At 42.2% G+C, this 71,428-nt stretch overlaps 6 protein-coding genes across 7 annotated transcripts; all 6 read left to right on the forward strand.

The window, feature by feature from the left end:
• Positions 1 to 900: 900 nt before the first annotated feature.
• On the forward strand, positions 901 to 15,674 carry LOC110526524 (neurotrophic factor BDNF precursor form). Of its 2 annotated transcripts, none has more exons than XM_021607565.3 (2): positions 901 to 1,118; positions 14,128 to 15,674. In XM_021607565.3, exon 2 carries the CDS (start codon positions 14,149 to 14,151, stop codon positions 14,956 to 14,958), a length of 810 nt encoding a protein of 269 aa, XP_021463240.1. In that variant the 5' UTR covers positions 901 to 1,118; positions 14,128 to 14,148; the 3' UTR covers positions 14,959 to 15,674. The 2 variants fall into 2 exon arrangements, with proteins under 2 accessions (XP_021463240.1, XP_021463241.1); XM_021607566.3 differs by lacking the exon at positions 901 to 1,118 and adding an exon at positions 8,409 to 8,709.
• A 1,345-nt stretch (positions 15,675 to 17,019) lies between these two features.
• LOC110526527 (protein lin-7 homolog C) lies at positions 17,020 to 22,620 on the forward strand. Its single transcript, XM_021607571.3, has 5 exons — positions 17,020 to 17,209; positions 18,523 to 18,641; positions 19,158 to 19,229; positions 19,316 to 19,525; positions 20,066 to 22,620. The coding sequence occupies exons 1-5, from the start codon at positions 17,173 to 17,175 to the stop codon at positions 20,231 to 20,233; spliced, it is 606 nt and encodes a 201-aa protein (XP_021463246.1). The 5' UTR covers positions 17,020 to 17,172; the 3' UTR covers positions 20,234 to 22,620.
• A 2,105-nt stretch (positions 22,621 to 24,725) lies between these two features.
• On the forward strand, positions 24,726 to 26,640 carry LOC110526528 (large ribosomal subunit protein P2). Its single transcript, XM_021607572.3, has 5 exons — positions 24,726 to 24,861; positions 25,625 to 25,748; positions 25,899 to 25,947; positions 26,083 to 26,178; positions 26,523 to 26,640. The coding sequence occupies exons 2-5, from the start codon at positions 25,626 to 25,628 to the stop codon at positions 26,597 to 26,599; spliced, it is 345 nt and encodes a 114-aa protein (XP_021463247.1). The 5' UTR covers positions 24,726 to 24,861; position 25,625; the 3' UTR covers positions 26,600 to 26,640.
• A 10,712-nt stretch (positions 26,641 to 37,352) lies between these two features.
• frih (Ferritin, heavy subunit) lies at positions 37,353 to 41,817 on the forward strand. Its single transcript, NM_001160521.1, is given in 5 exon segments — positions 37,353 to 37,548; positions 39,243 to 39,345; positions 40,364 to 40,510; positions 40,965 to 41,090; positions 41,446 to 41,817. Coding segments are annotated over 4 exon segments (531 nt in total). The 5' UTR covers positions 37,353 to 37,548; positions 39,243 to 39,246; the 3' UTR covers positions 41,605 to 41,817.
• A 6,676-nt stretch (positions 41,818 to 48,493) lies between these two features.
• saa (serum amyloid A) lies at positions 48,494 to 49,663 on the forward strand. The gene is given in 4 exon segments (NM_001124436.1): positions 48,494 to 48,550; positions 48,669 to 48,774; positions 48,982 to 49,120; positions 49,330 to 49,663. Coding segments are annotated over 3 exon segments (366 nt in total). The 5' UTR covers positions 48,494 to 48,550; positions 48,669 to 48,686; the 3' UTR covers positions 49,469 to 49,663.
• Positions 49,664 to 51,861: 2,198 nt separating this feature from the next.
• On the forward strand, positions 51,862 to 59,857 carry LOC149983077 (mitochondrial glutamate carrier 1-like). Its single transcript, XM_090238790.1, has 7 exons — positions 51,862 to 51,972; positions 52,190 to 52,266; positions 52,472 to 52,597; positions 57,793 to 57,848; positions 57,968 to 58,058; positions 58,774 to 58,831; positions 59,601 to 59,857. The coding sequence occupies exons 2-7, from the start codon at positions 52,247 to 52,249 to the stop codon at positions 59,727 to 59,729; spliced, it is 480 nt and encodes a 159-aa protein (XP_090094916.1). The 5' UTR covers positions 51,862 to 51,972; positions 52,190 to 52,246; the 3' UTR covers positions 59,730 to 59,857.
• The last annotated feature ends 11,571 nt before the right edge of the window (positions 59,858 to 71,428 follow it).

The following is a 71,428-nucleotide window of genomic DNA, read 5'->3' on the forward strand; positions in this document are numbered from 1 at the left end:
CTGTTGGAGTGAGTGGATATTAAGACACTTCTATCTCCAGGACAGCGTAGAGGAAAATGGTAAGTAACATGGAAATACAATCGAAACAGGAATGGTATCCAAGAAATAGCAACGCTTGCGATTTAATCGGGGAATTAATTTAGGCTAGCTATATAGCTGGATGATGGGATGGACTCTGTGGGCTACTTAAGAAACTCTCAACAGAAACCCATGAGTTTGTTAAGAAGGATGATATTGGCAAAGCTTCTGTAAAAAGATTGGAAGTCATTTCTAAGCTCAAGAAATGCAGGTAAATTATGTATTGGGATATATTGTATCATCTGTGCGCGAAATGTGCGAGTGTGCTGTATTGTCTTTGACGGCTTTAAGGTTGTGTATATTGCTAACCAGGGTTTTATGGTATGTATTGAATATCTTTTTTTCAAGTGTGGTGCCAATGAAAGCAACATGTGTCCTGCCCTATACATGACTTGAAGAGTGCGGCAATAACGCAGTAGGATCAGCATTGTTAGGTGTACAGCTATTTGGAGATGCTATTTGATTGAGCCTTTGTGGTGACTAGAGGCTTTTGGTACAGGTGCTGCTTTTCTTAAGGTCCGGCCAACATGTGATCAAATATTAACAGGACGGGCTTGGGGAGAAAAACGTTCACGTGACGAGGCGTTGGGAAGAAGTAGAGTAAAGCAGTATCAAATGGTACTTAAGAAAACTATAGATTTTTTTTGCCCCCTTAGTTACCCTCGCTGTGTTATGCTTTCAGCACGTTGGACAGAGGCACCGGAGTCGTTGCATGGACTAAAACACCAAGTGGACATCAACTCTCTTTTGCTGTTCCCTTACCAAAGCTGGGGAATTTTTTTCAACTTTTGGTAAGCGTATGCTGAGGGAGCCTTGTGATCTAAAACGGAAAACAGGAGAAAAGCGCGTGTCAATGAAGGGCTTGCGCTTTGAGATTTGTCTCGCCACTTAGAGCATGTGAAAGTTAAAATCTTAGAGCCGCTGTATAGGGCGTGCGTTCTTTTCAAGCTCCAGTCTTGGTATACAGCGTTAACTTTGGGAAATGCAAGTCTTGGTCTTGGAGATCTAACCACTGATAGTGGTTGTCAGCCCTTAAAAAGGTAAGAGTTCCCTCCATTGTGATTCATTGTTATTAATCCGCCATCCTTGTCATTATCGCCTATATTGTTTTGTGGTTTCAAATTGAACTTGGATCCTATCAAATGCACCGTCATGGTATTGTGCATTGATTTGCGTGAAATTATATCCAGCTAATTATTTTCCAATTTACTATTTTGATTTGATTTGATTGACAACAGTCAGCGTTTATGGATTTATGCAAGGTGCTATTTCACCTCATGAAAGTTTCGTTTGAAGGATGTATATTTTTATACAGATTACAATATTTCTCAGTACTATGAGTGCGTGACGGAGCCTTAAATTAAACACGCAAAGCACTCGTTTAGGTTTATGCTGTAGACATTAGCAAACGCTCAGTGCGACTTACCAAGGCTATGCATGAAGGGAAGCTTAATACAACTCGTAAACAAAACCTTTAGAATCACTCAAATATATTTTTTTACATTTACTGCAACACAATCTAGACTACGGGAACCCGTCTCCCAATCGAAATGGAACTTTGGAATGCGCAATTCATGAATCATTCTACCCGACACTAAGCAGAATAATGGTGCATGTCCTAAATAAAATATTAGCCTCAACCCGGCTACCTCAGTCTCACTGATATATCTATCTATCTATCTATCTATCTATCTATCTATCTATCTATCTATCTATCTATCTATCTATCTATCTATCTATCTATCTATCTATCTATCTATCTATCTCTATATGTATTTTTGTTTGTCTCGCATATCAAACTATTGTATTCCTCTCTCAGCCCTAAGCGGCAAAAAAATAGCCTACTCTTATCTGTTTAACATCTTACCATCCTCCGTCATCGCGATCAAATCACTTGTGTTTTTACTACAGCCGCTTCTCGGTTTCATTCATACTGCGCTTTCACTCTAGCACTAGCATCACCTGCTACCCCTCTTTGTCCGCGCGCAAGTCTGTGTAGCCCACATTCGACCTGTCGGAGACAACTTCCACGTATACAATAAATAGCAAAACCACAAATTACACAATGATTTAATGAAATATGAAGAACAAAAACATTACCGAGAAATCACCTCATAGAAATCAGAGGAATTTCAAAGATGCAATCAAAGATATGGAATTACAAGAAAGATAGGCGTGGTCAAACTGCCTATTGACAGATGTTAGGCTATGGCTGGCTAAAGGTGGTGCGAGATAAGATGGCTTGATAAGAAATTGCCCAAAAGCAGTGGGTTTTTAAGACAGTAGAAAACCAGGCATGCAAGATTGCGTTGATCCTCAAATTGATTAGTCCGCGACAATGTTTTTGCTGACTTAACAGCCAACGGACTTTAGAAATTCGTCTTGCGTGCCAGCGAAGAAACTGTGGATATTGTTGGCATTCAATCTATCTCTTTGTACGGCTTCAGTTCAAAGATTCTGATTTCAGGACGATGCTATTGAATAGCACACAGCTGTAAGAAAAACCCTAAGATATCAACGCCCACAAGCGCTCGCAGCCCTGTTTTAATCAAGAAGCTTCCAGTGGGGTTACATTTCAATGCATTATTGAGCCTATCCTCATTTATAGGCTACGTCTGAATTATTACAGCTTCATTGTGTTTTTAAATGACATGTTTAAGTTAAATTCTAGCTTGCCTTAGAAAACCAAATAAGGCTCTTTAAAACATAGTCCATGCGTGACTCATTATTTAATTAAATACTTTACTTAATAATTGAACGAAATGAGTATACTTATAGGCTATTGCCTATAGGAAAGCAGGAGACCCGTTAGTTAGGATGACGCTGTGTGTTAGGATGACGCTGTAACATATATCACAGCTGTAATAATAAGAACAAGAGAAATCATGTTAATATTATGAATAAAACGTTTTATATAATAGGCCTTATAATAAGATTATACTTACTAGAGCTATGCTTAACGAATCGATCGCCTAAACGTTTTCGTTTTATTTGTTGCAGTGGGTTTATGAATGAATAGACCAGCGACAATATGACAAATTGGCTGCATACAAAGCAACATGTATATTGTTATTTGTTAGATTTCCTAATTTGATCAGGTGTTTATTTTAATCATTTTCTCAGGAATAACATATTTTCTTCAGGAAAGTCGAAGCGAGAGGAGACGTGGGTTTATGTGTAGGCGTGCGGAGGGAGGAAATAGCGGAGGCGGGGTAGGGGGGGTCTGTGGGGTGGCACGACACACTTTGTATGTATGAAGGTTTTTTTTAGAACTTTCTGCAATGTACGTCATCGGATCAGTCCATAAATGGGGTTGTGTTATCTTACTGAGAATCTCCCTCAACCGGCCCCCCTCTCCGCACTCTTAGCGCTGCAGAGTTGGGGTGGGCGTCAGTAACAAATCTGAGGATGGTAGGTTTCATTCCAAATAACATTAAATGCTATTGTGGCATCATATTTGACAGAATATGCGTGTTTCATTCTTTATAGATGACTCACAGGGGCGATGAGAGATATTTCTGTTTGCGTTACTATAAAGGTGTTTAGTTTTCCGAGTCAACCTTTCATGAACTTTAAATGGTGAGGTCTATGAACATGTATAGCTGTAGCTATAGCCTATAGCTCTCTGAAGTATTTTATTATTTTACATGGTAGAATCTGAAGTAGGCTAACAGTTGATAACATTCCACTTTTCGTGCGTAATTGAATAGGGGATAGTTTGACATTTCCGTAACAGTAAAAAACAATACCAACAAAAGGATAATGATTATCATAATATGAATAGGCTAATGATAATAATATTAGAATAATCGGATTATAATCAGCGGCTGCCTCGTCATGATTTTCATCATCTGCACCTCCATCCATCTAGTTATCATGTCATCATAATGAGTTATGGCGGGTTGAAACGTTTGAATCCAGCTATTTATCTATTCAACGATGCCGAGACACATCTTGGTTAGTTTAAATCATGGGAATACACGATTACAAAAGCTGATCCAACACAATATGTCGAGGTTGTTGTTTCCAAAAACCTATACCTTGCTGTGCCGCTTGTCTGGTAATTGTAACCAACGAGACAAGAGTCTGACTGGCTGCTGGCATGACGCCACTGCAGGACAATTCAGTGTGTGTGTGTGTGTGTGTGTGTGTGTAACAATGAGGTCCGATGAATTGTGTCTGTTCATAAAACAGAACAGAGGCATAAGGGAATTGTCATATTTACAATCAACTCAATTCCATTCTTACATGTAATTGATTAAAGGGGAGTGCATTGTACTGAATGTGCTCAGAAAAATAGATGTAATTGTAAAAGCATTTGTTGTGCATGCATATTGCGCATATGTGTCTGCACAGTAGCCTAATTAATATCTTTGTTCAGCATAACTTTGAGATGTCTTACGCGGTAGAGTTGGACTCAGGATACCTGCCATGAGTGTTTGAATATGGAATGGGTTGCTGAGCTCTACCTCTGGTTGGCTTTTCACACTCTTTTGATATTGACATCAAGTTGCATGCCTGTGTTATGGACAGGGGTAAGCGACTCATTTACCTTACCTATTGACATACTTAGGTGTAGTGCTCAAATAAGAGCTCCGCTTAGATCCCCCAGTCAAATATGTACATTTTATTTGTGTGAGTTGATGCTGCAGTCAATTTGATGAAACAAAGAGTGTGTTTTTGTTTTGTTGTTGTTGAGAGAGAGAGAGAGAGAGAGAGAGAGAGAGAGAGAGAGAGATATGATACTTCTTGCAAATTCCCTTCAACTGAGCTTGTTATGCCTTATGCATTTTCTCATCAAGGTGTTCCCACTGGGTTTGGGTAGTATATACATAGACAGACTAGAGTTCAAACTTAGCACTGGTTCTTAATAACACTATAGCTGGATATTCATTATGTTTCATGGGAAGCAGAGAACGGGTTAATTGTACACTGAAGTGTGAATTTTGGTATAGAGTAGCTAATTCTCAGCAGATATGCTTATGATGCCCAATTTGATGCTGCCACAGAGCCTTGTTATTCTATTGTCTGATTACTTCCAAGAGGTATATTCTGAAGGTGTCTTAATTGAATGGTCATGTCTCAATGTGGATCTTGGCATCGCTGACTTGTCAGAATTATGTCACAGTTGGCAAGAGAAGATGTGAAAAGATGTATGCCTGTGTGTAGTGTCATCAGTGTTGTTTTGGGCATCTGGTCAGTGAAGAGCAGGTATAGGGTGCCACAGTGTGTGTGTGTGCTTCTTGTGTGAGAGAAGACTATCATGTTGTGTGAACCACTTTTCAAAACGGTATTCAATATTTCTAAATTATGTGTTTATGGACTTCAGAACCATCTGTTTAAAAGTTGATGTCTGTTTTAGTTTTTAAAGGTTTAGTTCACCCAAAATACAAAATTAAGTTAAATGTTTGCTTACATTGAAAATGGTGTAAAAGCTGGAGAGAGTGTATATTCCATGCTTCAGATTTCTGGTTACTGCCACCAACCCCTAAGAGAACCTATGGGAGTGAACAGGGCTCCATCACCATGCTCTAAATTGCATGCTCAAACCACCTCATAGTACCCTTCAAGTAGCGTAACTTTAAGTGTTTATATGAAAAATCGAATTCATCATAATGCCCTTTTCTGAGTAGAAAATTGTTCAATGGGTAAAATAAAGCATGAGGATGCCGCTTCTGTCCAAGGGTTGTAATGTTATGAAAGACGTGAAACAAGGAAATGTTGGTTTGCATTCATGGTAAAGCGCTCATCACTCCTGAGAACTCTTTTCGCATAGAAATGACACTTTTTGACAAATATAATCGTAGTGGGAGATGTCCCACAGTCAACTTCAAGAATTATGTATATTTTCTGAAAAAGGATTGGTGATTGTCTGAAATTAACTTTTATTCTGAAAGTGGCATGCTGAAAGCCAGTTTAGTTCACTGCTCAACATAACATAATGGTCTTATGTTAGCATGAGTGAGTGTGTCTGAGTTTCAGTTTAGGGGCAGTACGTTCTGATTAGGCACCCAATGTAACCTTCATCAGACACATAGTGTACTGTAGGTGCAAGGGCTGATAATTAGCACTGACACGTATAGTATAGTATATTATAGGATAGCATTGCATAGCATAGCACAGCATGGTACTCGGTATTGGCTAGCTCTTTCTGACTTTGCTTAAGCTTGACCCAACTATGCATTTTAAATTCAGTTGCGATGCACTTTATTTCAGACACGCTAAACTTCATTTTGAAGTTCTACACAAAATGCTAAATAATCTCCTCAAACTCTTAGGTAACAAGTCTCCTGAACTTTCCACTACTTTCCACTACTTAGAACGCCACCTTGCATTGTGCTGTATTTGCAGATATGAGAGAGACCATGTTGTTGTTCTTCTAAAGTGATTTATTTATGAATTACCTTGTTGGAACAGCCCCCGTGCAAGCTTCTTTTTTGTTGGAGTCATGTCGCTCAGCGATTGCTGATGCAACTCTTTGTCATCCAGAGTTTGCCCTCGCCTACTGTGATCCTTCGGGGAGGGCTATATTCATCTTGGCATGTCCCCGGGTGTGTTGGAGGTGGAGTGAATCACAAAGCAGGTGTGAGCATTCAATCCCATACTGCTATATGCCAAGTAAGAACCATCCACCTCATTAACTTGTACAGAGAAGAATCACGATGGCCATATAGCAAACAGATCACAGTAAATATTTCATTGGAGGAGGTCCAAGCCACAAGGACAATGAGCTGTTTCCTTCATTTGACAGGTTGAGCCCAGAAACTTTTCTCTTCATAACTTGACTTCTCTAAACACCCACTGGATGGTTAAGTCAAAAGCTTTATTAATTTAAGTGAGACATTTTTTCCTTTTCCAAGTTCCACGTTGATTCAAGCCTTGTTGAACACTGCTCGAATCTTCAGAATAACGTGTACATTTTCTTGAGTATATGCCTTTGATATTGTGAAGCCTTGTATTTAATGATAATACTTTTGCTTTCATATGATTAAGTTATGTGTTATGAGAAGTTTACAATTTTATGTTAGGGGAAAAGGGAATGGGGATAATTGGTATCATGGCAAAAAGTGTCCAGTAGGCTTTCCGCCTGCATAGATCCCAACAACTAGGGCATTGAATCTTCTCATTATATAGGTTGCCTGGAAGCGGCGCTGTTCAGTAGCTCTGGTTCTCAATCAGCGATCAGGCCTTCACCTCGCGCAAATCGTGGTGCTGTCTGCGGTTCTAAATGTTTAGTATGCGGCGTGTTAATAGAGGCGCTGTTCACGGTGCTGAATGTTTAGTTCGTGGGCGCGCTGACCACAACACTGACAATGGTGCTGTTTTTTTTCTCGCGCTGATCGCGGCGCTGTCCATGTTACTGACTATTTGTGCGCTGGTATAATAGCACAACGAGGGATTACCACATATAAATTATATGTGCACGCATGATTGGATAAAAGTGTCTGGTAAATGGCTATTTTTTTTATTGAATCTGCGGCTTCTTCAATTTAAGTTACAACAATTTCAAGAGCTAGCCTATTCGAATGTCTCTTTGTCTTAACTTTGGACATTCCCTGAGATGGTTATATCTACTTGTAACCCATAGTTTTGTTGGTATAACATACATGGCATAGCCTACCTATGGGATCTGACGATAAACCATTTCAAAGGCTTAGGAAAACGAGGTCTAGCTAGGCAGGCTAACCTTTTGCATTTATAACACATCTCCTGGTCTATATAGGAACATTTCAATGTATCCACTGCTAGTCGTAAATCTTCTGTAGATGTAATCAATCCCATACAGAATATACACTTAGTTATAACACGTTAATTACATAATTATGTAGCAGTGAATGTGTGTTTCTGTCCAATTCCACAATTGAAGTAACAGTGTTCTCTAAAGAAATGCCATATTTCTGGTAAAATGCATGGAATAAGAATGTATTTTTGGGTAGGGTATTGGTTTTCTTATTTACATGATTTATTTGGGATTTTGTAAAACCAGGTTCTAAGTAGTAGTCATAATATATATATATCAGATCTAATCACACGCAATGTAGCCACATGGCACACAATCAAATGCGTATTTTTTTTAATGTACAGTACAGCTGCAAAAATATCACATCTGATGTCAGTGAAGCACGGAAGAAAGATCCATTGCCAATCCCTTCTTTATCCCACTCCCATCTGTTGACCAAAGGCGTATAAAAAACATGTATGAGAGCTAGGCCTGCTTTAGGACTCTGGTAACCGTGTCTGGTGGCAAGCAACCAGTCAGCCAGTGGCGAGTCACATGTTGCAACGTCATTATGTAGTAAGTTACTGTAGTTGCAAGGGATACAGGCGTCATTTCAAGCTCAAGAGGTCTCTCATCGCGTAGTGCCGTCGCGGCGCAGTTTATAGCATGCAACCCCTTCGGTTTTAAGCGATCTCCAAAGGAGCCGCGCAGCCATGGGAGTCCATTACCTCAACCATGCAATTTCCACCATCAATAATTTAATCTATTTGCTCCAAAGCTGAAGAGATATCTCTAAGCTGTTGGACAGTACAGGGAAAATATAGCTTAAGTAATTACACAGGGGGTTGTCCAAAACATCCCAGATGACACTGTCCTGTTGAATGGTCTCCTTTACGACTGGGCAGTAAAAGGTATGTTTTTCTTAACCTGTTTGATCATTTTCGCTCTGCTGTGTCGATGCTCGCTCGTTTTGTGAGTGGGGAGATGTTTAAAAGTATTGTAATCAAGTTGGGGATCGTGCAGGCGCACCGACTCGGTCGCAGTTTGAGAGAGGATACGTGTAACTCTATCCTCTTGTTCATTAATTTTAAAAAACGGCGTTATTATGCTGATTGAATTTCTAATAGCGACCTCGAAAGGGGTCAGTGGAGGTAATCATTTCGTTTTCTGATGTATTTAGCTGATTAATTAATGCGAAGAGTTGTACATTTAGCCGTGTTGGCTATTGCCACTGGCGAGTAGACTACATTGCCTACCCACATAGGCTGTAGGCCTATTGTAGCCTATTCATTATAACCCATAACCCATGAATAAAATGCATCTAAATGTTATGTTAAATAATATAGCATCGTAATTCAGATAATATTTTTTTTTCAACTATCTGTACTATCTGGACTTTCTTTTCTCAAATACCAGAAAGGTTTGTAAGCAAATTATTTTAAAAAGTTTGATGCACCTCATTAAGACTTTATAGGAAACAGCTATACCCTGCAAGGTTGGTCTAGCTCTCTCTTAAACCGGATAACCTCACAAGGCGAGGATGAATATACAGATTATTAAACGGATCCCTACATGGAGCAGTCGTGCAATTATCAAGGAGCGCGCGGAAAATACCACAATTATTACGTTTTATGCGCTCTAGTTCGAGAACAACCCAGCGGTGCCGCGATACTGCTGTTTACCAAGGAAACCTTGTTAATGTTTGGTGTAGAGATTTTTTTAATTTAATGCAGTCTGAGATTATTGCTGTATTTTAGTGTAGGCTAGTTTGTCTCGGGACATTGCATCAAATAGCTCTGAAAATAGGATCCAATTTGGCACAGACTTGGAAAACTAACTATATATGCATTAATGACATTCCGTTAAACACGATTTTCTGTTTTTTTAGTAACCTTTTGCTTTTTCAGTCTACAAGTTTTCATGTTTTCGAATTTGACTTTGTGTGTGTATGTGTGTGTGCGTGTGTGTGCGTGTGTGTGTGTGTGTAGGCCTGTGTGTGTGTGTGTGTGTAGGCCTGTGCGTGTGTGTGTGTGTGTGTGTGTGTGTGTGTGTGTGTGTGTGTAGGCCTGTGTGTGTGTTCGTGAGAGAGAGCGAGAGAGGATTTGGGTTTTAAGAACATTTCGTGGTCTAATACGCCATCTAGCGCAACTATGTGTGAACTGCTTGACACCCGTTTTAAATTAGGACTTGGTCTAGGTCTAATGTGCTGCTGTTGAGCCTTTATCTTATTATTGTTCGTATAGACCACTTGCAATCAACATCGTTTTAAGATACTACTGATTTATTCAGATATAAATATGTGCAGTAGACTAATAAGCTAACTTGAGCACTGTCGATGAAAGTCATTATCTATCACTAATTAGTTGTAAGTGCAACTTGCGGATAGACATACAGGAAATGTTGCACTTATCAGAGTACTACGTTTATCAGGAGGTGGCTTAAGTATGAAGTGGGTAACCTTTGAATATTATGATATTGTTATATATAGGCTATTGGACCTGTCTTTTGCAAACTGGCACATTAATGACACTCCTCTGGTTCTTTCCAGAGGAGGTGGTAGAGGACAACGCCCACAGTGTCTGTCAATGGAAAATATGCAATTAGGGCCTTCAAGATCTACTGGAACATATTCCAACAGTCTTAACATGTCTTGTTTTAAGTGGTCATTACATTTATTTTATATCAGAGTGTGCCTGGAGGAAAAGCTACACATAAAGGATGCTTATCCATTTGAAGATGCTATTTGCAAGTGTCAGATGGGGAGCAGATCTCTCAAAACAGTCTTCCGCGTGGTTTCTTGCTTGCATCTGTTAGCTATTACGGGGGGAAAAGGGTAATGGCCTTACATTTGTATATTGTGACTGAGTCCTCTAGTATGTTTCCAAAATATATAGTTCATATAAATTAAGCATTATCTTTTAGGTAGATTTATTTGGAGCACATCCAAATGTCATATTTTAATAGTCTGGATAGGAAAATATGTTGATTGGTTTAGCCATAGCACAAGCTGATGTACAGGGATCTTGGATCATGTGGAGAAAGGGTATTTTCCCCCTCGTAGTGACTTACTTGACAATGTGTTTTCAAAGTGAAAACATGTGTTAACCTTTCACTGGAAAAGAGAGGAGTGTTAAGACAAGAATGTTGAGAAAATGTGTCTTTGAAAAAGAAAGTTAGTATGTACTGCCACAGAAATTTTACCCACATACATGACTGTGTAAGTTAAGTGTAAGTGAAACATGAAGTCATATGTGGTGAGTTTTGTACATGGTTGAAACACCATTGTGTTTGTGAATTCACTCCAGCATCTGTCAAAGGGAGATTTTTCATTATAATCCCCACCTGACACGAAGAGCAAACACTGCAAGGCACCATGCTTTCTCTAAACACAACCGTATAGCTGCGCCTGCCTCTCTCACAACAATTGAACAGGTGCTCATCTGAATGTGTCATCGTAAAGCCATGCCACTACGTGGAAATCCGTCAACTTTTATCTATGAACGTTCTGAATGCACCAAATGCAACTGTAAAGGACTGATTTTATTGATGCAAATCTTGATTTGACGGAATATATGTTATGGCTGGATAGAGTGTGGAAGTTTGCTTGTTCTCTTCCACACCACACTGTACATATTCAGTACATGATAATTAAATATCAGTGTACTGATTACCTGGAGATTTTTAAAAAATTGGACCGTAAAATCCAATTCAGAGCTGAAGATACTCTCAAATCTAATATAGTAAATGAGAACATACCAGCCATGGTGAGAATCACTTTTACTTTGGTTTGAATTAGATAGGTCTCAGAGAGTACTGTTATTCTGAGCCAGTCCCACAGCAATAAAGTGATTCATCGCCTAGATTGCATTTTAACAGGATGTTGATTGAGAGCATAAGCCATATTGATTTTCCTGATGGAAACAGGAAATAGCTGAGTTAGAAATAAAATTATTTGTTGTTCCCGGTGGGAGGAGGCCCAGAGGACTGGCAGGCAATTGCACACTGATGAGTGGCACTGCCCCCAAAACACATCCCCTCCATCCTGTCCCCTATGGAGACCTGGGAGAGACGTCATCTGTGGTTGTTATGCCGCGAAATGACGCCTGCACTGACTCCCCACCCCCTGTTACTGCAACTTAGCCCCAGTGATCCATCAGGGAAGAAAGACTACTATCTCTGCTGCAGCATCTTCTACATGAAGATGGATCCCCAATCAGTTCAAGTATCAGTAAGCAGTGTGATGGGATTTCAGTCCATGTATTTGTTTTCCTTGATTATTGGGGCAGCCTAATGACGGGATTTGACAGGTCACAGGAACACTTTATAGGATGATAAAGGATTACCTCTTATGAATAATTATTTTCAAATTACAATATTGAGAAAATGTTGGAACGATTTCCTGCTCATCTATGTTTGCTTGGCTATGTTTTGTCTCCAAGGTTGTCTTGTCGGTAGGAGGAAAGATGTCCCCATCCCCCTGCAAACACGTACAAACCAAGCCCTCCTTTCCTCTCCTCCTCCATCCCCTCCCTTCCCTCTAACACACACTCACACTCTGGAGAAACACGTCACTGAGCTTGGGGACTCAGCGGCTCATTAAGGAGAAGGATGTGATATTCTCAATCGAGACTGTGAGACTCCCAGCACGCCTATTTATAGATGCAATATCTCTATGGCAGTCACCGTAGCGTTGGCTAATCGCAGCCGTGGCCCCAGACGCCAATTAAGAATGAAACAAATGCTTTTTAGGTGGGGTCTGCCCCTCCCTTCTGCTAAGGTCCTTCCGTCCGCCACACTGCCTGGTGGGGGAGCGGATCTGCTTGGAGCGTATTCCTGCATCAGGTCGGGATACAAGGAGGGCGGCATGCAGAGTGCAGTCAAAGCCCTGCCATGGCTATTTTTAAATGCACCCCTCTGGAGAGCAAGAGCTAGGTTTCTTATATTGTGGTTGTTTTCATATGTTTGACTCTGGGTCTGGGATGTCCGTGGATATGTTGAATTGCTGTGACTCATAGGGCATAAAGGTAAGAGATGCTATTGTGAGCTAGGGGGGAGGATGAGGATGAGGGTGTGTGTGTATATTGAGACATTTTGGCTCTGTTGGGCACTTGTGGCATTCTTTCCCTTGCAATGTCTGTTCACCAAATGTATGTGAGCAGCTGTACAGAGAAAGCATCTGATAGAAGGGGTACGTGAGTGTGTCAGGATGCAAGCACATTACCTCTCTTCACTTCTCTAACCAGTACTTTACTGACTCACTCTCAGTCTCTGCTAGCGCTACTGCTCACTCTCAGCATTCCTTTATTTAAACATCTCTATGTCCCTTAATACATCCTGCTCCCAATTTGACCCTATCAAGTTTAGCATATTAATGGTAATATTACATCAAATATTGGTTGCCTTTTGCAAAATCACACAAAATAAACAGTCACTTATCTGAACCTAGTCAGAAACACTCATGTATTCAACCTATCAATCGATCAATAAGTCTCTATTAACCCTGTGGGAAATGTAGTGTGAAGTCAGGATAACACATGAAACGTGTTAGGCTACAATACATGGTATTAGATTGGAAACATGATATATTTTGCCTGTTCTATAGCTACACTGAAAAAAAGTATTCAGGTCCTTGTTGTTGTTTGTTGTTGTTGAAGAAGAGAAAATAATGATATATTGGGTTGCACTTCATAGTAGGATGGCCCATTAGGAGATAATTAGCAATCTAATGCTATGACATTTAAAGCATATGATGCCTAGCCACATCCACTCCCAGTCTGAAAAAACTCGGCCTCAGTTGAAAACGCTGGTGTCAGCAGCCCTTAATGTTGCTTCTGGGGCCTTTGTGGGAAATATTGTATGGGAAATATTGTAATGTTGTATGAGGAAACAGAAAAAATGGAATTCACAAGAATGTATGGTAATTACTTATACTGTTATTTGCAAGTTGGCCAAGTAGTAGTCGGCACTCATGGTGGTGTCAGACTGTTGGCTTTCTTTGCAGCTGGAGGAGAAATGTGATACTCTGGTAGTAATGGGGGGAGATGGTAGGCGTGCATCATCTAATGGTGCTTAGTAATAACTGAAAGGAACACAATTAGATTGTGATCCAACCTTGAGATATTATGGAATACTGTGATAATGAGTGTATTATGAACAGTATATTGTATAAGCAGACAACTCTGATAACTCAATGGAAGAAAACTGTTGATATATTAAATAATACATAATATAGCTACATAAGATTATATACATATGAATTGCACTTAATTTCATCCTCTCTCCCCTCTCATCCTTCTCCCTGCTCTCTCTTTCTCTCTCTCTCTCTCTAGTTCCACCAGGTTAGAAGAGTGATGACCATCCTGTTCCTTACTATGGTTATTTCGTACTTCAGTTGCATGAGAGCTGCTCCCATGAGAGACGCCCCAGGTATAAGGGGCCACCGAACGGAAGGCTACTTGGGTGCTGCAGTGACTGCCGGCCAGGGCCACGGGACTCCACAGAGCGGGGGTGGGCCGGGCCAGCATGGGGGACTGCCCTCGCTCACAGACACGTTTGAGCAGGTGATTGAGGAGCTCTTGGAGGTGGAAGGAGAAGCATCTCAGCTGGGGCCTGGAGCTGACAAGGGCCAGGGAGGAGGGGGTCCTTCCTCTGTGGTCACCACGGAGACCAAGGATGTCGACCTGTATGCATCGCGGGTGATGATCAGCAACCAAGTGCCTTTAGAGCCACCGCTGCTTTTTCTCCTGGAGGAATACAAAAACTACCTGGACGCCGCTAACATGTCCATGAGGGTACGGCGGCATTCTGACCCGTCGCGGCGTGGCGAGCTGAGTGTGTGTGATAGTATTAGTCAGTGGGTGACAGCTGTGGACAAAAAGACAGCAATAGACATGTCTGGGCAGACCGTTACCGTCCTGGAAAAGGTCCCTGTCCCCAATGGCCAACTGAAGCAATACTTTTATGAGACCAAATGTAACCCTATGGGGTACACAAAGGAGGGCTGCCGTGGAATAGACAAGAGGCATTATAACTCCCAATGCAGGACAACCCAGTCCTACGTGCGAGCGCTCACCATGGATAGCAAAAAGAAGATTGGCTGGCGGTTTATAAGGATAGACACATCATGTGTATGCACATTGACCATTAAAAGAGGAAGATAGTGTATATAATGTATAGATTTTATTGAGAGTTTAAAAAAGAGAGTAAAGAGAAAATATCTATTTGTATATATACATAACAGGGTAAATTATTCCGTCAAATGAAAATTTTATGGACTGCATGTAAAAAAAGATGACGTTTATACAGTAAAAGTGATACTACAGTCTATTTATTGAACATATTCATGACCTTGTAAACAATTAAAAAAAGATCTGATCAGTCATTTGCGCCCAGTTTAAATTACTATATCACATTCCTCAAGACATTGTGGTTTGTTTACGTTGCCAAGAATGTGAGAAAGAAGGAAAAGAGCAATGAGGATGAGGGAGAGGGTGAGGACGAGTTCCATTAAAAAAAACTTGCATGCTGCTTCAATTGTGAATTGAGAATTTGTCCACCTAAGAAAAAAGGATATGATACCGACCAAAACATTCCGTTTACATACTCAACAGTAAAAGGGTTTTCCTCCTCAGTACTTTATCTGTTTACTGTTCTAAACTTCTCAAGGCGATGTTGGAATTACATACTATGTCAAGGTGCTGTTGTCAAAGCTTTGCTGTTTATTTTTTTATCCCCACCAGAGGACAAAATATAAGAATATATATATATATATATATAAAATTTATTCATTGACATATGTTTCTGGATTAATATAATTCATTTTGTATGTTGTGAAGTTGTTTGCAATATTAAATTGAAATATTTAAAGAAATAAAAATGACTATAGGCAACTGAAAAACAAAACCAATGTCAATAAAGTTTGAACCCTACATTTCTAGTTACACTGCATAAAGATTAGATGAAAACATGGACGGATGGACGGCCAGACAGATACATAAATACCTACCTTCCTACATGCATACCTACCATCCTACCTACCGACGTACCTGCCTGCCTGTCTGCCTGCATGCATGCAGACCAGATGAGGCTGGTGGGAAGAGCTAGAGGAGGACAGGCTCATTATAATGGCTGGAATGGAATAAATGGAATGGTATCAAAACATATGGAAACCGCATGTTTGACTTTGTTCCATTTATACCATTACAGCCATTACAATGAGCCTGTCCTCCTAAAGCAGACAGACAGACAGACAGACAGACAGACAGACAGACAGACTTTATTTTCATCAGCATTGGCTTGGTTATAAAAGCCTCAATATATACTCAATCAACAACACAAAGAATCAGAACATATAGAAGGCCCATAAGTCTACGTCGTATAGCCTAGGCTACAAGCTGATCCTTGATGGCCTCTGACAGCTTGATGAGGAGTACATTCAAAGTTTTAACCCTGAAGACAGGATCCTTGACTGGTGAATTCCTTGGATGGGCCATCTCAACCCTATCCAATCGACACAGGTAGGTGTCCCATGCCTAGAAATGGATGGTCAACATTCTCTCACAAAGGATACCAAAATATGCCTAATTGTGATAATAAAATATAACAATAAAAGTGCATTCAAGGTATATTCCGTAAGATTTTCACACACAAATAGCACTTAAATTCTTGTATATATCTATAGTACTCAGGAAATTGTATTTTATGAGAGAGAAATCACTTTTCCAAACATAATTTGAGGTATCCTATACGTTTATGCCTACATAATGTGTTTACAAGTTTCCTATCACAACAAACATAAACATTGGGTCAGCAGTCTCTGTCCTCAGTTTAGCCGTTATGATAAGGTAACACAGTTTAATGCATAGTAATGAGTAATAGGCCTATGTAGTATTTCAGCTCTCAGAAAGCAAATTCCCTATTGCTGTGAGAAGTGGAAATTAATCAATAGAAATGCATACATAATGCAAGAACTGACAGAGATCAAAATGATGGTTTTAAACATATTGAAGCAACATTGTAGGTTTACAAAGACATTTACAAACAATTCAATTTGGGTTATGAATAATGATCAGATAAAACATTTTAATAACTATACATTAATATCTATAATTTAAATAACCATTGAAAAGCTGTAAATGTTGCAGGTTATACATTTAGGATACCACATTTTCTAAAATATCAAACAAAACTTTAGTGATATATGACTTCTCAGTTGTTCCCCCATCTTGGATTTGGCACATCGACCGTATATTGCGCCGATTGCGTGTCCTTGACGCAACAACATTCCCCGTCAATACAGCTCAAATCTGTTTATCGCCGAGTGGATATTTTGCTCGTTGATAATTTCTCCCGAACAGTGCCGGATTTAGGCTATTATGGCGTCTTTGGGGGAACCTGTTCGACTGGAAAGAGGTAAAACGTCAAACTACACAGATTGCTTGATCAATAATAATAGTTAAAATGATGAAAATACACACACGAGTTTAACAGATGGCTAGCTAGTTAACGGTAGCTAATCTGGAATTTAATTTAGTTAGCTAACTAGCGTTAGGGCAAGTCAATTAATTTTGAAATAACTAGCCCATGTACAATCATCTCTCAAAAGTCGAAAGAAAAATAGATTATGCCAATATAATCCGCTTTAGTTTTCAGAAAGACAGATGGGCTGAGTTGCTAATGTTGTAGCCAGCTAAGGTTAGCTAATTTAGCTAACAAGATAGCCATCCTCAAATCTGGTAACGTTACTAGGTTGTTTGCAGTGGTGTGTGGTACTTAAGTACAAATACTTTAAAGTACTACTTTAAAGTATTTTAAGTAGTTTTTGGGGCTATCTGTACTTTACTAATTATACTTTTTGCAAATTGTTTTACTTCACTACATTCCTAAAGAAAATGATGTACTTTTTACCCCATACATTTTCCCTGACACCCAAAAGTACTGGTTGCATTTTGACAGGAAAAGGTCAAATTCACACGCTTATCAAGAGAACATTGCCTGGTCATCCCTACTGCCTCTAATCTGGCGCACTCACTAATAAACACATGCTTTGTTTGTTTGTAAGTTAATGTGTTGTAGTGTGCCCCTGGCTATCCATAAATACAAAAATTGTGTCATCTGGTTTACATAATGTAAGGCATTTGACATTATTAATAATTTTACTTTTGATACGTATATTTTAGAAATTCCATTTACTTTTTATACTTAAGTATAGTTAAAACCAAATACTTTTAGACTTTTACTCAAGTACTATTTTACTGGGTGACTTTTACTTGTCGTTTTCTATTAAGGTATCTTTACTTTTACTCATGTATGACAAATGGGTACTTTTTCCACCACTGGTAGTTTGTAGCTTCCTAGTAATGTTAGCAGTTGCACCCAAACAAAAGTTCAGCGTCTAGTATGTAGCTCAGTAGCTTGCTAGGTTCATTTGAAAATGTTGCGCCCGAAAGCCCAGACTGTTACTATGTTGAATTCTACCATGTGTTTACAAGCAGTGTGATGAAGATTTGGTAATGATCAGCTATGCCTGTATTGTAATACCCTGTGCATGGACAGATTTACTTAATCAATCTACAAAATCAAAACCAACAGACTCCATTACTCTTGTGCTGTAATGTTAGATCCTCTGCCTCAAACAATTATTTCCCAAACCAAAGTCTTTAAATCAATGTAAATTATTGGTAAGATCTCTGATGGTGGGTGGTCTCCATGTTTTCTCCCCACAGACATTTCTCGAGCCATTGAATTGCTTGACAAGCTCCAGAGGACGGGGGAAGTGCCTCCCCAGAAACTGCAGGCACTGCAAAGGGTCTTGCAGAGCGAGTTCTGTAATGCTGTGCGAGAGGTGAGCTGAGACTGTGCCATTAAATGCCCATCACACCCTTCAAAATTCAACTCAATTTATGTGGCCAAATCTGGACCTCAAGGCCAGAAGTACTGCTGATTTTCATTCACCCCCTCCAATCAGGGTGATTGATTCAGACCTGGGGCACCAGGTGAGTGGAAAAAAAATAACCAGCAGTACTCTGGACCTCCAGGCTCTGATTTGTGAACTTGTGTGAGATGGGGCTGACACAGACAGGCCTATAAAACATGAAATGTTTGATTTCTGCCTATGGACTAGTTATTTGACTTCTGATGTAAGATTTGTCATTCCTTCAGTGTATCATAAAGCGTTTTTTTCAATGTAGTGTTGTTATTACAAAATGAGCTATCCAGTTTGAGGATTAATTACTAGCTTGGAACCCTGGACAGCAAGAACTACCATTTTTAACATGCCAGACTTTTTGAAGGAAGTCATTTAGCTTAGCAGTTTGCATTTGACTAACCTTCTTTCTGCCTTTTCTAAACAACTCCTTAGGTGTATGAACATGTGTATGAGACAGTGGACATTAATAGTAGCCCTGAAGTCAGGGCCAATGCCACAGCCAAGGTATGTCACAACAACAACAACCAATATTAAACAACAACTCTGTATGCAACTCTGGGTTAACAACTTTCTCCTCTCTTGCCTTGTAGGCCACTGTTGCAGCGTTTGCGGCCAGTGAGGGGCACTCACACCCTCGCGTGGTGGAGCTGCCTAAGACTGAGGAAGGACTTGGCTTCAATATAATGGGAGGGAAGGAACAGAACTCTCCTATTTACATCTCACGCATCATTCCTGGGGGAATTGCAGACCGCCACGGGGGCCTCAAGAGAGGCGACCAGCTGCTTTCTGTCAATGGGGTGGTACGTGTTGTTTATGCAGTCTCTGGCTGTCCATATACCCGTACTTGCGTTCTAAATAGTAGGCATTTTGGGAAGGCAGATTATTTTTTTGTGTGTTTTTTTGTTTGTTGTATGTGAAATTTTTAAGATTGAGAATGGTTTAAAAATTCCAGGATGTCCTAGTCATTTTGGATTTTTATCTAGTAGAATTTGCTGCACCCTTGAGGAAGAGAATTGTATTTCGAGGCCCATGTGTATCTGACAACAGCTGATAAACTGTTGAGGAGACAAGCTGTACCGAAATGAATGAATGTAGGGAATCAAAGCATTTGCGCATTAGATGATGTAGGATGAGCCTAGTATACTGTTATATTTTACTGCATTTGTTTTTACTAAACCCAACGTTCTAAGTAGTATGATTAGTACACAGTATGCAGTTTAAGTAAATAGCAGGCAAACCAGATTTCGGACACGGCCACTATCAATATACATTTATCATATTCAGTCACCTAATTTTGTTTGTTATTTAAATTAATCCTCCTTTTATCTCTTTCTTTCCAGAGTGTGGAGGGGGAGCACCATGAGAAAGCTGTGGAGCTTCTCAAAGCTGCCCAGGGCACTGTGAAGCTGGTGGTCAGGTACACTCCTAAAGTCCTTGAGGAAATGGAGTCCCGCTTTGAGAAGATGAGGTCTGCAAAGCGCCGGCAACAGAACAGCTATCCCCAATAGTGTTTTTTCATCACTGGCACGCAATTCCCTCATCTTTCACCCTCTTCCAGCCATCTGTCCCAGTCACAATTTTAACCTTCATCTAAAACGTAGCTCACTACGTTTAGTATGTATCCACATATATTATATTTCTACCTTTTCTACAACCTACCCCTTCAACTTCTGACACTATCCTCCACACCACGACTCAAGGCAAACACTAGATTTATCATATTTCTACAAGTAGTTGGTCATTCACGCTTTACATATGCATTACATTTTGGACTGACATATTGGATGCCATTTGAGGACCTGTGAGACCCACCACAGAGGTTCATTGATTGAAGAGATGGTATTTTTTTTATTTTAGTACAGCCTTTATAAAGTGCCTCAGGGCAATACAAATGTATTTGAACTTGTACTGTCATTCAAATTACAAAACTAAGCTCAGATGATTCAACACTTCAATGTCAGGTTTACCAAGCATTTGCAGGAATGCAAACGTCACACCTGCTATTTTTGAGAGCGAAAAGAAACTGGTACTAATAGAATATGTTTAGGATATAAGGGTTATAGAATAAATATTATTGAAGGAATTGGGTATTGTGTGTAAATTGATATAGACATTTTGTGTTTACCAGTATATGAAGGCTAAATGGAGACCGTTATGTTTTACCATTGTCTCTGTTTAGTTTTTTTTCCTCCTGAAAATAACCGGTATGATCATTTTGGTAGATCTGTGTTTAGTATTCTAATCTAAATTCTAAATTGTTAAGGAATTAAATAATACATTCTCTGAATTTATTTTTAACCTCGTGCTGATGTTTTCACTGTCTTACAAACTTTAAAAAAAGATTTTGCTGACTCATAAATTATTCAACAACTTCTAGCTTTTGCATCCCATGAATGATTTAGAGCCTTCAAATGCGTAGGTTTTCAGTGGGCTGGGAGAAGGCTTTCTAAGATGCTGTGCTCTCTTTTAAAATTCAGATAACCTTTTCCCCTTATGACAGTAAGGGGGGACAGTATACAATTTTGAGACCTGAGGCAAACCTGACATTTTAAATATTTCAAAAGAGCAATAAGTCAGAACATTTTGAAACCAGAGGGGTATTTCACAAACCGGGTCAGTGGATTTTGAGATTCCCCAAGAAAGCTGCTTGCCCGTAGTAATTTTAGTTTTTCATTTCTTTGAGTTACTTTGCTCTATTCACACTTCAACGGTGTGGCCAACTCATTCAAGGTGGGTGTACAGTAGGTTGGCCAACTTGTCGCAGCGATGACAAACATGCCATTGTTGTCCAACATCAACTGATGTTTCCAAAAAGCATAAACGAGAAAACGACAGTATTGCACTACCACCAGCATGGTTGTTTGAAATAGGGTGCTGCTACCTGCTATCTTTCAACGTGAGTAAACTCATTGAATGCCATTCATTAAAAAATGCATGAAATCTACTGGTATGTGAAACCCACCTTCATTAATACAGTTCATAATAAAGACCAATAACGTTGCTATGCTGTGGTTGAGTTAACAAAGCCATATTTTTGGTTGCTGACTTACAGGTTCGAATAATTACTTGTACCTAATTTTATAGCTCAACATGTCCCATTTGGGTGAACTATCCCTTGAAGATGTGAACATAACTTGGCATCACTGATTTCAATTCCAGATATTATGTTAATTTTCAGCTGAATAGCATAGTTTGTATTTTATCTTATGATGGTCACTTGTGAATGTACTGTGTAATTCCAGTTATATTGATCAAATTAGATTTTTTTTTTTTTTGCTGAATTGAATAAAATGTATTCTTCTAAATCATGAAACATTTTGTAATTCCTGCACTCTAAAGTTTTCTTCACTTCATAAAGAAATGATTCTATGTTCTATTCATTCTTTTAAAAAGATGTGTAAAGTAAGCAAAGGCTTAACAGATTTGGCACCCCATAGCAAGTTGGTTACATGTCAGCTTGCCCCTTAGTATGATTACTGAAATGTCCTTGTGACTGACATGAATGGTTTCAACAGAATGTTCAGGACAGTTACCTTGCCAATTCCTAGAGCTTTGTGAAACACCCCTCAGGTTTCTACCCTCTTATATTTTGGAAGGGTCAATAGAATATTTTTCTAAGTGTTTTCTTTTGATATTTTTATTTTTTACAAGGGATTTTCATGAGAGAAAAAAAATCCTGAAATGATTTGTATTCCTTTTCTGACTGTTATATTCTTGTTTTGAGTACCAAGACCAAACTTGCAACAATTATGAGAACTATTTGATATCATATTGAATGTTTGCTTGTTTTGGACTGTTAGGTCTACTTACAAAATGTGCTGCTCTCAGTTTATTCTGTCCATTTGTATTGTATATTGTGTTACAAAAACTGCACAAAATAAATTACACCATGAAAGATGTTTTAATTTGCTTATGTTATTCTAAACTTAAATAATATTACCATACATTTTATTGTGTAATTCCTTGACACATGTACAGTGCCTTGCGAAAGTATTCGGCCCCCTTGAACTTTGCGACCTTTTGCCACATTTCAGGCTTCAAACATAAAGATATAAAACAATTTTTTTGTGAAGAATCAGCAACAAGTGGGACACAATCATGAAGTGGAACGACATTTATTGGATATTTCAAACTTTTTTAACAAATCAAAAACTGAAAAATTGGGCGTGCAAAATTATTCAGCCCCTTTACTTTCAGTGCAGCAAACTCTCTCCAGAAGTTCAGTGGGGATCTCTGAATGATCCAATGTTGACCTAAATGACTAATGATGATAAATACAATCCACCTGTGTGTAATCAAGTCTCCGTATAATTACACCTGCACTGTGATAGTCTCAGAGGTCCGTTAAAAGCGCAGAGAGCATCATGAAGAACAAGGAACACACCAGGCAGGTCCGAGATACTGTTGTGAAGAAGTTTAAAGCCGGATTTGGATACAAAAAGATTTCCCAAGCTTTAAACATCCCAAGGAGCACTGTGCAAGCGATAATATTGAAATGGAAGGAGTATCAGACTACTGCAAATCTACCAAGACCTGGCCGTCCCTCTAAACTTTCAGCTCATACAAGGAGAAGACTGATCAGAGATGCAGCCAAGAGGCCCATGATCACTCTGGATGAACTGCAGAGATCTACAGCTGAGGTGGGAGACTCTGTCCATAGGACAACAATCAGTTGTATATTGCACAAATCTGGCCTTTATGGAAGAGTGGCAAGAAGAAAGCCATTTCTTAAAGATATCCATAAAAAGTGTCGTTTAAAGTTTGCCACAAGCCACCTGGGAGACACACCAAACATGTGGAAGAAGGTGGTCTGGTCAGATGAAACCAAAATGTTACTTTTTGGCAACAATGCAAAACGTTATGTTTGGCGTAAAAGCAACACAGCTCATCACCCTGAACACACCATCCCCACTGTCAAACATGGTGGTGGTAGCATCATGGATTGGGCCTGCTTTTCTTCAGCAGGGACAGGGAAGATGGTTAAAATTGATGGGAAGATGGATGGAGCCAAATACAGGACCATTCTGGAAGAAAACCTGATGGAGTCTGCAAAAGACCTGAGACTGGGACGGAGATTTGTCTTCCAACAAGACAATGATCCAAAACATAAAGCAACATCTACAATGGAATGGTTCAAAAATAAACATATCCAGGTGTTAGAATGGCCAAGTCAAAGTCCAGACCTGAATCCAATCGAGAATCTGTGGAAAGAACTGAAAACTGCTGTTCACAAATGCTCTCCATCCAACCTCACTGAGCTCGAGCTGTTTTGCAAGGAGGAATGGGAAAACATTTCAGTCTCTCGATGTGCAAAACTGATAGAGACATACCCCAAGCGACTTACAGCTGTAATCGCAGCAAAAGGTGGCGCTACAAAGTATTAACTTAAGGGGTCTGAATAATTTTGCACGCCCAATTTTTCAGTTTTTGATTTGTTAAAGTTTGAAATATCCAATAAATGTCGTTCCACTTCATGATTGTGTCCCACTTGTTGTTGATTCTTCACAAAAAAATACAGTTTTATATCTTTATGTTTGAAGCCTGAAATGTGGCAAAAGGTCGCAAAGTTCAAGGGGGCCGAATACTTTCGCAAGGCACTGTAGTTTTAACATCCTTTTTGTTTTGGAGCCCCACATTTTTTGTTTGATAACTTTTGAAGATACCATATTATGTCATATTGCCAGAGGCAAGAATGGTACTATAGTAAGGGTTATTGCACCATTTCATAGAGTATGGTACTAATGTAGTCCAAATTAGGTGTCTGTTCTAAGGTCACAGCACAGTCCCAGCTCCGTCTGTCCAGTTATTGACCACTGAGAGTCAATGGCACTTTGCTGGACTGAACAGTGGCCTCACTTACATGGGGCGTATCATTATCACCATGTTGTGATTCCAGTTTCCCTAAATTATTTTTTTTTCTGACATTTTTCATTGTGTTGACGCCGCCCGGCCTCCGGACCATCTCCTCACTTCGTCCTGCAAATCAAGTCCACCTTGTTGTGAAATTTCTCCTCCAATCAAAATTCATTCGATTTCCACGCCCATCACGCGTTTTTCCGTTTCCCCCCTGCCTTGGAACTTCCTTTCCGCCTGTGCAAATCTCGTCGTGAACACGCATCTGCCGTCTCTGTGTCAAGTGAGTGTCTTCTAAAGGAAATTTAGTATATATACACCCTGTGAAAATTTGTCCAACACGGCACCATAACGTAGACATTCCCTTCAAATATTTGTCTTACCCCTAACCTAAAACTGGACAGCAAATAATGTATTGGAGAGGAGCATGCTAACCAGTTAGCTTGCTACCTAACAGCCATGACATGTCACCATGTGTAGTCGCTCTCACGGTTGCCTCAAAGAAACAAGGCCCAAAACTGTAGCTAGTTGATGGGTTACATTATTTGCGAGGGAGTTTTTCAATGCCACATCTTCATATTCTGATTGAAGAAATAACAGTTATCAGTGACAACCTCAACTGGAGCTTTGTGGACATTGCGCTAGCAAGCTCTACTAGCTAGCTAATTTGCTGACCTCCGTTATCTAGCTAACGTTACCTAGTTAGCTAATCAATCAGATGTTTTGAGTAAGGCAGTGAGTCCTAGTGTTTGGTAAAGATGCCCAACCAACATTTTTTTCTCTCACTTAGATTATGGAGAAGGTGTCTAAATATCACTCTTGAAACAAATGTATAATATAGATGTTTGTAGGCCTAGCTACTTGATGCTCTGTGGGTATGACATGGAGAAGTTATAATTGTTTCTATGTTATAGGGTTATACTGCGAAGTTCCCTTTGGGACGCATGTGTACTATTATTTGTTTAAAGTAACATAACTGTATTGGGTATATTTTTTTTATGCCCTGTTTGTTTGTCATGATAACTGCATCATGATCTGTATTGCAGAATGCGTTACGTTGCTGCATACCTGCTCTCTGCCCTTGGTGGTAATGCCAGCCCACAGGCTGCTGACATAAAGAAGATCCTGGAAAGTGTTGGCATTGAGGCTGACAACACACGCATGGAGAAAGTATGTTTAATATCACATGTTTTTACCTTATCTCAGTGTTGAGTAAAATAAACGCACAATTTGTGTGTTCTGAAAGTTGCGCTCAATCAGAAAACATGCTTGCAATCTCTGGGCCACTAATTTCTGACCCCTTTTTCTCTTCCCCTTCAGGTTGTCACTGAACTTGGTGGCAAAAATGTGGAAGAGGTGATTGCCCAAGGTGAGTTGCAGAACTGTCAATGCATAATGAAAAGTCACTGAAGAGAACACATCTACTTAAAATTAGAACCTGAAATAGTCCGTCTGGACTAAGAACAAAGTTGTAATTAAATCGGTTAACTGTCATTTCTCACAGGCTATGGTAAACTGGCCAGTATGCCAGCAGGTGGTGCTGTGGCAGTGGCCAGCTCAGGTGGAGCTGCTGCTGCTGGGGCAGCTGCCCCCACTGCAGGTGAGCATACATCAGAGCCCACATGAGTGTTTGAGATCCTTGTCAAGTTGATCTTTGAGGTCCATCATTTTTCATGCCAAACTGGGTGCAATGGGGTGTTAAATTTATAGATATTGATGTGCGGGTCAGCTCAATATCGATGGGGCACTTGGTCAGGCAAGCTAAAGCTTATTTGCCTTTACTAAATACTTGGGAAATTTACACCAGAACAGTCTCAATGCAAACAGCATTAAAAGTTTCATTGCTAAATGCATGGATTGTTACTTTCACTAGAGCTAGCTGTGTTTTTAGACAATGTATATGGTAAATAGTATATGGTTAATTGATTACTTATCTCTTTACAGCTGAGGAGAAGAAGGAAGAGAAGGAGGAGTCTGAAGAGGGATCTGATGACGACATGGGATTCGGCCTGTTCGACTAAACTTGTTCAATATCTGAAATAAACTTTGTAAAAAAGGAAAAGGCTAAATATTTTGTATTTTCTTCTTTTGGTATTTTGCTTTTGTTTCAATCTGGACACAGCCACTGAAGCAGTTGGGTGCTGCATTGCTCTTGATGATGACTATTACATTACACAAGTCATTGGACGAGGGCGTCTTCTGTACTGGGGGATTTTGGTAAGAGCCATGGACGCTCAGTTTGATCATTAACACGCATTACTTGCGGTAGTGTTTTGGAAGCAAAAGGACCTTTCAAATGAGATAAATGTAATAAAAAGGGATGAAATGAGAGACCCAATGTTGCGCTCAGGCAATAATCAAAGAGAAGAGGGTCTGCGTCAGTCTGAAATGTTATGCTAGAAGTATAACTACATGGATGATTGCATGTTATGTGATCTAAATAGCTATTACTGTGTACAGTAGCGTTCCCACACAAACATACAGTATCTCCGTGTTACAGCGTGTGTTTACGGAAAACAGATTGAAGTTGGTCTACTTACTACCTGTGCTAATTGGCCATCTGAGTCTCCTAACGTGTGTAAATGGTGGCTACAAACAGGTTGTCAATGGAAAAATACTATTTGCTGCAACTTAACTAACTGTACAGCAAGTGTATTTTGCATTTGTGAAATTATTTTAGGATATGAAAGTAGGGATTTATGTTCAGAATTGTACCACAATTGAGAATCGGTTTAGGTGAAGTATTTGGCTGTTTAGGCTTTCAGAGCCTTGAAACAACATGTAAGGTCCTTGGACTATAAGGAGCAATGTTAGCCACCTTTAGTCAATGTTTGGACTTGGTGCTGCAGTGCAGCCATGTAGGGGTATAAGTAGTAATTTGCTTGCTACTGTACATTTCCTTGAATCTAATTCTATTTGGGGAATTATAGTCAAGGTGTGTGACGGTGGTATTGATTGTCGACTAATTTGACTGCTACGAAAATGTTTTCGGTAGTTACTAGTGTGGTAGTAGGAAAAAGGTTAAATTCATGGATAAAACAGCAGATAGCGCCATTTACCCTTCTGCTACTGGCCCTGTCCAGAAACAACCCCAGTCTCCCTAGACATGTCTGAAAGTTTTGAATGGGTACTATAAGAAATGTTGAGCTCGTGAGTATGCAACTCCTCTTCCTAAGGTCCACATAATGACAGGCTAATACATAACATTAATAGACCAGGACAGAACTATGTACACACATTTCAAATCCCATTATTTGTCACGTCCCGAATACATGTGTAGACCTTACAGTGAAATGCTTACTTACAAACCCTTAATGCAGTTAAGGGGGAAAAAAAGAGAATAACAAATTGAAGAGCAGCAGTAAATAACAATAGCCGGGCTATAGACTGGGTACCGGTGTCGAGGTAATAAGTACAGTCGTGGCCAAAAGTTGAGAATGACACACTATTAATTTTCACAAAGTCTGCTGCCTCAGTTTATATGATGGCAATTTGCATAAACTCAAGTGTTTTGAAGAGTGATCAGAAGAATTGCAAAGTCCCTCTTTGCCATGCAAATGAACTGAATCCCCCCAAAAAACACACCACAAAAGGACCAGCTGACATGTCAGTGATTCTCTCGTTAACACAGGTGTGAGTGTTGATGAGGACAAGGCTGGAGATCACCCTGTCATGCAGATTGAGTTCGAATAACAGACTGAAAGCTTCAAAAGGAGGGTGGTGCTTGGAATCATTGTTCTTCCTCTGTCAAACATGGTTACCTGCAAGGAAACACGTGCTGTCATCATTGCTTTGCACAAAAAGGGCTTCACAGGCAAGGATATTGCTGCCAGTAAGATTGAACCTAAATCAACCATTTATCGGATCATCAAGAACTTCAAGGAGAGCGGTTCAATTGTTGTGAAGAAGGCTTCAGGGCACCCAAGAAAGTCCAGCAAGCACCAGGACCGTCTCCTGAAGTTGTTTCAGCTGCGGGATCGGGGCACCACCAGTACAGAGCTTGCTCAGGAATGGCAGCAGGCAGGTCTGAGTGCTTCTGCATGCACAGTGAAGCAAAGACTTTTGGAGGATGGCATGGTGTCAAGAAGGGCAGCAAAGAAGCCACTTCTCTCTAGGAAAAACATCAGGGACAGACTGATATTCTGCAAAAGGTACAGCGATTGGACTGCTGAGGACTGGGGTAAAGTCATTTTCTCTGATGAATCCCCTTTCTGATTGTTTGGGGCATCCGGAAAAAAACTTGTCCGGAGAAGACGAGGTGAGCGCTATCATCAGTCCTGTGTCATGCCAACAGTAAAGCATCCTGAGACCATTCATGTGTGGGGTTGCTTCTCAGCCAAGGGAGTGGGCTCACTCACAATTTTGCCTAAGTACACAGCCATGAATAAAGAATGGTACCAACACATCCTCCGAGAGCAATTTCTCCCAACCATCCAGGAACAGTTTGGTGACGAACAATGCCGTTTCCAGCATAATGGAGCACCTTGCCATAAGGCAAAAGTGATAACTAAGTGGCTCAGGGAACAAAACATCAATATTTTGGGTCCATGGCCAGGAAACTCCCCAGACCTAAATCCCATTGATAACTTGTGGTCAATCCTCAAGAGGCGGGTGGACAAGCAAAAACCCACAAATTCTGACAAACTCCAAGCATTGATTACGCAAGAATGGGCTGCCATCGGTCAGGATGTGGCCCAGAAGGTAATTGACAGCATGCCAGGGCAGATTGCAGATATATTTTGTCAGATGTTACTATGGAATACTGAAGTATAATTTGACAATTATGAAATGCTTGTAATTATACTTCAGTATTCCATAGTAACATCTGACACAAATATCCAAAGACAACGAAGCAGCAAACTTTGTGGAAATTAATATTTGTGTAATTCTCAAAACTTTTGGCCATGACTGTACATGTAGGTAGTGTTATTACAGTGACTATGCATAGATACTAACAGAGAGTAGCAGCAGTGTAGAAGTGAGAGGGGGGCAATGCAAATAGTCTGGGTAGCCATTTGATTAGGTGTTCAGGAGTCTTATGGCTTGAGGGTGGAAGCTGTTAAGAAGCCTCTTGGACCTAGACTTGGCACTCCAGTACCGCTTGCCATGCGGTAGCACAGAGAACAGTCTGACTAGGGTGGCTGGAGTCTGACAATTTTTAGGGCCTTCCTCTGACATCGCCTGGTATAGAGGTCCTGGATGGCAGGAAGCTTGGCCCCGGTGATGTACTGGGCCGTATGCACTATCCACTGTAGTGCCTTGTAGTCAGAGGCCGAGCAATTGTCATACCAGGCACTGATGCAACCCGTCTGGATGCTCTCTGGTGCAGCTGCAAAACCTTTTGAGGATCTGAGGACCCATGCCAAATCTTTTCAGTCTCCTGAAGGAGAATAGGTTTTGTCGTGCCCTATTCACTACTGTCTTGGTGTGCTTGGACCATGTTAGATTGTTGGTGATGTGGACCCCAAGGAACTTGAAGCTCTCAACCTGCTCCACTGCAGCCCCGTCGATGAGAATGGGGGTGTGCTCGGTCCTCTTTTTCCTGTAGTCCACAATCATCTCCTTTGTCTTGATCACGTTGAGGGAGAGGTTGTTGTCCTTGCACCACACGGTCAGGTCTCTGACCTCCCTATAGGCTGTCTCGTTGTTGGTGATCAAGCCTACCGTTGTGTCATCAGCAAACTTAATGATGGTGTTGGAGTCGTGCCTGGCTGTGTGGTCATGAGTGAACAGGGAGTACAGGAGGGGACTGAGTACGCACCCCTGAGGGGCCTCCGTGTTGAGGATCAGTGTGGCATATGTGTTGTTGGGGGTGGCCCGTCAGGAATTCCAGGATCCAGTTGCAGAGGGAGGTGTTTAGTCCCAGGGTCCTTAGCTTAGTGATGAGCTTTGAGGGCACTATGGTGTTGAACGCTGAGCTGTAGTCAATCAAATCGAATGTATTTCTATAGCCCTTCTTACATCAGCTGATATATCAAAGTGCTGTACAGAAACCCAGCCTAAAACCCCAAACAGCAAGCAATGCAGGTGTAGAAGCACGGTGGCTAGGAACAACTCCCTAGAAAGGCAGGGAAGAAACCTAGAGAGGAACCAGGCTATGAGGGGTGGCCAGTCCTCTTCTGGCTGTGTCAGGTGGAGATTATAACAGAACATGGCCAAGATGTTCAAATGTACAAAAATGACCAGCATGGTCAAATAATAGCAATCACAGTGACCGGGTCAGGGTTCCATAGCCGCAGGCAGAACAGTTGAAACTGGAGCAGCAGCATGGCCAGGTGGACTGGGGACAGCAATGAGTTTGGTTCTAGGGGCATGGTCCTAGGGCTCAGGTCCTCCGAGAGAGAGAAAGAAAGAAAATTAGAGAGAGCATATTAAATTCACACAGGACACCGGATAAGACAGGAGAAATACTCCAGATATAACAGACTGACCCTAGCCCCCTGACACATAAGGGATATCTTCAACCACCTACTTACCATCCTGAGACAAGGCCGAATATAGCCCACAAAGATCACCGCCACAGCACAGGGGGGGCGCCAACCCAGACAGGAAGACCACGTCAGTGACTCAACCCACTCAAGTGACGCAACCCCTCCTAAGGACAGCATGGAAGAGCACCAGTAAGCCAGTGACTCAGCCTCTGTAATAGGGTTAGAGGCAGAGAATCCCAGTGGAGAAAGGGGAACTGGCCAGGCAGAGACAGCAAGGGCAGTTCATTGCTCCAGTGGCTTTCTGTTCACCTTCACACTCCTGGGCCAGACTACACTCAATCATAGGACCTACTGAAGAGATGAGTCTTCAATAAAGACTTAAAGGTTGAGACCGAGTCTGTGTCTCTCACATGGGTAGGCAAACCATTCCATAAAATTGAGCTCTATAGGAGAAAGCCCTGCCTCCAGCTGTTTGCTTAGAAATTCTAGTTACAATTAGGAGGCCTGCGTGAATGAATAGTATTCTCACATAGGTGTTCCTTTTGTCCATTTAATGTAAGTATACACGCTTTCATACATTTATGCCTTCATAACCATGTGATTCATAGACTACTGAATGCAAGTGAAGCACACAAAAATCTAAATACAAAAACGAGATGTGTTGCAAATAGGCTGCTGGCAGTGCTAAATTCCCCCGATGTAAATAATTCTACCATGTTCCTATAGTTACTGCCCTTAATGGGTATCCTGGGTATAGACGTTTTACAGTTACCACCCTCAATGGGGTAAGATGTAATCTCTTAAAGGTCCAATGCAGCCCTTATCTCAATATCAAATAATTTCTGGCTAACAATGAAATACCTTGCTGTGATTGTTTTCAATTGAATTGGTCCAAAAGAAACATATCTTAAGAGCAATTCCTTAAGCAATAATTTTGCTAGGACTGTCTGGGAGATGTCTGAGTGGGGAGGGGGAAACAGAAAGCTTGCTGTTATTGGCAGAGAGGTTTGGAACGCAAACGTATTGGTCTATTAACTAATTTGTCAACAGGCAAGCCAAAACTCCATCTCACCAAAACAGGCAGAAATTTCACGTGTATTTCAAACAACTCTTACACTTAAAGGGCATTATTATAATTTTCTACAATTTCACAGTATTATTCCTACCTCACAGTGTGGAAATATATTAAACACAGAAAACCACGTTTTTGACTGCACTGGGCCTTTAAATTTGTAGGACTTTTGTTACAGCCACCACCCGCGTTGGGTTTCATTTAGGTCAAATACAACATTGGCACCTCCACACTGACTAAAGGCGTCTGTATGCTTCCCAGGCAAAACAGTTCGTGCATATATTATGACGACATTTTGGTTCGTTTTGGACTTCGGCAAGGGTTTTTTCGGTTGTTCAGGCACACACAAAAAATTATCCAGGCAAACCGAAGTCGGTAGCCGACTCGTCTGCGACTGGTCAACAGTAGGGATTCTACAATGAAGTGCCTGTTGTCATTCAAAGGGAGACGACTCCTTCTCGTGCAAATTTTGTTCACTTGAGAAATAATGCACCAAACATTCTCCTCGGCAAAAAAATGGCAAAATTAATGTCTTATGTTATCTTAGATTAATTCGGACTATTTGAGGAAGTGTATACTGGCTACAGCGTCTCAAAATTGACAAATAGTACGATTGCCGCTTTTTAAAAAGGCTTAGCTGAGGTATAGTGTAGTGTGTTACAGTCTACCACCCATTAAGGGTTTGCTGAGGTATTGTGCTGGGCTTTGGACCTGCTCATAAAATGAACAAGGTCCCTGTGAATCAGTTGTTGTTACGCTCCTGCTCATATAAAATTAACCAGAAGCAGATGGGAGTTTCACCTTAGGACCTTGGCTCCGCTGAGGCTTTCAACTCAGCCACGGTGATCAGACTTAAAGGACGTGAAAGCAGCAACCTTGAATCATGTGGAGTTTCCTACCTCTAAAGTCAACTTAATGATTTCCACCTTCATTCCCCTACACCACATTCACACCCAGCAGCATCCACCAGTCACACACATATCAGCACATACTTCGGTATCATGGACAGAACTAGATTTAAAATAAGAATACACACTTTATACACTTATGCTTAACATTCCATACATATCCTAAAGGCACCTCACCAATGTTCTTTAAATATCTTGAGAGATTCTCACAACATCAGTCACCCACTGGGCACAGACGTCAATTACATTTCTATTCAACATTGGTTCAACATAATTTCATCGAAATGACATGGAAACAACGTTTATTCAACCAGTGTGTGCCCAGTGAGTAGTCAGAGTGCTGAACAGAGTATCATATCATATGCAGCTGTCAGCATTGATGTACTTTGTCAGCAGCTACTGGTTGTTGGGCAGGTGGTAAATTGGCTGTGCCAAATAATCATTGAAGTTGTTTGTGCTTGCACTAGCCCCTGTAAACACAATTTGCTGAGTCCAAACAATGCACTGTTTCTATCTAGGACACAGGAAGGAATGAAACATAAAATTGATTTTACACCCAATTACATTTTATAACCTATGTTACAATGCCCCCATTTACTGTTAGCCCATGACATCAATATACCCTGAGTGTACAAAAAATATGTGTGTTGACACATGGTCATGAGTGTGTGCATCAATACCACCGGTGACAGTTGGGAGTGCCACCACATGACATTGTGGCCTCATTGAAAATAATGTGTGCGTTAGTGGTGCACGTCTCCCGCAATTGCTAATAACCCGACTGTATGTGATAAAGTGAAAACCTGAGGCCCGCCACCGACCCCTTATGCTTGATCCAAGTATGTTGTCATAGGCGTTGTATGGAGGGTGTGACGCAATTGCGGAGGCCAAATCAAAATCCATACCGCATTGTCGTGCGCCTCTCAAATTTTGTAACAATGCGTAGGGTTCCGTATAGCTCCGCATTGACATGATTGGTTGACCGTAGGTGGAGGTCCAGTATAAACAAACTCACTTCCTTGACAACTTCCTTCACAATAGCTCTGCTTCGCTAAGCGCAAGAAGAATGAAAGTCCTGACGTCTGCGGCATCGCAGTAAATGCTGTACGGCCACTTCAGATGGCGAATTGACCATGCAGAACTGCTTTTTCCATGACATAGACTGACCAGGTGAATCCAGGTGAAAGCTATGATCCCTTATTGGTGTCACCTTTAAATGTAAAGTCCCTGGTTCTGGTATCGGTTCCGACCGACATTTTAGCAAAAAAAATCGATCTGTGGACACCATAGATCGAAATGGCTTACATTGAGTGATATCCTACACTGTCCATGGGAACCAGGGCTATTTATTGAGCCTGTATGACATAGGATGTGAAATCTGAAACCACTTAAAACTCTGACAGTCCTGCAACTCCTGGCTGAACCCTACCTCAGCCACTGACAAAGCACGTGTCTGCATTTTACAGGGCTTTACATGGTCCATCCAGTGTCTGCAGTGGCCATACTGCGTTTATACTTCTTGCCTTTGCTGAGCAGACCAGAGCTGTTGTCAAGGAAGTTGTTTTAAACAAAAAACACTTTCTGTTTGTCATTAATGGACAAGATTTAACGAGTTCAGGAAGCCAAGCTAAATGAGACCAGACGTTTTGATCAAGAGAGACCTTTAGAAAATAGGCACATTTTCTCTAACAATACAAATCTGTATTTTACAGTTATAAAGAAGGTGAAATCTTATAATTAGGTGTTTTATTTGATTATGCAAAGTGTAACGTCTGCTTCCAACTCACACTCTCAAACACGGAGATCCCCTGAACGCAGCTCACTCTCCAGATCCCAATCACCTGAATTCTGATCACCTGGTTCACACACCTGTATGTCATTATCACACACTATTTAGTTCAGTTCTTTGCACCCCATCACTGTGAGTTATTGTTTGTTTTGTGACATGCTTCTTGTCAGAGTTCTGTGGTTCCGTAATGTATGCCGCCCTGTGTATGATAGTTTTTGCCTACCTCACTAACGATGCCTATTCCCTGCCTGTACCTTAGCCTATTGGATTTCCTGTTATCAACCTATTGCCTGATCTCCAGGACGACATTACTAGCCTTTGCCCTATTGGACCCCCTGTGTATGACCTTCTGCCTGCCCCTGGACTCAGCTACCTTCCTCCTCCTGTGGTCCCTTACAATAAACACCTGCTGCGCCCTCCGCTTCAAACCAACTGTCTCCCATCGTGTTCATTATACAAAGCATATAAGTCCAGCCTTATTGTCATCCATATGCTGCACCAAAATATGCTTCACTTCTTTGTAACAATGTATATCAGATGTGGGTGACGCAGCAGATAGCCAGTTCTTCTAAATCTTCAAATAATTTTAATTGTATCCATGCCTTAATTCATCATCAATCCTGTATAAAAAAAACGAGATGAAAGGCATATCTTAATTAAGGTAACCAGACTCCAGACTAATATATAGCACATTATGTTTCCTAGCATTGGGAGGAAGTGTCTGATGAATGAGATTACTTGGAAGGTGCAAATGAGAGATTGTGATACCTAGTGGCAAAGGAAACGAGACAGTTTTATTCATGGGTTGGATTTTCAACCAGTGTCTATGGCATTATGTTGCAGCATTTTCTGGTGTGATTATATGATACACTGTATGACAATGACCCAGCAGTCCTCTGCTCTTGCTGGCTGACTGTCTGGTACACACAGTGGTTATTAACTGTGTGTAGGATACCAGACAGACAGAGAGAACTGTGGTGATGATAGTACTGTTTATCTGCTACAGCTGTTCAGTGTCATGTAGTGTGAGTATTTAGTCATATGGTGATGGTTCTTCCCATTATTTAAAATCAAGCCTAGCCTGAAACTTATAGCCACACAACTGTAATCAAAGAATTCATAATGGTTTTGTATATGTAACAGTACAAATTTAGACCGTCCCCTCGCCCATACCCGGGCGCGAACTAGGGACCTTCTGCACACATCAACAGTCACCCTCGAAGCATCGTTACCCATCGCTCCACAAAAGCCGCGGCCCTTGCAGAGCAAGGGGAACTACTACTTCAAGGTCTCAGAGCAGGTGACGTCACTGATTGAAACGCTATTTAGCGCCCACGCTAACTAAGCTAGCCGTTTCACATCCGTTACATATACTTATCTGAATTTGCCCTATTTTTCCACCATGATAATGCCAATCAACTAAGTAGGACTACACCATAAATAAGTAATTTCACTGATGGTATCTCATTCATGTGGCCACAGTTAGACTCTCAGAACTTATTTTAATGCGTGGCACCCATTGTGCTTGGGATTTTGAGATACTTTGTGTCGATCAGACTATGACATCTGTTCTGCTGTTGTCACTTCTGAGAAATTCAATTCCCCTTTCAAAAATACCCGTTACGCAATATCATGAATTGTCAGCATCTCTGCTAAGAAAACCTGGTCTACGTGACTGTTTAGTGTATTGTTAAGTTCCTTATTTGATTAATCCTGTTTATTGTGTAAGGGCAGCAGTTTTTGAAGTGTGACCCGACCAGGGAAAAACTCTGGGTCCATCCTTGGGAGCCTTAGCCTAGTATTTTTTTTTGGTTATGACTGGTGGTCTGGAAAAACTCTAGACCAGGGATCATCAACTAGATTTAGCCGCGGGCCGATTTCTTCTTAAGCGGGGGCCGGAACATAGACTGCAAATTGACTGCAAGAAGCCCAAACAGATATATTTATCTAATACAAAATAATTTCAAACTTTGCTTGAATATGATCTCTCAATTATGCGTGAAAATACATTTGACATTTTAGTCATTCAGCAGACACTCTTATCTAGAGCAACTTACAGGAGTAATTAGAGTTAAGTGCCTTGTTCAAGGGCACAGACAGAATTTTCACCAAGTTGGCTCAGGGATTCAAACCAGCAACCTTTCAGTTACTGACCCAGTGGTTAATGGCCCAGCACTCTTAACTGCTAGGATACCTGCCACCCAGATTCCTCAAATAAAAATCACTAAGAGCTGATTTCCTGGTGTTTTTAGAGTTTTTTATGTCCAACAATGAAAACTCAACAGAAAACCTGGGGGAACAAATAAACCACCATTTGCCCCTGGGGAACCCTGCTCTGGGCTCTACTCATGTGATACAATTTCCATCTGTTTGCTATGTCTCACTGAGTAAAAAGGGATTTCAAACAAGTGTCGTGCTTTAGCATATAGTTTTCAAAAGTTTGACCAAATATAGTATTTTATATAAATGAAAAAACGATGTGCTTTCGACAGTCCCTCCTTGCGCCAGTCCCCTCCCCTTACTGCTTTTGACGACGTCATTCCCTATTTAAGCACTGCGCAACCCTCACCGCTCACACATATCAGTTTGCAGACGAGAGTAAAGGTTACCTGCTTCAACAGTGCTTGAACGGCAACCTTCTACTCTTTTGAAGCAATTTCTTTTTGATTTAATCCCTTTTGAAAACCAAATTAGATCAAGCTATCCGTAACATCGTAGAAACGAACAATTCGAATCACTCACACCACCTCTTCGGACCAGAAAAAACAAGGTAAGACATAACATATCTAGCTAAGAATAAATACGTTATTAAACTAGCTGGTTGGCATAATAGTTGGATGTAACGTAACTAGCTAGCCACTACCGCCCAAGGCCGTACTACTGAGGGTGGCTAGCTAGCTACGTTATGTAACAAACTACGCTACCTACTGTAGCCAGCTAGCTAACGTTAACAAGCTTGCGACGATGTCAAATGCGTTGCAACGTTAGCATTGTAAAATAACAGTGTTATTACGCTAGCTACTAATAACAATCGTCAATGTTATAATTGCGGTGTTTTTCGATATCGTGGTGGTTTACTAAATATGTCCTTGTTTTGCCAAATAATGGCGTCTGGCGTTCAGTGCTGGCAATTTTTTTTTTTCAGTGATCGGCTCCATGATTTGCAGTTACGTCGACGTCACAGCACCAATTTGACTTGCTGCGGTAGCCCTTTTGTCCGCTCTCTTACGCACACCGCGCCCTTTGTTCTTATCTGCCTGTATGCGCGACGTTGCGGCAGAATTAAGTGGGGAAAGTCGTTAAACGCTATCAACTAAACACTCGTTTGGGGAGTAGTCAGAACTCTCTAAATATAAATTGGCAACACTGATGGCTTGGTCGGTGAAGTGCGAGGATCTATTATATTGACAAGATAGTCGATTAACAATGGAAGTACATGCCTTCAAAGGCGGGATATATCTAGCCAATCTATTGTAGAATAGAGCCATTCCCTTGTAACAACAAACATTGTCTTTGATCAAATAAACTTCACTTATCAAAATAGCAATTAAGTTTTTTTTAAAACCTTTTTTTATTAAGTCAGTTAAGGCAACCCGGTCGATGCTGGGCCAATTGTTCACCACCCTAGAGGACTCCTGATCACTGGCCAAGAATGAACGTCTAACAAAATTGTAGAAATGTAAACGTGTATTGAAAGCATTTCATGAGAACTGTGTGAACGGTGTGTAAAATGAAAATATTGTCCCCACTTGCATTAATTTATTGACGGTCCTGAAGTAGCCCCAGAGGCTTATCCGAAAGCCAACCACATTTGGTCGCACACCAGTTGGCAGAAGTGAATTCGCCTAATTATTTTGCCAACTCTTCCCGCCTATATCAAACCATTTGTTTGAGTTCAGTCATAGCCGCTAGCATTTCTTAATGAAACATATCTAAAACAAAGCTATATCAAGAAGTGCAGTCGCCCTTAACAGACAGTCTTATCTGTGTAGACATATGTAGGGCGGTGTCGACCCTCTTACTACCTCTGGATGCGCTGTACATAGATAAGGTTAGAGTATCTAGCTAAATAGAAGAATATCTGTTACTATGTGGTGGCAGCCGGATTTGCAATGACAACGTCCTGCCCATCGTGTTTAAATGCATGACTGTGGTATTTTGGGTCATATTTTGCTGACACTGCGTGTGGAGATATGCACGCTTCATAAAGTCCAAATACTTTTGAGACTCATGCTCTACTAGCCAACTAAAGGGCTACAGTGATTCATCTCTCATAACCAAACAAACCCCTTATCTATGGAATGACTGGATAGCACCAACCTTCTGTAATGTTAGACTGAGTTATTGAAGAGTCAGATAATCTTCCCTTTGGCATTGGGGTTCCATGCTGTTTTAAAAGTGCCATAATTCATTGAACCAAAGTGTGCCCTTTCCTTTTTGACAGTTAATACATTTCCATTTCAGAAACATGCCTCTGGTGAGACAGAACTTCCATCAGGACTGTGAGGCTGCCATCAACCGGCAGATCAACCTGGAGCTGTACGCTTCCTATGTTTATCTGTCCATGGTAAGACTGGAAGGGGACTGGAGAGGAAGAAGGGTTTGGCAAGTGTAGTCTCGGATACTAGTATGACTGATTAGTTTACAGGAACACTGAGTCATGAGGTGTAAGAAAAGGTTACACCCCATGACAGTGCAGATGGGTGTGTTTTCAACACTGGCCTCTTGGCATCCCATTTAATAATAGGGCTGGGCGGTATGGCCTAAATTGTCATTGTTTTCAACCTTGTGAGTGATGCACATTTTTATTTAGTTATCACACTCTGAATCAGTTGTTGTACAATTCACTGCGTTTCAAACAGTCAATCTAAAGAATTCAAGGCTCATGAAACTATATCCAGGCCAAATTAGCCTTCCACAACCATAAGACCCACTAATTTAATTATCTAATCAAAATAGTTAAGTGCTTTTTTGCAGCATTTGCTGTTAACAGGAGGCTACCATGTTTATGCCTCAACTTTCTCACTAATTAACAATTCATTCAGCACTGTCTGTAATCATGGTAGCATCCATATTAATGTAGATGTGTTTAATTTCTGTTATTTAGTGACTCCAAAATGATTCATTTACCATTTCTATTGAATGCAAATTTATCCCAACAAATTTGGAGTCACAAGCTTGATGTAGTCATTGCGTGTTAGGCATATGGGACCACATATGTTTACTTTAATACACTGAAGTAAATTTGTCCCATTACTTTTATTCCCCTAAAATGGTTGGACTATGTATAAAAGTGCTGTACTTTCTAAACGGTTGACCCGACATGGATCAAAATACACTCAAATTAAAGCTGACTGTAATTGAACCTCATAGTCATTGTATCATTTCAAGTGCTGGATACAGATCCAAAACAACAATAAAATGTCACTGTCCCAACACTTGTGGAGCTCATTTTATCTGCATACTGATAGCAGTGATCATTGTAGATACACATTGATTCTACTGATCGCTACTTATGTCAAGATGGTAGAACTGGAACCAGCCAGGTATCTTTGAATTCGCCTTTACCTTCTCCTCTGTCTCAGGCGTATTACTTTGATCGTGATGACCAGGCCCTGCACAACTTTGCTAAGTTTTTCAAGAACCAGTCCCACGAAGAACGTGAGCACGCTGAGAAGCTGATGAAAGTTCAGAACCAGAGGGGAGGGAGAATCTTCCTGCAGGACGTCAAGGTGTGCTGAGTGCTTGTGTGCATGTCCATATTTCGCCTGTGTGCAAATGCATGCTTTCAGTGGGAGTTTATTGTGGGGATATGATAGCTCCCATCTAGGGAGGACTGACAGAGGGAGATTGAGGGTGTGGACCACTTATCTTTCAGACATTTAAACTGCTGCGTGTGTCATTGACACTGTCAGAGATAAATGTACTGTTGCAATGGGCATGGAGAGAATGTTAAACAGCAGCCATACTGAATTCTAGAGAAAGACTGACTGCTTACAGAGTAAAGCAATGAGGGGTTAAGGAAACCGGCAACAGGTGACATTTAAACTTGACTAAATGGTTATTAAGCAGCTAGGTAGCCAATGTGTACTCCAGTTTGTCTGACATAAGCCAGTGGGGGAATAGTGGCTTGTGAAGAGGCACTACGGCTGCTCTTTCTAACACCATATGTATGGCTTGTTCCAGAAACCAGAGAAGGATGAGTGGGGTTGCGGTGTGGAGGCCCTTGAGAGTGCCCTGCAGCTGGAGAAGAGTGTAAACCAGTCCCTGCTGGACCTGCACAAGGTCTGCGCTGATAACAACGACCCACACGTGAGTATATGGAGTCATGAACTATACAAAGGCAAAACACTATGTTATTTTAACTGCAAGATGTTTTTAACAGTCTCTGAAGATTTAAAATCAGAATCTAATCCACCCATATTTATCATGTAATTCAGGATATCATAAACAGGGTGCCAAATATGAAGTCTGTCAGGTTTTTCATGCAGTGTACACTTTAATCAGTGCCAAGTCCAGAGGGTCTCATGAAGGGTTTTAAAAACCCTTTTCCTCTAAGGTCTAGATGAACACAATAGATTATTCATCCCTGTTCTGTTTGAGGCATCACTCCACTGAGTTTTGCTTACCTGTTGGTCCTTTCTCTCATTTGGTCCTTTTCGCTCAGATGTGTGACTTCATTGAGACACACTACCTGGACGAGCAGGTGAAGTCCATAAAGGAGCTGGGTGACTGGGTGACCAACCTCCGCCGGATGGGTGCCCCCCAGAACGGCATGGCCGAGTACCTGTTTGACAAACACACTTTGGGCAAAGAGAGCACATAGACCCTCCATTTTCTTGCTACATCCTATAGCTGTGTTTGTCTTGCTTGATATATCTATAGGATTGGCATCAATCAAGTTCATCCTTGAATCCTTAGTTTGTGCTATGCTATTCCCTCCCGTTCCTATAAGCCAGTAGCCCTTTCCCCTCCAATTGCCTGTCTAGCCTGTTTGTTTTGACTGCAGTTGTCAATAAATGAAACCCTCTGGATTCTGATGGGCCTCTTTGTCATAATTCTGCAGAGGTGTGTGCGTATATAAAGATTAGTCTGAATGGTCTCATTCAGACATAGTTAAACACTGAACAAAACTGGTTTGATACAAAATGGATAGAATAAAGAGAATTCAACAAGTTGGAATATATAGTGGAAGCTAGAGAAATGAGACTGACTATAAAATAGCGCACTTTTTTTTTCTCACCTTTATTTAACCAGGTAAGCAAGTTGAGAATAAGTTTTTATTTACAATTGCGACCTGGCCAAGAAAGCAAAGCAGTTCAACCCAACGGTTACAGATGGAGTAAAACAAATATACAGAAATAAGTCTATATGCGATGTGAGCAAGTGGGATGGGAGGTAAAAGCAAACAGGCCATGGTGGCGAAGTAAATACAATCTAGCAAGTAAAAAAAATTAACACTGGAATGGTAGATTTGCAGTGGAAGAATGCAAGTAGAAATAATTGGGTGCAAAGGAGATAAATACAGTAGGGGAAGAGGTAGTTGTTTGGGATAAATTATAGATGGGCTATGTACAGTAATCTGTGAGCTGCTCTGACAGTTGATGGTTAAAAAGCTAGTGAGGGAGAAGTGTTTCAGAGATTATTGTAGTTTGTTCCAGTCATTGGCAGCAGAGAACTGGAAGGAGAGGCAGTGACCAGAGATGCCTGCTGGAGCATGTGCTACAGGTGGGTGCTGCTATGGTGACCAGTGAGCTGAGCTAAGGGATTACTTTTTACCTAGCAGGGTCTTGTAGATGACCTGGAGCCAGTGGGTTTGGCAACGAGTATGACACGAGGTATAAGATGACATTAAAACTAAACTCAGTTGATCACACATGCTTTATACACCAATTTTTCATGTTTATGGATACCTTTTCAGTAAAATGTTACCCTTCTCAGGTTTCCAGACAACCTTTCGATGCATGTGAAGTACATGTCGGATAAAAAAATACTCAACTGTCCTGATGGGAACACCAGATTTGTACATTTTCCAAATATTGAATAAACTAACCACTAGACGAGGCGGCCTCTATTTGTAAAATGTTATTATTTACCTTAACTAGGCAAATCATTTAAGAACAAATTATTTTAAATTATGGCGTAGGAAGTGGGTTAACTGCCTTGTTCAGGGGGCAGAACAACATTTTTACCTTGACAGCCCGGGGATTCAGTCTCGCAACCTTTTAGTAACTAGTCCAACGCGCTAACCACTAGGCTACTCTGCCCCCCCACCCGAGAGATGCTGTCGGAAAGGCTTTTAAGTGACCGTATTGATTTAATAACCATATCGAAGTAATCTTGCAGTCACAAGATGACGTGTGGTCCCCCGACTTTGGAAAGCATACAGTTTAGGTCTTATTCTGGTGACAAAATTAACACCCAATGCGTGGCTGCTATTTGGCAATTAAAAATGCTCTCACTGTCCATGAACTCATTCTGATTTGTTGTGGCCCCCACAATCATTTAAGTTGCCCATCCCTGATGTAGGCTATACCCGCACTGTATCTACGAGCTGTTGACTAGAGTGTGTGTGCCAATACCAGTGGGCACATCTGCTATATTAACTCAATATTTTTTGTAACAAAACCATCAGTTGAAATTGTAATGAAAATCAATTTAACATTTAACCGAGAGTTTTTTTTATGTACACTACATCATACACAGAATTTTATCTGCAAAAAGTCTATCTGATGGGAGTAGGCTCAGATTCTATTAATGCGGATTTGAATATTTAGATAAATCACGTGCAAATTTGATGGAAACCTCGCTATGGATTAAGATTTGAGATGAATATTAAAAGGTTTTGTGGCAAAACGCTATATATCCATTTTTTAGCTGGAATGGAGTGTTTGTATCCTGCAGAATAGATATATTACTTTGTGTTTTTTATATTGATGTCGTAGACATCACTAGACAGGAATTCTAATGATATCTAGTTTATGTAAGCTAGTGCGGACGGCTCATAATGGCTGGAATGGAGTAAATGGAATGGTACCAAACGTGGTTTCCATTGACTCCAATCCAACCATTACTGTGAGTCCCCCCCCTCAGCAGCCTCCAATGAGTGTACAAAACATTAAGAACACCCCCCCCCTTTTGCCCTCAGAACAGTCTCAATTCGTCGGGGCACGGACTCTACAAGGTGTTACAGGGATGCCGGCCCATGTTGACACCAATGCTTCCCTCAGTTGTTTCAAGTTGGTTGGATGTCCTTTGGGTGGTGGAGCATTCTTGATACACATGGGAAAGGGTTAAGCTTGAAAAACCCAGCAGTGTTGTAGTTCTTGACACAAAACGGTGTGCCTGGCACCTTCTTTCATACCCTGTTAAAAGGCACTTAAATCTTTTGTCTTGTTTCAATTGTCTCAAGGCTTAAAAATACTTGTTTAATTAACCGGTTTCCTCGTATTCATCTACACTGATTGAGGTGGATTTAACAAGTGATATCAATGAGGGTTCATGTATTTTACCTGGTCAGTCTATGTCACGGAAAGAGCAGGTATTAATTTAAGTGATAATGCCCTCGAAACGGGTGTGATAGATTACATGTAATCTGTTACTACCCAACCCTGCCCTTAGTGTAGTGGGTCTATGACATCATCCTATCTAGGGTTCAATATCTATGATCACCAATGTGTCATTTGTACAGTTCATATATATATGTGTGGACATATATACATACACACACACACACAAACACTACAGTTCAAAAGTTTGGGGTCACTTAGAAACGTCCTTATTTTTGAAAGAAAAACACATTTTTTGTCCATTAAAATAACATCAAATTGATCAGAAATACAGTGTAGACATTGTTAATGTTGTAAATGACTATTGTAGCTGGAAACGGCTGATCTTTTTATGGAATATCTAGATAGGTGTACAGAGGCCCATTATCAGCAACCATCACTCCGGTGTTCCAATGGCATGTTGTGTTAACTAATCCAAGGCTAATTGATCATTATAAAAACCTTTTGCAATTATGTTAGCACAGCAGAAAACTGTTGTTCTGATAAAAGTAGCAATAAAACTGGCCTTCTTTGGACTAGTTGAGTATCTGGAGCATCAGCATTTGTGAGTTTGATTACAGGCTCAAAATGGCCAGAAACAATTAACTTTCTTCTGAAACTCGTCAGTCTATTCTTGTTCTGAGAAATTAAGGCTTTCCATGCAAGAAATTGCCAAGAAACTGAAGATCTCATACAACGCTGTGTACTACCTTCACAGAACAGCGCAAACGGGATATACCTGCTGGAGCACGTGCTACGGTTGGGTGTTGCTATGGTAACCAGTGAGCTAAGGCAGGGCTTTACCTAGCAAAGACTTATAGATGACCTGGAGCCAGTGGGTTTGGCGACGAATATGGAGCGAGGGCCAGCCAACGAGAGCATACAGGTCGCAGTGGTGGGTAGTATATGGGGCTTTGGTGACAAAACGGATGGCACTGTGATAGACTACATCCAATTTGCTGAGTAGAGTGTTGGAGGCTATTTTAGAAATTACATTGTGTAGTCAAGGATCTGTGGGATAGTCAGTTTTACGAGGGTATGTTTGGCAGCATGAATGAAGGAGGCTTTGTTGTGAAATAGTAAGCCAATTCTAGATTTAATTTTGGATTGGAGATGTTTGATGTGAGTCTGGAAGGAGAGTGAACCAGGCGAGGCAGTCATTTGAGAAACCAAGGCTATTGAATCTGCCGATAAGAATGCGGTGATTGACAGAGTCAAAAGCCTTGGCCAGGTCGATGAAGACGGCTGCACAGTACTGTCTTTTATCAATGGCGGTTATGATATTGTTTAGGACGTTGAGCGTGGCTGAGGTGCACCCATGACTAGCTAGGAAACCAGATTGCATAGTGGCAAAGGTACGGTGGGATTTGAAATGGTCGGTGATCTGTTTGTTAACTTGGCTTTTGAAGATTTTAGAAAGGCAGGGCAGGATGGATATAGGTTTATAACAGTTTGGGTCTAGAGGGTCTCCCCCTTTGAAGAGGGGGATGACCGGGGCAGCTTTCCAATCTTTGGGGATCTCAGACGATACGAAAGAGAGGTTGAACAAGCTAGTAATAGGGGTTGCAACATTTTCAGCTGATCATTTTAGAGGAAGAGAGTCCAGATTTTCTAGCCCATCTGATTTTAGGGATCCAGACTTTGCAGCTCTTTCAGAACATCTGTATTCTACAGATTTTCAAAATATTCTATCCACATACCGTCCAAAATGTCTATACATCCCATCACACACACATATATATATTTACACTATGGACTCATTGCTTGTCGTATCATTTTTATATTTCTTAATTCCATTCTTTTACTTTTAGATCTGTGTGTATTGTTGTAAATTGTTAGATATTACTGCACTGCTGGAGATATTAACACAAGCATTTTGCTACACCCGCAAAACATCTGCTAAATATATGTATGCAACCAATAAAAATAGATTTTTATTTGTAAACAAGAGTAATTGTGACCAGTAGCAGGATGAATAATGTTGAAGTCAAAAGTTTACATACACCTTAGCCAAATACATTTAAACTCAGTTTTTTCACAATTCCTGACATTAAATCCTAGTAAAAATTTCCTGTTTTAGGTCAGTTAGGATCACCACTTTATTTTAAGAATGTGAAATGTCAGAATAATAGTAGAATGATTTATTTACGCTTTTATTTCTTTCATCACATTCCCAGTGGGTCAGAAGTTTACATACACTCAATTAGTTTTTGGTAGCATTGCATTTAAATTGATTCACTTGGGTCAAACATTCCAGGTAGCCTTCCACAAGCTTCCCACAATAAGTTGGGTGAATTTTGGCCCATTCCTCCTGACAGAGCTGGTGTAACTGAGTCAGGTTTGCAGGCCTCCCTTGCTCGTACACGCTTTTTCAGTTCTGCCCACACTTTTTCTATGGGATTGAGGTCAGGGCTTTGTGATGGCCACTCCAATACCTTGACTTTGTTGACCTTAAGCCATTTTGCCACAACTTTGGAAGTATGCTTGGGGTCATTTTCCATTTGGAAGACCCATTTGCGACCAAGCTTTAACTTCCTGATTGATGTCTTGAGATCTTCAAAATACCCACATAATGTTCCATCCTCATGATGCCAACTATTTTGTGAAATGCCTCGTCCCTCCTGCAACAAAGCATCCCCACAACATGATGCTGCCACCCCTGTGCTTCACATTTGGGATGGTGTTCTTCGGGCTTGCAAACTTCCCCTTTTACCTCCAAACATAACGATGTTCATTAAGGCCAAACTGTTCTATTTTTGTTTCATCAGACCAGAGGACATTTCTTCAAAAAGTACGATCTTTGTCCCCATGTGCAGTTACAAACCGTAGTCTGGCTTTTTTATGGCGGTTTTGGAGCAGTGGCTTCTTCCTTGCTGAGCGGCCTTTCAGGTTATGTCGATATATGACTCGTTTTGCTGTGGATATAGATACTTTTGTACCTGTTTCCTCCAGCATCTTCACAAGGTCCTTTGCTGTTGTTCTGCGATTGATTTTCACTTTTCACAACAAAGTACGTTCATCTAGGAGACAGAACGCGTCTCCTTCCTGAGCGGTATGACGGCTGTGTGGTTCCATGGTGTTTATACTTGTGTACTATTGTTTGTACAGATGAATGTGGTACCTTCAGGCATTTGGACATTCCTCCCAAGGATGAACAAGACTTGTGGAGGTCTACAATTTGTTTTCTGAGGTCTTGGCTGATAACTTTTGATTTTCCCACGATGTCAAGCAAAGAGGCACAGAGTTTGAAGGTAGGCCTTGAAATACATCCACAGGTACACCTCCAATTGACTCAAATTATGTCAATTACCCTATCAAAAGCTTCAAAAGCCATGACATCATTTTCTGGAATTTTCCAAGTTGTTTAAAAGACACAGTCAACTTAGTGTATGGAAACTTCTGACCCACTGGAATTGTGCTACAGTTAATTATAAGTTAAATAATCTGTCTGTAAACAATTGTTGGAAAATTATGTCCTAATCAACTTGTAAAACTATAGTTTATTAACAAGAAATGTGTGGAGTGGTTGAAAAACGAGTTTTAATGACTCCAACCTAAGTGTATGTAAACTTCCTTCTTCAACTGTAAATAGATACTAATGGTAAAGGCAAGCAATAATCAATGAACAGCAGCATAGGTGTGAGGGGGAGCAGTAATTGTGTAACCCGTAAGATAAAGGTGCCAACTGTAAGATGTGGACATGCAAATTGCCTTTAATGTCTATGTCTATTAAATACCTGTATTCTACCCTATTATAGTACTCTATAATGAATCATATCATAAGGATTCATTCTCTCATATTAGGTGAGAGGCAAACTTTTGGAACCTCAACCATCATGACAATTACGACATTAAAAGCAGAAAAACAAACTGCTCCCCCATTAGTCTTATTAATACAGACACATCACATTTTGATGCCTTGTTTTTTTAAGCTGTAGGCCTAGTTACACAATTGAGGAGTATCCTCCTTATTGCCCAAGGCTTCAGAGCATGTCCTCTAATTCATCTTGTCATTACCTGGAAATTTCTCATCTTGTGTTCCCGGGCATACACTTCTGATCGTAATAGCTTGGGAGGACGAAGTTAGGGAATTCCAGCTTTTGGAAAAACAGAACTCCTCCCTGGTCTGAGTGGAATATAAGAACAAGCTGCAGACCACAAACCAACACAAAACACAAGGGAGTTCAAACTGCCTGACTGACTAACTAACTAAGGAGCTAGAAGGTAAGCGATAACTCTCTTATATGAGGCAGTCTGAGTTTAAGTTTAATAAATTATCTGTAAATATGTTAGCAATTCATATAGTGGCCTATGCTCTCTCTCACCCTCGTGTTTCCTTCAGTTTGTCGCATCTGCAAGTATGAAGCTGCTTCTAGCTGGACTTGTTCTGACCCTCGTTGTAGGAGCTCAAGCTCAGTGGTACCGCTTCCCTGGTGAAGCTGCTCAAGGTCCGTTTATACACTTTAATCATTGTTTCTTCATTGTTGACAGAAATAGATACAGCAACCAGTAGCAACAAATCTATCAAGAGCGACATGTACTGTATTTGAGGACTCCTTTAAAGTCATTGTTATTTCTTGAGGCTAGTGGTTTGAAAAGTTGTAAAGTTCATTGAAAGTGTCAAACTCAACATCTGTGTCCTCCTGACCCTGCAGGTGCTAAAGACATGTGGCGTGCATATGGCGACATGAAGGACGCCAACTGGAAAAACTCAGACAAGTACTTTCACGCTCGGGGCAACTATGATGCTGCCAGGAGAGGACCAGGGGGCAGGTGGGCAGCAACAGTCATCAGGTGGGTGATTCTCAAATATCTGTGTGATGCTTATAATGTGGTTCAGTTGGTCATCAAATTATCTCATAAAAACATTCCCCTTTCTCTAATTAGATCTTTATGCCACTTTTTGTAAAAAAAATAAAAAATGTCTGGTCAGAAAGACAATTTTACCATGATTGGTTTACTGTGGTTGGCGAGTTACTTATGTAATATTTCTCCTCTCTCAGTAATGGCCGGGAGATGATTCAGGGTTCCAATGGTCGAGGACACGAGGACTCAGCAGCTGACCAGAAGGCTAACCACTGGGGACGTAATGGAGGGGACCCCAACCGATTCAGACCCCAAGGACTCCCCAAGAACTACTGAACCTACAAAAAGGAGGTTACTAGCCAAACTGAAGGACCAAATTCCAAACAAACATATTGCACTTAATTACTGCTTTTGGTAAAAATGTCATATTCTCAAAAATGATTTCTGCTAATAGACAGGTACATGGTACTGAAACATAGTATACAATGTATTTCAAAAGTGTTGCAAAAATAAAGTGATTACACAACCAGAGACCGAATGTCTTTCTGTATTCAGTATGATATGACTGGGAAGGTTGGAAAGAAATGTTGAAATCCTGAAATGTACACTCAAATGATCTGGTGTTGACATTTTCCCAGTCTTCAACTGGCAACCGGTCAGCCCTTTACAACTAGAAAGAGGAACTTTTGGACAGTGGGGTAGCCGTACATAGTATATGTTTTTCATAGGGTAGACATAGAAGAAGCTGAGAAAAACATAGGATACGTAGAAGAAGCTGAGAAAAACATAGGAGACAAGAGGCTAAGATTAATGCAGATGACGAGGTGATGTGAACTTTGAGGGTGCAACAACAATTATTTTTCTCTGCCCATCCCTAAGCTCCCTCTCTCCAACACAACACACACTGTGTCCTCCCCTTTTCACTTACAACCAATAGATGCTGGTTTAACTGACCACCGATCCACCAAGCCAATTTGTTTAGTGTAACGATATAGCAGGGAATCCTGTTATTAGTGGTGCAGGGGAAGTAAGGAGGCCTGCAGGTACCATATAGGCTTGAACAGCTGGTCCAGGAGGATAAAAAGTGGTAGGTCAGTTCATGATAAATTACAATTATAATATTGGTATCTGCCATGTCCATGTCAGTGTATTTGTTAATCATTGAGGGTCACTGATGAAATCTTTGTGAAAATAGAGACATGCTCTGGAACAAAGCTGGTGCCAGGCTATCCTTGTTGTGACATCACAAGAGAAGCATGGGGAGAGAGGCCAAAGAGGAGAGGATGGATGCCCCTGCTGTTAATCAATGGAACATGACAGTTTGAATGAGGATTCAATTCAACATACTATGCAACTCTATTGAGACCGGAGGTGAGACCAGTAGGCTATGTATAAGTTGACACAGATAGATAACATGCATAAAATTAGCATACAGCTAGGCTTTTGAACATAACCACTCATTATTACAGAATGCAGAATTACAGGCGTACTGTAAAATATGCACAGACATACAATGTTTTGATGAGCCTGACCACACCTCCACACAAGCAACCAATGAGAGTATGGTTCAAAGTACTGTACCAGCTTCTTGGAACAGACTTTGAACAGAGTGAGTGAGTGAGTGAGTGAGTGAGTGAGTGAGTGAGTCAGACTGACAGACAGACAGAGAGAGAGAGAAAAAGAGAGACAGAGAGAGACAGAGAGATGAGCTAAGAAATTGTAACACAGAGGAATTGTAACTCAGGTATTTGAGTGATTTTGCTTTCCTAGATTTTCTCTTTTTTGGCACTCTTAATTTGAAAATATGAACTTTAGGGCTCAAAGTGAGGTCAATAGCAATAGATTTTGCAATTTCAAATATCATAGATTTTGCTATATCATTATTAACTTTACCTGAGATGTGAAATGGGTAGCAACAGGGTTCTGCTTCACCAAGTGGAAATAAGTAGCCTCAGCAGTTGCACTCAGCATCGATGTGATGAGCCCTGAAATGCAGCAAGGAAAACATAAGCATCATGTATTGAATACCCGATCTGTGTATACATTTATGTGGAAGGTTAACCGGGTGAGCAATGATGTGTAGTTAACGGGGGTGAATTATGTTAAGTCAGGTTTACCTGACAATCATAACACTCAAATCTGAATGTGCAAGGCAGGTAGGTGGTGGAATGGGTATAGTGCTACGTGGAAGTATTTATTCATGATGTATTAACAAACTAGATGTGGTAAGTCTCTCCATTACCACATGTAATCCATTCCTGGCAATGAAAAATACATGAGCTCATACTGTACATATAAATGAAAAGCAGACATTGAGTAGACAGACCACTCCTGTGCCTTCTCTTAGGTACTATTCTATGACCAAGGTCCCCCCCTCCCCACACACACACACACACACACACACACACACACACACACACACACACACACAGTAGATCCTTTTATAAAGACAACAAAGCGAAATATTCGGTCAAAGATATATTGTTACATGCCTGCAAAGAGAGAAGGAGTGCTGTGAGCTGACAGAATATACCTCAAACAGAAAAACACCCATATTTCTAATCACAGTATTGGATGTCCCATCTCCCTCTCTCTTTCTCTGCTTTCTCTTGCTCCATTCAAATACAATGCACACACACAAATCAGGAGAGATCTGGGAGGAGTAGGAGTAGAGGAAATAGAAGAGTTTGGGATAGAATTAGGGTTGAGAGAGGAGTGGAGGGGAAGGATTGATGTGATTGGTCCAGAAGGAGGGTGGCTGTACAGTCATATTCTTCTGAAAGCATGGCTCAATGAATGAACACTCTTCATTTCAGGTAGCCAGCCAACACAACATTGAGGTAAATGCTATTATGCCCAGGGATAAGCCAGGTACTTTCCACGCACAGATGTTTCTCAAAGCTTTAACTGAGTGTCAGACTACTGTTCTGATATGGATTTGTACTCTGTTCTTTTCCAGTTCTCCTCCACAGCTGACTGAAACTGACAGTTGAACATTGGCTGGTTGACTGAGGTATTATCCATCCATCTTCCACTAATCCATTGTTTTCCTTGCAGATCACGTTTACAGATACACAGACAGAGAAACTGCCAAGGTAACTGTGTCTCAGATAGATGGCTGACAAGCAGATCAGGTAAGTGCGGATAAGGATATTGATGGAAACAGATGAATCTGAGAATATTTTATCAAATTTTTTAATTAATGTTCCATTTTGAGTCTTGAAGTAATTCCTCCACCATTTTCCAGCTCTCTCATTCTTGTTTTTAACTTTTTTTATTGATTGGTCATTGTCACCTTTTTGAACCCTTCTCACTCTTCTCTCTTTCTCTCCCTCTCAGTTTACCTGCCAAATTGATCAACGGGGGAATTGCTGGACTGATTGGTGTGACATGTGTATTTCCTATTGACCTAGCCAAGACCCGTCTCCAGAACCAGCAAAATGGTTCCCGTCTCTATACCAGCATGTATGTACAATGTTGTTCAACACACTCTTTTAACCAGTCAAAAAAAGTAAAAAATCTAAAACAAACTTGCAGTTTGCTTGTAGTATCTGCTTACCTCTGGTTGATTCTCTGAGTCCTTTGCACAGTATGTCATGTACTGTCATGTTGTCTTGTCTCTGTCCTTTCCCTTCACCCTGTCTCCCTCTGCTGGTCGTTGTTAGGTTACCTTTTCTCCCCCGCTTTCTCCCAGCTGTTCCTTGTCTCCTCTAACTACCCATTCACCCCGTTTCCCACCTGTTCCCTTTTTCCCTCTGATTAGGTCCCTATATCTCTCTCTGTTTCTGCTCCTGTCCTTGTCGGATTCTTGTTTGTTTGTGTCATTCATGCCTGAACCAGACTGTCGTCATGTTTGCTGTAACCTTGTCCTGTCCTGTCGGAATCTGCCGGTCTATCTGAGCCTACCTATGTTTGGTTATTAAAGAAGCTCTGTTTAAGTTAGTTCGCTTTTGGGTCCTCATTCACTCCCCGTAACAGAAGAATCCGACCAAGAATGGACCCAGCGACTTCGGATCCTCTCCACTCAGCCGTCGAGATCCAGGGAGCGATGCTAGGCAGACACAAGCAGGAATTGTCTGCTGCTCGACATGCCGTTGAGACCCTGGCCACCCAAGTCTCCAACCTCACAGAACAGGTTCACCATCTCCGCCTCGATCCACCGGCCACTTCCAGGGCTTTCGAATCTCCGGAGCCCAGAATCAATAACCCGCCGTGTTACTCTGGGGAGCCCACTGAATGCCGCTCGTTCCTCACCCAGTGTGATATTGTGTTTTCTCTCCAGCCCAACACTTACTCCAGGAGCACTGCTCGTGTCGCCTACGTCATATCTCTCCTTATTGGACGGGCTCGTGAGTGGGGCACGGCAATCTGGGAGGCAAGGGCTGAGTGTACTAACCAGTATCAAGACTTTAAGGAGGAGATGATACGGGTTTTTGATCGATCTGTTTTTGGGGAGGAGGCTTCCAGGGCCCTGTCTTCCCTATGTCAAGGCAATCGATCCATAACAGACTACTCTATTGAGTTTCGCACTCTTGCTGTCTCCAGTGGCTGGAACGAGCCGGCCTTGCTCGCTCGTCTTCTGGAGGGTTTCCGCGCAGAGGTAAAGGATGAGATTCTCTCCCGGGAGGTTCCTTCCAGCGTGGATTCCTTGATTGAACTCGCTATTCGCATTGAGCGACGGGTTGATCTTCGTCACCGAGCTCGTGGAAAGGAGCTCGCGCTCTCCGTCGCCTCCCTCTCCGCATCACTACCATCTTCCTCTGCCGGCTCGGGTGCTGAGCCCATGCAGCTGGGAGGTATCCGCATCTCGACTGAGGAGAGGGAACGGAGAATCACCAACCGCCTCTGTCTCTATTGCGGTTCCGCTGGTCATTTTGTCACTTCATGTCCAGTAAAAGGCCAGAGCTCGTCAGTAAGCGGAGGGCTACTGGTGAGCGCTACTACTCCTGTCTCTCCTTCAAGATCCTGCACTACCTTGTCGGTCCATCTACGCTGGACCGGTTCGTCAGCTTCCTGCAGTGCCTTAATAGACTCTGGGGCGGAGGGCTGTTTTATGGACGAGACCTGGGCTCGGGAACATGACATTCCTCTCAGACAGTTAAAGGAGCCCACGGCCTTGTTCGCCCTGGATGGTAGTCCTCTCCCCAGGATTCAGCGTGAGACGCTACCTTTAACCCTCACTGTTTCTGGTAATCATAGTGAAACCATTTCTTTTTTAATTTTTCGTTCACCTTTTACACCTGTTGTTTTGGGCCATCCCTGGCTAGTTTGTCATAATCCTTCCATTAATTGGTCTAGTAATTCTATCCTCTCCTGGAACGTCTCTTGTCATGTGAAATGTTTAATGTCTGCTATCCCTCCTGTTTCCTCTGTCTCTTCTTCACAGGAGGAGCCTGGTGATTTGACAGGGGTGCCGGAGGAATATCACGATCTGCGCACGGTGTTCAGTCGGTCCAGGGCCACCTCTCTTCCTCCACACCGGTCGTATGATTGTAGTATTGATCTCCTTCCGGGAACCACCCCCCCCCCCGGGGTAGACTATACTCTCTGTCGGCTCCCGAACGTAAGGCTCTCGAAGATTATTTGTCTGTAGCTCTTGACGCCGGTACCATAGTCCCCTCCTCCTCTCCCGCCGGAGCGGGGTTTTTTTTTGTCAAGAAGAAGGACGGGTCTCTGCGCCCCTGCATAGATTATCGAGGGCTGAATGACATAACAGTGAAGAATCGTTATCCGCTTCCTCTTATGTCTTCAGCCTTCGAGATCCTGCAGGGAGCCAGGTTTTTCACTAAGTTGGACCTTCGTAACGCTTACCATCTCGTGCGCATCAGGGAGGGGGACGAGTGGAAGACGGCGTTTAACACTCCGTTAGGGCACTTTGAATACCGGGTTCTTCCTTTCGGCCTCGCTAACGCTCCAGCTGTCTTTCAGGCATTAGTCAATGATGTCCTGAGAGACATGCTGAACATCTTTGTTTTCGTTTACCTTGACGATATCCTGATTTTTTCACCGTCACTCCAGATTCATGTTCAGCACGTTCGACGTGTCCTCCAGCGCCTTTTAGAGAATTGTCTTTTTGTGAAGGCTGAGAAGTGCACTTTTCATGCCTCCTCCGTCACATTTCTCGGTTCTGTTATTTCCGCTGAAGGCATTAAGATGGATCCCGCTAAGGTCCAAGCTGTCATTGATTGGCCCGTCCCTAAGTCACGCGTCGAGCTGCAGCGCTTTCTCGGCTTCGCAAACTTCTATCGTCGTTTCATCCGTAATTTCGGTCAGGTGGCAGCTCCTCTCACAGCCCTTACTTCTGTCAAGACGTGCTTTAAGTGGTCCGTTTCCGCCCAGGGAGCTTTTGATCTCCTCAAGAATCGTTTTACATCCGCTCCTATCCTTGTTACACCTGACGTCTCTAGACAGTTCGTTGTCGAGGTTGACGCGTCAGAGGTGGGAGTGGGAGCCATCCTTTCTCAGCGCTCCCTCTCTGACGACAAGGTCCACCCATGCGCGTATTTTTCTCATCGCCTGTCGCCGTCGGAACGTAACTATGATGTGGGTAACCGCGAACTGCTCGCCATCCGGTTAGCCCTAGGCGAATGGCGACAGTGGTTGGAGGGGGCGACCGTTCCTTTTGTCGTTTGGACTGACCATAGGAACCTTGAGTACATCCGTTCTGCCAAACGACTTAATGCGCGTCAGGCGCGTTGGGCGCTGTTTTTCGCTCGTTTCGAGTTCGTGATTTCTTATCGTCCGGGCTCTAAGAACACCAAGCCTGATGCTTTGTCTCGTCTCTTCAGTTCTTCAGTAGCCTCCACTGACCCCGAGGGGATTCTCCCTGAGGGGCGTGTTGTCGGGTTGACTGTCTGGGGAATTGAGAGGCAGGTAAAGCAAGCACTCACTCAAACTCCGTCGCCGCGCGCTTGTCCTAGGAACCTTCTTTTCGTTCCCGTTCCTACTCGTCTGGCCGTTCTTCAGTGGGCTCACTCTGCCAAGTTAGCCGGCCACCCTGGCGTTCGGGGTACGCTTGCTTCCATTCGCCAGCGTTTCTGGTGGCCCACCCGGGAGCATGACACGCGTCGTTTCGTGGCTGCTTGTTCGGTCTGCGCGCAGACTAAGTCCGGTAACTCTCCTCCTGCCGGCCGTCTCAGGCCGCTTCCTATTCCCTCTCGACCGTGGTCTCACATCGCCTTAGATTTTGTCACCGGACTGCCTTCGTCAGCGGGGAAGACTGTTATTCTTACGGTTGTCGATAGGTTCTCTAAGGCGGCTCATTTCATTCCCCTTGCTAAGCTTCCTTCTGCTAAAGAGACGGCACAAATCATCATCGAGAATGTTTTCAGAATTCATGGCCTTCCGTCAGACGTCGTTTCGGACAGAGGTCCGCAATTCACGTCTCAATTTTGGAGGGAGTTTTGCCGTTTGATTGGGGCTTCCGTCAGTCTCTCTTCCGGCTTTCACCCCCAGTCTAACGGTCAAGCAGAACGGGCCAATCAGACTATTGGTCGCATCTTACGCAGTCTTTCTTTTCGCAACCCTGCGTCTTGGTCAGAACAGCTCCCCTGGGCAGAATACGCCCACAACTCGCTTCCTTCGTCTGCGACCGGGCTATCTCCTTTTCAGAGTAGCCTCGGGTACCAGCCTCCGTTGTTCTCATCTCAGTTCGCCGAGTCCAGCGTCCCCTCCGCTCAGGCTTTTGTCCAACGTTGCGAGCGCACCTGGAAGAGGGTCAGGTCTGCACTTTGCCGTTATAGGGCGCAGACTGTGAGAGCTGCTAATAAGCGTAGAACTAAGAGCCCTAGATATTGTCGCGGTCAGAGAGTTTGGCTCTCCACTCAGAACCTTCCCCTTAAGACGGCTTCTCGCAAGTTGACCCCGCGGTTCATTGGTCCATTCCGTATCTCTCAGGTCATTAATCCTGTCGCAGTGCGACTTCTTCTTCCGCGATATCTTCGTCGCGTCCACCCGGTCTTCCATGTCTCCTGTGTTAAGCCCGTTCTTCGCGCCCCCGCTCGTCTTCCCCCCCCCCCCCATCCTTGTCGAGGGCGCACCTATCTACAGGGTCCGTAAAATCTTGGACATGCGTCCTCGGGGCCGTGGTCATCAGTACCTAGTTGACTGGGAGGGGTACGGTCCTGAGGAGAGGAGTTGGGTTCCCTCTCGGGACGTGCTGGACCGTGCGCTGATTGATGATTTCCTCCGTTGCCGCCAGGTTTCCTCCTCGAGTGCGCCAGGAGGCGCTCGGTGAGTGGGGGGGTACTGTCATGTACTGTCATGTTGTCTTGTCTCTGTCCTTTCCCTTCACCCTGTCTCCCTCTGCTGGTCGTTGTTAGGTTACCTTTTCTCCCCCGCTTTCTCCCAGCTGTTCCTTGTCTCCTCTAACTACCCATTCACCCCGTTTCCCACCTGTTCCCTTTTTCCCTCTGATTAGGTCCCTATATCTCTCTCTGTTTCTGCTCCTGTCCTTGTCGGATTCTTGTTTGTTTGTGTCATTCATGCCTGAACCAGACTGTCGTCATGTTTGCTGTAACCTTGTCCTGTCCTGTCGGAATCTGCCGGTCTATCTGAGCCTACCTATGTTTGGTTATTAAAGAAGCTCTGTTTAAGTTAGTTCGCTTTTGGGTCCTCATTCACTCCCCGTAACACAGTAATCCTTTGTGTTCACAACACAGGTCAGATTGCCTTATCAAGACCATCCAATCAGAGGGGTACTTTGGCATGTACAGAGGTAGGACAAAATTGTGTGTGTGTGTGTGTGTGCATGCGTGTGTGTGTGCGTGTGTGCACACAGGTTTGAGCATGTTCTTTGTTTATGATTCTGTGTATCTCTATTTCTTTAACCATTAGGTGCTGCTGTGAACCTGACTCTGGTCACTCCAGAGAAGGCCATCAAACTAGCTGCCAATGACTTCTTTAGACAGCACCTGTCCAAGGATGGGTGAGTAGTGCTCAGAGGCGTCTTTCAAACACCTACCTGTCAAATACAATCCTACACCAGTCGTAACTGACTGGTACACCAACCTCTTTCCCACTCTGATCTCTTTGAATAGATGTACTTGAAAGATGTATTATATACTATATCAGCTTTAACTAACTTCTTGTTTGGATTTGATATACACATCACAAATAGGATTGTAATAATATCTTCACTATGTGCTGGGATCTAGTGGTAATACGTAGAAGTATAAATATTTTGTAAACACACATCATGGTTGATAAGACCAATCCCACAGGCCCCTGCAGCATTATCCGCATGACATACCTGGGCTATCTTTAGCATCCCTCAACATTTCCATGGGGACCAACAACATGGCTGATAAATTATTGAGTGACCTGCGCTAGTGAACTGGTGAATTATTAACATGTTTCTAAGACTGTGTGAGTGCGTGTGTGTGTGCATGTATGTATGTATGTATTTGTGTGTGTGTGTGTGTGTGTCTTTATGTATGTTTCTTTATGTGTATGTTATGTTTGGTATGTTTATTGTATTATGCATGTTTATGGTCATGGCCTATGTGTATAGAAACAGAGAGTTTTATGTTGTATGCCTTTTGTTTAATGTATGGAAATCACTTGAGATAACACCAGAACATCCAGGGAAATGAGCAAAGTCATTGAACCAAAATAATTATGACATTTGTTCTCTCTCTCAGTCAGAAGCTTAGCCTGCTGAGGGAGATGCTGGCGGGTTGTGGTGCTGGTACATGTCAGGTAAGATCAGTTTGGGTATCAGCCTCAGACAGCTTTCTACTACCATCTTGTGGCTCAACAGTAATTATGCACAATAGTTGTGTGTCTGCCTGGGTATTTGAACTCTTCTGAAACAGTCATACAGTCTCTCCATCTCTCTGTCTCTCCATCTCTCTGTCTCTTTGTCTCTCCATCTCTCTGTCTCTCCATCTCTCTGTCTCTCCATCTCTCTGTCTCTCCATCTCTGTCTCTCCATCTCTGTCTCTCCATCTCTCTGTCTCTCCATCTCTCTGTCTCTCCATCTCTCTGTCTCTCCATCTCTCTGTCTCTCCATCTCTGTCTCTCCATCTCTGTCTCTCCATCTCTCTGTCTCTCCATCTCTCTGTCTCTCCATCTCTCTGTCTCTCCATCTCTCTGTGTCTCCATCTCTTTCTCTCCATCTCTCTCTCTCCATCTCTGTCTCTCCATCTCTCTGTCTCTCCATCTCTTTGTCTCTCCATCTCTCTGTCTCTCCATCTCTCTGTGTCTCCATCTCTCTGTCTCTCCATCTCTTTGTCTCTCCATCTCTCCATCTCTCTGTGTCTCCATCTCTCTGTCTCTCCATCTCTTTGTGTCTCCATCTCTTTGTCTCTCCATCTCTTTGTCTCTCCATCTCTTTGTCTCTCCATCTCTGTCTCTCCATCTCTCTGTCTCTCCATCTCTCTGTCTCTCCATCTCTCTGTGTCTCCATCTCTCTGTCTCTCCATCTCTCTGTGTCTCCATCTCTTTGTCTCTCCATCTCTTGGTGCAGGTCATCATCACCACTCCCATGGAGATGCTAAAGATTCAGTTACAGGATGCAGGGCGGATAGGTGAGAGATGGGTAGAAGAAGGAGAGAGGAGGTTGTATGTTCCCCTGTTCCCAGTCACTGTTTCATGACTAACCAATATATTGTCAGCCAAACAGACACAAACAGATCACAGAGATCTGATCAGTTAGAACCCGTAACAACCACCATTGTTTTTGTATCAATGTAAAATAGTTACTCTCCCCACATACTCCCCACATTAAATTTTGTTTGACAACTACTCCTGAGGCATTCCTGCTTCTCTGTCCCTGGTTAACGATGTCACAGTGATGATATTGATGATGTTTTGTGTGTTATGACAGAGGATCAGAGGAAGCTGATGTCCCAGGCTGCAGTTGGGGACCCTGGGGTCCCAGTGGAGTTGAGGTCCCATACAGCAATGCAGCTCACCCGGGAGACGGTAAGAACATCTCTGTACAGCAATGCAGCTTACAAGTGCATGGTAAGGACAGTTGTGTGTGTGTATACATGTATGAGTGTGTATACAGTTGTGTGGTTTTTCCATGCATCGGCAAGACAGAACAGCTGCCTCCGGTAAGACAAGGGGTGGAGGTCTGTGTCTATTTGTCAATAACAGCAGGTGCGCAAATTCAAATATTAAGGAAGTCTCGAGGTTTTGCTTGCCTGAGGTACAGTATCTCTTGATAAGCTGTAGAGTACACTATTTACCAAGAGAGTGTTCATCTATATTTTTCGTAGCTGTCTATTTTCCACCACAAACCAATGCTGGCACTAAGACCGCACTCAACGAGCTCTATAAAGCTATAAGCAAACAAGAAAATGCTCATCCAGAGGCGGTGCCCCTAGTGGCCAAGGACTTTAATACAGAAAAACTCAAATTGTTTTACCTGTTACATGTGCAAGAAGAGAGGAAAAAAACTCTAGACTACCTTTACTCCAAACACAAAAATGCGTACAAAGCTCTCCCTCGCCCTCCATTTGGCAAATCTGACCATAATTTCCCCTCCTGATTCCTGCTTACAAACAAAAACTAAAGCAGGAAGTACCAGTGACTCACTCAATATGGAGGTAGTCAGATTACGCAAATTAGAGGTCGACCGATTGTGATTTATCAACACCGATGCCGATTATTGGAGGACCAAAAAAAGCAGATACCGATCAATCGGCCGATTTAAAAAAATATGTATTTGTGATAATGACAATTACAACAATACTGAATGAACACTTATTTTAACTTAATATAATACATCAATAAAATCAATTTAGCCTCAAATAAAATGAAACATGTTCAATTTGGTTTAAATAATTCAAAAACAAAGTGTTGGAGAAGAAAGTAAAAGTGCCATGTAAAAAGCTAATGTTTAAGTTCCTTGCTCAGAACATGAGAACATATGAAATCTGGTGGTTCCTTTTAACAGGAGTCTTCAATATTTACAGGTAAGAAGTTTAAGGTTGTAGTTATTATAGGAATTATAGGACAATTTCTCTCTATACGATTTGTATTTCATATACCTTTGACTATTGGATGTTCTTATAGGCACTTTAGTATTGCCAGTGTAACAGTATAGCTTCCGTCCCTCTTCTCGCTCCTACCTGGGCTCGAACCAAGAACACATCGACAACAGCCACCCTTGAAGCAGCTTACCCATTGCACCACAAAAGCTGGTATGGGTAGTCAACAACACATCTGCCACGCTGATCCTTAACACGGGGGCCCCTTAGGGGTGCGTGCTTAGTCCCCTCCTGTACTACCTGCTCACCCATGACTGCGTGGCCAAGCACGACTCCAACACCATCATTAAGTTTGCAGACGACACAGCGGTGGTAGGCCTGATCACCGACAACGATGAGACAGCCTATAGGGAGGAGGTCAGAGATCTGGAAGTGTGGTGCCAGGACAACAAGCTCTCCCTCAATGTGATCAAGACAAAGGAGATTATCGTGGACTACAGGAAAAGGAGGGCCGAGCACGTACCCATTCTCATCGACGGGGCTGTACTGGAGCAGGTTGTGAACTTCAAGTTCCATGGTGTCCACATCACCAACACACTATCATGGTCCACACACACCAAGACAGTCATGAGGAGAGCAGGACAATGCCTATTCCCCTAAAGATTTGGCATGGGTCCTCAGATCCTCAAAAAGTTCTACAGCTGCACCATCGAGAGCATCCTGAATGGTTGCATCACCGCCTGGTATGGCAACTGCTCGGGCTTCGATCGCAAGGGGCTACAGAGGCTAGTACGTACGGCCCAGTACATCACTGGGGTCAAGCTTCCTGCGACATATATAGGTCCTGACCTATATACCAGTCATTGTCATAGAAAGGCCCTTATTTTTCTTTAAACTACATTGTTGGTTAAGGGCTTGTAAGTAAGCATTTCACGGTAAGGTCTACCTGTTGTATTTGGCACATGTGACAAATAAAATGTGATTTGATTTGATTGTGCCTGCCGTAAGCCAATTGATACAGTATGTGTATTACAGTGATTAAGACCAGAATTCAGACCATGACACGGGGAAGTCAGGAGGGCACCTACAACGGAGTGACAGAATGCATCAGGTAACCTCTCCTTCTCACTCTAACTCTTCCACTGCTTCCCTCCTGGTTTTGACAGGCCCTTTCTGATCGATCACATCCATATTATCTGATGGTAGAACATTAAAACATCTACTGGTACTATGAAATAAACTGAGAAGGCATTTTAGACTAGAAAATTCAGTACATGTGGGATAAAAAATGTCACGATCGTCCTGATGGAAACACCAGATTTGTCGTAAACTTTCCAAATATTGAATAAACTAAATACAATAGACAAGGTGGGATCTTTTTGTCTGTAAAATGAATTATGCGAGAGATGGTGGCGGAAAGGCTTTTAAGTGCAAATATTGATTTAATAAAGTCATCTTGCAGTCACAAGATGAAATGTGTGGTCCTCCCTCTAAAACTTTGGAAAGCATACAGTTTATTAGGCTACAGATGAAATAAACTATGATGAACTTCACAGCATGGTGAAATTGCAAAGTGATGAGCTTGATGCTCCTTTCCCAAAAATATTGAGGGTCTTATTCTGGTGACAAAATTAACAACAAGTGCTTGGCTGCCATTTCACGATTAAAAAGAATCTCGCTCTCATGTCCATGAACTCATTCTGATTTGTTGTGGCCCCCACAATCATTTAAGTTGCCCATCCCTGATGTAGGCTATACCCGCACTGTATCTACGAGCTGTCGGCTAGAGTGCATGTACCAACAACAGAGTGGGCACATCCGCTATATTAACTCAATATTTTTTGTAACAAAACCATCAGTTGAAAATGTAATGGAAACCCTCCCTCCCTGAAGAAGGCCATGCTGCCGAAATGCGTCAAATTGGATGGAAACCTCGCTATAGATTAAGATTTGAGATGTATATTAAAAAGGTTTTGTGGCAAAACGCTATATATCCATTTTTTAGCTGGAATGGAATGTTTGTATCCTGCAGATTTGACATATTGACGTATTACTTTATTGATAATTTTGTAAATATGTATTTAAAAAAAAAATGATGTCACCAACAGACATATCAGTAGATTGGAATTTTAATGATATCTAGTTTATGTACACCAGTGGAGACTGCTGAGGGGTGGACAGCTCAAAATAATGGCTGGAATGGAGTAAATGGAATGGTACCAAACATGTTGTTCCCAGTGTTCCTCAACTAACCTCACTACTCACTGGACCCTTATGATCACTCGGCTAAGCATGCCTCTCCTTAATGTCAATATGCCTTGTCCATTGCTGTTCTGGTTAGTGTTTATTGTCTTATTTCACTGAGAGCCTCTAGCCTCTAGAGCCTCTAGCCCTGCTCATTATACCTTATCCAACCTTTCAGTTCCACCACCCACACATGCGATGACATCACCTGGTTTCAATGATGTTTATAGAGACAATATCTCTCTCATCATCACTCAATGCCTAGGTTTACCTCCACTGTATTCACATCCTACCATACCTTTGTCTGTACATTATACCTTCAAGCTATTTCATCGCCTCCAGAAACCTGCTCCTTTTACTCTCTGTTCTGGACGTCCTAGACGACCAATTATCATAGCTTTTAGCCGTACCCTTATCCTACTCCTCCTCTGTTCCTCTGGTGATGTAGAGGTGAATCCAAGCCCTGCAGTGCCTAGCTCCACTCCTATTCCCCAGGCGCTCTCTTTTGATGACTTCTGTAACCGTAATAGCCTTGATTTCATGCATGTTGACATTAGAAGCCTCCTCCCTAAGTTTGTTTTATTCACTGCTTTAGCACACTCTGCCAACCCGGATGTCCTAGCCATGTCTGAATCCTGGCTTAGGAAGACCACCAAAAACTCTGAAATCTCCACCCCTAACTACAACATTTTCAGACAAGATAGAACGGCCAAAGGGGGCGCTGTTGCAATCTACTGCAGAGATAGCCTGCAGAGTTCTGTCCTACTATCCAGGTCTATACCCAAACAATTTGAACTTCTACTTTTAAAAATCCATCTCTCTAAAAACAAGTCTCTCACCGTTGCCGCCCGCTATAGACCTCCCTCTGCCCCCAGCTGTGCTCCGGACACCATATGTGAACTGATTGCCCCCCATCTATCTTCAGAGCTTGTGCTGCTAGGTGACCTAAACTGGGACATGCTTAACACCCCAGCCATCCTACAATCTAAGCTTGATGCCCTCAATCTCACACAAATTATCAATGAACCTACCAGGTACCACACCAAAGCCGTAAACATGGGGACCCTCATCACTCTCAAACAACGACCTCCACTCATCACTGTCAAACGCTCCCTGAAACACTTCAGCGAGCAGGCCTATCTAATCGACCTGGCACGGGTATCCTGGAAGGATATTGACCTCATCCCGTCAGTAGAGGATGCCTGGTTATTAAAAAAAAGCATTCCTCACCATCTTAAATAAGCATGCCCCATTCAAGAAATGTAGAACCAGGAACAGATATAGCCCTTGGTTCTCTTCAGACCTGACTGCCCTTAATCAACACAAAAACATCCTATGGCGTTCTGCATTAGCATCGAACAGCCCCCGTGATATGCAACTTTTCAGGGAAGTTAGAAACCAATATACACAGGCAGTTAGAAAAGCCAAGGCTAGCTTTTTCAAGCAGAAATTTGCTTCCTGCAACACAAACTCAAAAAAGTTCTGGGACACTGTAAAGTCCATGGAGAATAAGAACACCTCCTCCCAGCTGCCCACTGCACTGAGGATAGGAAACTCTGTCACCACCGAAAAATCCACTATAATTGAGAATTTCAATAAGCATTTTTCTACGGCTGGCCATGCTTTCCACCTGGCTATCCCTACCCCGGTCAACAGCACTGCACCCCCAACAGTAACTTGCCCAAGCCTTCCCCATTTCTCCTTCTCCCAAATCCAATCAGCTGATGTTCTGAAAGAGCTGCAAAATCTGGACCCCTACAAATCAGCCGGGCTAGACAATCTGGACCCTTTCTTTCTAAAACTATCTGCCGAAATTGTTGCAACCCTTATTACTAGCCTGTTCAACCTCTCTTTCGTGTCGTCTTATATTCCCAAAGATTGGAAAGCAGCTGCGGTCATCCTCCTCTTCAAAGGGGGGGGGGGACACTCTTGACCCAAACTGCTACAGACCTATATCTATCCTACCCTGCCATGCTAAGGTCTTCGAAAGCCAAGTCAACAAACAGATTACCGACCATTTCGAATCCCACCGCACCTTCTCCGCTATGCAATCTGGTTTCAGAGCTGGTCATGGGTGCACCTCAGCCATGCTCAAGGTCCTAAACGATATCTTAACCGAAATCGATAAGAAACAATACTGTGCAGCCGTATTCATTGACCTGGCCAAGGCTTTCGACTCTGTCAATCACCACATCGTCATCGGCAGACTCGATAGCCTTGGTTTCTCAAATGATTGCCTCGCCTGGTTCACCAACTACTTCTCTGATAGAGTTCAGTGTGTCAAATTGGAGGGCCTGTTGTCCGGGCCTCTGGCAGTCTCTATGGGGGTGCCACAGGGTTCAATTCTTGGGCCGACTCTCTTTTCTGTATACATCAATGATGTCGCTCTTGCTACTGGTGAGTCTCTGATCCACCTCTACGCAGACGACACCATTCTGTATACTTCGGGCCCTTCTTTGGACTCTGTGTTAACAACCCTCCAGACGAGATTTAATGCCATACAACTCTCCTTCCGTGGGCTCCAACTGCTCTTAAATACAAGTAAAACTAAATGCATGCTCTTCAACCGATTGCTGCCTGCACCTGCCCGCCCGTCCAGCATCACTACTCTGGACGGTTCTGACTTAGAATATGTGGACAACTACAAATACCTAGGTGTCGGGTTAGACTGTAAACTCTCCTTCCAGACTCACATCAAACTTCTCCAATCCAAAGTTAAATCTAGAATTGGCTTCCTATTTCACAACAAAGCATCCTTCACTCATGCTGCCAAATGTACCCTCGTAAAACTGACCATCCTACCAATCCTCTACTTCGGCGATGTCATTTACAAAATAGCCTCCAATACCCTACTCAATAAATTGGATGCAGTCTATCACAGTGCCATCCGTTTTGTCACCAAAGCCCCATATACTACCCACCAATGTGACCAGTACACTCTCGTTGGCTGGCCCTCGCTTCATACTCGTTGCCAAACCCACTGGCTCCAGGTCATCTACAAAACCCTGCAAGGTAAAGTCCCCCCTTATCTCAGCTCGCTGGCCACCATTGCAGCACCCACCTGTAGCACGCGCTCCAGCAGGTATATCTCTCTGGTCACCCCCAAAACCATTTCCTCCTTTGGCTGCCTCTCCTTCCAGTTCTCTGCTGCCAATGACTGGAACGAACTGCAAAAATCTCTGAAACTGGAAACACTTATCTCCCTCACTAGCTTTAAGCACCAGCTGTCAGAGCAGCCCACAGATTACTGTACCTGTACATAGCCCATCTATAATTTATCCCAAACAACTACCTCTTCCCTTACTGTATTTATTTATTTTGCTCCTTTGCATCCAATTATTGATATTTCTACCGTGCCAATATTTCAAACCGTGCCAATATATCCTCTAACCAACAGCTTTGAGGGATTGTCAATTTTATTCAACGGGTTACCAACATATTCAACATATTTTAATAAAAATGTCATTTTGATGACGTCTTTCTTACTATTAAATCCTTCACGAGATATATCCTGTCTTGTTTTGCACGCTTTGTACAAAATAATAAAATGCAGTACTACAGGATATTTTTTAACATAGCTCTTTATTAGCTACCTACAACTTGCATGTTCACATATCTCCAACCATGATCAACTGACCATGACCTAACCATCTGGGTGGTCTTAACCAATCATAGCACAGTATGATACGGTGGTAAAATGCATCCAATTATAATTCAGTATGTTTACACATATGAATATTACATCCCCCTTCTTTTAAAACAACAACATGTTTACATATTCTAAGCGTTTCTTTTGAAAACATGCTCTGCAGTTTGAACTCAAGGTAAGTAACCATTTATATTGCATACTACACCAACTGAATCAACATAGACTCTGAACAATGATCCAACATACTGTTACTTTTCAAACAAGGGATTCTCATCAACTCAGCGTTCACAGTAGAAATTACATCTTAACATTTCAAACAAATACAACACCAAAGCATTTCAAGTGAACTTTCAAAAACAAGTTTACAGTCAAACTCTTTTAGGGCAGCGACCCGCCTACACCCTTTGACATTTCACAGGTCTAGGACAGCTCTGGGCTTGACCTCTCTTCCTGACCTTGTGCGATATGATGCTGAGCATGCTTCTGTGTCAGTCAACAGTTCTTGTGGTGTTGCAGGTAAGTATGGTGTATGTTGTGTGTGTGTTTAGTCCATCACGCTCTCTTTCAGTGGAAAAGTTAATCTCATCGGTGTCTTGTTCTATTGTGTTCAATAGGTGATGACGATTGCGGCGGTACACCGCTCCTTCTGCGGCGCGGACATGATATGAACATTCAGTGTCAGCTGGCTGGATGACGACTGCTGGCTTCCAGAGGCCATGCTCCTGGATTCTAACTGACTCTCCGTCGATCAGTGGTGACAGTGGTCTAGCTGACCTGTCATAGTATCGCTTTTTTTGTTGTTGTTGTTGCTGTGCACGTTTTTCATGCATTTCCTTGTAGCTGACCTCAGGTTGCAGCTGCTGGTTGGTGCTGGGAAGGATTGAGCGAAGTCTGCGGCTCATCAACAGCTGGGCTGGTGATTTGAAGTTGTCAACTGGAGTGTTGTGGTATTCAAGGAGACTGAGGTAGGGGTCTCTCTCGTCTGCTTTTGCTTTGTCCATGAGTGATTTAGCAATCTGCACAGATTTTTCAGCAAGGTCATTACTTTGAGGGTAATGTGGGCTTGTGGTGACGTGTGAACTTCCATGCTTTTGTGAAGGATTCAAACTCATTTGATTTTGTAACAGGGCCCATTGTCAGATATTAAAGTCTCTACAATACCATGCCTGGCAAAGGCTGCTTTCAGCTTGTGTATCACAGCTGCAGATGTGGTGCTGTGAAGCTTGTCGAGTTCGAAGTATCTGCTGTAGTAGTCCACTGTTACGATGTAGTCCTCGTTGTTCCAGGTGAACAGATCGGTTGCCACGACCTGCCAGGGTCAGTCTGGGATACAGTGAGGTAATATTATCTCTTTGGTGTTTGAGGGGTGTTGTTCAAGACATATGGCACATTTACCAACAATGTCCTCTATTTGTTTGCACATTCCGGGCCAATACAAAATGTCCCGTGCTCTCCGTTTGCACTTTTCCATGCACATGTGTCCGGCATGGCTCTTTGTCAAAATCTCTTCTCTGAGACTGGTAGGAATAATGATTTTCTCTCCCTTGAAAATTATTCCATTGATCTGTGATAGTTCATCACGATGGTTCCAGAATTCTGAGATGCTCTGAGGGCATTTTCTCCTCTCCTCAGGCCATCCATCCTGTATGACTTTCCTCAGCTGTGCGAGTTGTGAGTCCTTTTCTGTTTCTGCTTGGATCTCCTTCAGTTTTGTGTCACTAACTGGTAAGTTGCTGTACACAGTGTGCACTTGCATGTCCATGCCTTCACTGAGGCTGCTGTCCTTATAGGTAAGAAACTTCCTGGAGAGTGTGTCTGCGACAGGGATGTCTTTGCCTGGACGGTGAGTGATTGTGAAGTCGTATTTCCGTAGTCGAAGGATCATTCTCTATAGCCTTGGCGGGGCTTACGTCTTGTAGTGTCCTCATGATTGACTCAAGGGGTTTGTGGTCGGATTCCACAATGACTTGTCGTCCATATACGTACTGATGGAAACGTTTACATCCGAACAGAATGGCGTAGAGATACTTTTCGATTTGAGCGTAGTTGATTTCACAGTCCGTGAGAGATTTGGAAGCGTAGCCGATGGGCTTTCCTTCTTGCAGTAGCACTGCACCTAGTCCATACATCAACGTGTCCACTTGGAGTCTGAGCTCTTTGTTGGGGTCGTAGTAGGCAAGGATTGGTCCTGGTTCTCTCGTGATCAAGTCTTTCACATTCTGGAAAGCAATGTCGTGTTGCTTGTCCCAGAGAAACCCACTGGACCTCTTTAGCAGTTGACGCAGGGGTGCATTAGCATTGGAGAGGCTGGGTGCGAACTTGGCTAAGTAGTTAACCATGCCAAGCACTGTTTCCAGCTCTGCACAGTTCTTTGGTGGCTCCATTTCCTTTATGGCTAAGATCTTCTGTGGATCTGGCTTGATTCCAGTCGCTGTGAGAAGATCTCTGAAGTAGCTGACCTCTGTAGCGCCGACTGTGCTCTTCTCTGGGTTGAGCCGGACTCCTCTCTCGCGGGACCTTTGCAGCATCGCACTGAGGTTTCAGTCGTGCTCCTCTTTGGTTCGACCATAGACAAGGATGTTGTCCACAATTGCCACAACTCCGTTGAGGCCTTCGTACACTTCGTCAATCTTTCGCTGAAACTCGTCTTGGGCTGAGATAATCTCAAAGGCAGGCGACGGAACCAGTAGCGTCCAAACGGTGTGTTGAATGTTGTGAGCTTAGATGACTCTTCTGTGAGCTTGAAAGCCCAGTAGCCTGATCTAGCATCCATGACACTGAAGTAGTGTGCTCCCGCTAGCTTGTGTGTGATGCCATCTAGCGTCGGTAAAGGATAATGGGGGCGTTTGATAGCCTTGTTCAAGTTTCTTGGGTCGAGACATACTTGGAGCTTGCCTGTGCGTGGTTTCTCTACCACCACTAACGCATTTACCCAGTCAGTCGGTTCTGTAACCTTGGTGACTATGTCAGATTGCTCCATGCTCTCCAACTCTTTCTTCAGATGGGCACGGAGAGCAAGGGAAATCTTTCTCGTGGGTAGACCACAGGGGTTGCGTCTGGGTCAAGGTGAATGGTACATTCTCATGGGAATAATCCTATTCCTGTAAAAACATCAGCAAACTCCTCCAGTCCATTGTCTGTCTCTACTGGTGCTGTCACTGATAAAACTAGCTTGATGAGGTCCATGTCTAAACATGCTTTAAGACCTTTTACTCTGACACCATGTCTTATTTTGCATGCTTTGTACAAAATAATATAATGCAGTACCACAGGATATTTCCTAATGTATCTCTTTATTAGCTAGCTACAACTTGCATGTTCATGTATCTCCAACCATGATCAACTGACCATGACCTAACCATCTGGGTGGTCTTAACCAATCATAGCACAGTATGATACGGCGGTAAAATGCATCCAATTATAATTCAGTATGTTTACACATATGAAAATTACATATCCCAACACAAATCTAAGGTTGCTCCCCAAGCCGGCTGCTCGTTCGTTCTATGGGTCCGACTCCGTCGTTGTCTTTTTTTTGTATCTATGGACGGACCTAGTTGTTAGTATGGAAATGGAACATTTAGTATGAACTGGCAACATTCTTATCCCTTGCTTTCTAGCTAGCTAATTTACAGTCACATCAAACAGTACAGCCAGAATAAAAGCAAACTAGCTGCATTTGCCTTTGTTTAAGCTGTTTTCTAGTGACATTTATTTGGATACGTCCATAACAACAAGCAAATGATGCGCAATTTCCCCTGGCATAGCTCTCTCGTCTGGGCACTGGATATTCAGAGGAGCTAGCCAACAACACAGCTAACACAATCACTTCAAACTGTAGCCTAAAAAAGCCTATTCCTGCTCTTTTCCCACGATGCATCAAACACATTTGGTGTGTCGTCATACTGGTCTCTGACTTGTAGTCAGACTTGCTCGTGTGGAACCACCTTAAATTTGCTCCTTTTTTCAAGGCTGATTTTAATGTCACTGAGAAAACAGCAAAGTGTCAAAGATTTATTTTTCGCAAAAAATCCTTTCTGAATTTAAAAGTAATCCTGCCCTTAGTGTACAGTGGGGGGGGGGGGGGGGGTTATATGACATCATCCCATCTAGGGTTCTATATCTATGATCACCAATGTATCATTTGTACAGGTCAAATATATATATATTTGTCACATTTGACTGTAAAACCTTGCAGTGCTACTGTTTTCTCTGTGAGTGAGGTGGATATATGGCATTTTGCAACAACATGATAGTCTCTCTGAAATGAAACAATCTAATGATAGATTTAATATCCATGTGTAGCCGATGTGAAATGGCTAGCTAGTTAGCGGTGGTGCGCGCTAGTGGCGTTTCAATCGGTGACGTCACTTGCTCTGAGACCTTGAAGTAGTGGTTCCCCTTGCAATTTTTGTGGAGTGATGTAACGATGCTTCGAGGGTGACTCTTGATGTGGAAGGCCAC

This window comes from Oncorhynchus mykiss, chromosome 6, assembly GCF_057628025.1.
Source record: "Oncorhynchus mykiss isolate SJ-2025 chromosome 6, ASM5762802v1, whole genome shotgun sequence".
NCBI lineage: Eukaryota > Metazoa > Chordata > Actinopteri > Salmoniformes > Salmonidae > Oncorhynchus > Oncorhynchus mykiss.

Coding starts and splice junctions, on each gene's coding strand:
- LOC110526524 (XM_021607565.3), top strand. CDS start 14,149: ATGACCATCCTGTTCCTTACTATGGTTATTTCGTACTTCAGTTGCATG.
- LOC110526527 (XM_021607571.3), top strand. CDS start 17,173: ATGGCGTCTTTGGGGGAACCTGTTCGACTGGAAAGAG. Junction 17,210..18,522: donor ACCTGTTCGACTGGAAAGAG/GTAAAACGTCAA, acceptor TTCTCCCCACAG/ACATTTCTCGAGCCATTGAA. Junction 18,642..19,157: donor TCTGTAATGCTGTGCGAGAG/GTGAGCTGAGAC, acceptor ACAACTCCTTAG/GTGTATGAACATGTGTATGA.
- LOC110526528 (XM_021607572.3), top strand. CDS start 25,626: ATGCGTTACGTTGCTGCATACCTGCTCTCTGCCCTTGGTGGTAATGCC. Junction 25,948..26,082: donor GGAAGAGGTGATTGCCCAAG/GTGAGTTGCAGA, acceptor CATTTCTCACAG/GCTATGGTAAACTGGCCAGT. Junction 26,179..26,522: donor GGCAGCTGCCCCCACTGCAG/GTGAGCATACAT, acceptor ATCTCTTTACAG/CTGAGGAGAAGAAGGAAGAG.
- LOC149983077 (XM_090238790.1), top strand. CDS start 52,247: ATGGCTGACAAGCAGATCAG. Junction 58,059..58,773: donor CAGCACCTGTCCAAGGATGG/GTGAGTAGTGCT, acceptor TCTCTCTCTCAG/TCAGAAGCTTAGCCTGCTGA. Junction 58,832..59,600: donor GTGGTGCTGGTACATGTCAG/GTAAGATCAGTT, acceptor CTCTTGGTGCAG/GTCATCATCACCACTCCCAT.